The 71,866-nt window shown below is 45.8% G+C and overlaps 1 long non-coding RNA gene across 3 annotated transcripts; it reads left to right on the top strand.

Moving 5' to 3' along the window:
- Nucleotides 1–24,036: 24,036 nt before the first annotated feature.
- LOC122183664 lies at nt 24,037–35,834 on the top strand. 3 transcript variants are annotated; one of them, XR_006180315.1, is made up of 8 exons: nt 24,226–24,283; nt 24,363–24,696; nt 25,769–25,835; nt 25,914–25,981; nt 26,477–26,579; nt 32,378–32,673; nt 33,226–33,276; nt 35,307–35,834. It is a non-coding gene; the product is annotated as an uncharacterized LOC122183664 (long non-coding RNA). The 3 variants fall into 3 exon arrangements; XR_006180314.1 differs by having other exon boundaries at nt 24,037–24,696; XR_006180316.1 differs by lacking the exon at nt 25,914–25,981 and having other exon boundaries at nt 24,037–24,696.
- Nucleotides 35,835–71,866: the final 36,032 nt, after the last annotated feature.

Below are 71,866 nucleotides of genomic sequence, written 5' to 3' on the forward strand. Positions count from 1 at the left end.
GGGCGGCCCTGACAAGAGATCAATAGTGTCCTCCGCTCGCCGGGCGGCTGGCTGTGTCAAGGGATGTGCGCTGTAATTGGATCGGGTGCGGGAGCCATCCAGCCGCCGTCAGCGCTGTCACAGCTGTCAGATGTCATCCCACCCTACAGCTGTCACCGCGGGAGGGCCGGCAGCCTCCTCCCTTCCTCGCCCCATGCAAATGTCCACTTAGCGGGGGAATATGGAGGGTATTAGACACTTCTCTATGCCTTTATGCAAAATAAGGATCTGTGTCATCTGCGGATTTCATGGAAATAAGTTGCAATTTATTCACTGTGAGAAAAGTGAAGTGAAGCCTGTAGAAATGAGAAATTATTTGGTTCAGGCTATTAAAAAAAAAAAAAAAAGATTTTTAGAGAATAAACAAAATATGCAGCTTTTCTTCTGAAAAGTAAAAAAATCTCAGATAAAAATATATATATTTTGTTTGGAATGAAGCAGCAATTTTGTATTAGGATGTCGGTTTCTGTGCCTCGTTTCCAGACGCCCTTCCTTAGAGAGCAGTGCGGAACTTTGGTTTCCTCCAAAAATAAAAAAAAATGCATAAAGATTTCTGAGAGATGCGACCCGCTGGTTGCTTTCGGGCATTGCAGCCCCGGCACTGTTTGAGTCAGGGCTGGAGGCAGCTTCGGGGCAGCAGGATGGATGGGCATCCCCACACACACGGCCTGGTGCATCCTGCAGCTCCTGTGTGCGGGTCGGTGCAGGTCCTTGCTTCTGTCAGTAGCATGGGTTGTGCCTCTGTGTGGAAGTAGCCAGGCTGCCGTGCTGAACTGAGGAATGTGAAGTGGGGAGATCACAGCTGTCAGCCTGCGAGCAGTGCTGCGGGTTGGCCGGGCAGCACTCCTATTATCGCGTATCCTGCAGAACTGGGAGCATCCCGTGGTGTCCATAGAGAGAGGAATGAGCTGCTCTGCGATGAGCTGAGGAATGGAAAGGCAGCTGGGTGTCTCAGCAAAGGTGGTCTGGGTGTTGGTTCTGGAGAGCAGAAATGTAAGATTTCCGTTGAGTTCAGCAGCAGCGACTGTTTTGGTTTTTGCACTCTTCAGGCAGCTCAGAGCTGAGCAGACGCTGCACCGCTTTTGCTTTTTCACAGTACTGTTGGAGGATGGATGGGAATCCTGGTGTAACCGAAGGGAGAGGCCGGGTGGGGAAAGGCGCCGCGCAGGCTGCACATGTGGCACAATTATGGTGACAAAGGAAGTGCTTATTTCCTTTTTTTATCCTTTTAATTTAAAAAAATGTGGTTTATGGCTAATTACATCAGAGATCCCAAACAGTCCTTCTTACATTTTCGTTAATAAGGTGTATCACATGATCCATACTGAAGTAGGAGTATACATCAAGGGTAGATTAAAGGTTGGTTAGGCATCAAACTATCTTCTATATGTAAATTTATAGCAATGATGTGCTGTGGAAAGATAGCTTACCCTCTATTTCTGTGCTACTAAATAAAATTAAAAATTCACAACTCTGGTTTATGGGATTTTAAATGAATTTGATCTCTCTTTTGGGCAGGGCAAATAAGTGTTTTGTGATGTATTATTTTACAAAAAGAAAAAAAAAGAAAAAAGAAAAAAAAAAAGACCATCGTTCTGGCTCATTTAATTTTGCGAGTGAATGATCTAAGATTAACTACAGACTAGTCAGTGCAGTTTAAAAGCTGAAAGCAATTTTCAGCCATAGATGGTAATGCCACATTTAGTCCACAACCGAATGACTCTAAATGACTAAGCTGCAAGGTCTTTGTATATGACCACAGGGCCTGATAAAGCCATAGGAACACAGTAAAAGCACAAAAATAGTTCCAATTTATTTGGTGCCATCACCTTAATGAGATTAATACGGACGTGTTCATGTGCCTAATTGGTGATTTTGTTTTAACTGGTAATGAAGGATTAAATCTTCAGGCAACAGGCTACTTACAGGAAAGGGGATTTGAGAAAAAAGTTTTTAATTATAAAAGGCAGCTAGTGAAATATACCACTGCAAAGTTAACAATGCATCTTTAATAAAATATAAATATGTCACATTTGCCACTTCACTGTTTGCCTGGATAGTTTCAGGGAGTATTTCATTGGAGGAAGCAGTGAACGCAGTCGAGTGTCATCAGCATCTCTTGGTAGCAGCAAATGTGAAAGCCAGGCATGCAGTGCGCTCTGCTTCCGAATTGGGCATCTGGAAGACCGCACAGCCCGTAGATTCAAAGTCTTGCTACAGATGTTCTTGCATTTCTGAGCAGAGTCTGGGGAAAGCAGTGCCCGGGGCTGTGCTGGGCTCTGCCCTGCTGCCCGGGCACCGACAAACAGCCGCAGCGCAGCTGAACTTCGCCCCGCCGCACAGCGAGCGCTGCCCTCCGCGTCCGGTTGTGACCATTTAAATGCTAACACTATTAAATATGCTGCCAAAACACAAACACCCAGCCTGAGTCATTAGAATGTAATTACGAGGGGGCAGCTGAGCCTGCTTGGAGTTTTGACTCCGAGGAATCCTCCAAAAGAAACCCGTGCATAAAGCCCAGAGCGCCCACCCAAGGCTGCTCCCAGCTCCAGGCCTGCTGGTGGGCAGCTGAGCAAGGGAAGCCTGTCTCTTGGAACAGCTCTTGGCTGTCATTTGGGCACATTGCTTTGGTTTGGTTTGGTGATTTTTTGTACCTTTTGCAGATGGGTGCGTAGTGTCGATCTTACCGTGGTGCTCTTTTTAAGTTGAACTTGAGTAGAGACAATGGCAAAAAAAGGTCTTTAACATGCTGGATGAAATGTGCCCTTACGTTGTTAAAGCATTTTTCACTTTGAATGGCATTTGAGTAAGGAGGCGTGTATCAAGAGAAGGACTTGTTTGTAACAAAGCAGATTTGGGAGTAGTCCTGGTGAAATAGCAGCTGTGTCACTGCGCATTTTCCCACCTCTCCTCTGCTGTCTGAAACCCAGAGGCATACTCTGTATTTTCTCACGTTTTCCATCATTCTATTCACCACGGAGAACAAAAAAAAAAACCCACCCAAACCCCAGACAATGACCAGCACCCCAAAAAGCCCAAACCCCACCAGCACCGCCTCCGGCAAAGCACTGTGAACTTCAACGCTGCGTTATAAAGCGCCACAAAAGAGCTGTGGGTAGCGATAGCACGCGCTGCGAGATGCTACCTTCCCGGGCAATGAAGACGGGAATATATTTTCCATTTCTTGTCAGATTGAACTTTAAGACATCTCGAGAGCTGTGCGTGTAATGCAGCCCTCGCAGCCCAAATGGCAGCGCGGCGCTCGGTTCCGGCGGCGCGGCGCGGAGGAGGCGGTGGTGCCCACATGGGCGCAGTGCCGCTCCGTGCCGCGCTGCCGGCAGCGTGTCGAGCCATTATAGCAGGGAGCGGAATGTCACGGCGGTCTCAATGGTTCGTCAGCTGAAGGATATGGTTAACAAATGTAAAACCAAACTTCAGAGGAGCTGCTTTTCTGTGCTAAGTGATCTGTATTCCCTCTGAATTTACTTTCCCCTAACCCCGTGAAATTAACAGTACTTTCTGACATTCGACCCCCTGACCTCACATATAATAAGAATTTAAAAAGCACCATGCATGAGTGTGTCTGTGTAATGCAAAACTGGAAAAAATGACCATGTCACAGTTTTATTATACAAAACCTTCTCAATCTCCATTGCATGCTTCATATATGAGTGCTCAGTTTAAAGTTATTATAAAGAAAAACACAGTTTTAACAGTAATAATTCACCGCTCGTGACTTTTATAGACAATAAATTGTAGCAAATACATATTGCTGCAAAAAAAAAAAAAGAAAAAAAAAAAAAGAAGGCTCCGTCGTCCATTAATGCAGATATTTACCGCGCTCGGTGTGAAAACCAGGCGGTGGGCAGGGGCGGGGGACGGCGAGGGGCCGCTTCTGGGGGGCTGGTTGCCAGGGGTGCAAGTGCATGCACAATGTGTAGGTCTCGGGGTTTAAGAGGCAGAAGCAGAAAAGTGTTATGTGGAAATGATTTTGCAGTTATCAGGCTCAGGGGATGACAGCATACAAGAGTAAGAACAAGGTGCTATGTGGCTTTTTCTTCACTGTGAAGTAAAGATTGGCAGCTGGAAGTAAGGCTTACAGGCAGACCTGCACACAGGACCTCTTCACCCAGGACTCATAATCACTACTCAAAGGAAAACGCATTTACCAGTAAAAAGCGGCTGTAGCCATCAGAAGTGTGCTTAAAACACCACTTAAATATCACTTTATACGCTATTACTTGCAAACTGTGGCTTGGTATTAAATTATACTTGCATAGGCTTTTGCTTAGGTGCTGATAATGCTTTTGAGGTTGCATTGGTGAGGAAGAATTTAGGCTGCTTTACAAGAGACGTGACTGGAATATCCCACCGTGCTGACAGTGACAGGGTGAAAAATTGCAGAACTGTACTTTCTTTCCCCATATAGATTGTAATTTTAATTGTCATTGTGGCCCTTCTGTTTTAATTATGGGACTTCTTTGATATATACCAGGACATCGTATTGAATGAAAATATGGTGCTATAATAGTCTCTTTATAATTAATGACCACATGTAGATCTTGGTGCATAAAAGGAAAGGAATAAATGAACAATTTATTTAACTAGGTTTTGGATTTCTTTCTGTCTTCCAGTGAATATAAAATGATCCTGGGGCTTCTGAGGCTGTTTGATGTAAGAACCGCACTGAATATCTAATAAAATTACATTGGTGTAGATTACAAAACATATTAGGTGGTTTTACTTAAAAACGGTCCCATTACCGACGGTGAATTTCTCCTATTTACTGTGTTAGCCTTCCTGGCGTTCGGCTTTTGAAACAAATGATCATTTTTTAGTTCATCTGCAGAGGCGCTTAAAAAAATTAAAGCAGCTTCTCCTCCCGGAGCAGCAGTTGGAGGTGGGAGCCGACGTGAACTGGAGGTAATATCTCTGCAGAAGGCAATTTGTATACGTACCGCGCAGCGCAGATAGCCGTGCCTCCCCCCGAACTTTTGGTTTCAAAATATGATGGATTTATGTTCTATTAATTTCTGGTTGAGGAGCTCGTTCTGTGCGTCCAATCCCAAGCAGGAGCAGCGCCAGGGAACACAATAAAAATACAAATGACCGCTAGCCGAGGGCTTTGCGTGGTGGGGAGGAGGAAAAAGCGAGGAGTGCGGAGCGAGTGCCACTCTGCCCCGGCGCCCGTGCCTGCCGCTTTCCCATCCAGGAAAGCACAGGCTTGCAAATCCGACCGCCTGCTATACATTTCAGGAGAGTACAAACCTCTGTGGATTTCTGAAAAGCAGACATATTTGTCCAGTGTCTGTCAGCGTAAAACTCGAAAATGCGCCCTGACAAGCTTCTGCTAATTTTATTGCGGCGCGGAGTAGTGTGCATACATCCCGCGCAGTGTGACTGCAGTTCAATTGCAGAGCACGATAAAATTGGATCGGCAGAGACAGGGACTACCCTGGGGTCAGCCGCGACCATGCCACTTCGATGTGATGTCTAGTTGGGGTGATGGTGTGTAAATAAACGTGGGGAATTGCAAATCTTGTCATGGCCACGCAGAGCAGCTCAAGCATTTAAAGATGGTTGCCCGCAAACCTGGCTGGGAGGTGGTTGCTCTGTGTGGTGGCGGAGGAAAAGCGCCCTTCTGCGCCCGGCTCTTCTCCTTCTTGACATCTCGGGGAGCACTGACCCAGCGCTTCGTTGCTGAAGGGATTAATCACCAAATTGTTTTTCATCTTAGTGGAAAGTAAAGAAACTAGCTGAGCGCGTTCTAATATTGTTCTTTTAAAGCCAAGCTGCCCGATGCTGACGGATGCTCAGGATTTGTGTTATCTAACGTGATTTATTTGTTTTGGTAGGGTTGGTTGGTTGGTTGGTTTTTTTTTTTTGGCTTTTTTTAATGAGGGATCTTAATGTCCTACTGCTTAATGAATTTAGGCACATTAAAGTTCTATGAGGTCTTTTCATTATTGTGAACTTTACTAATGTTGGAAAGTAAAATATTATAGAATTCGCATTTTCTGCGTGTGAATCTAATTATGTTTAAATACTACTTCCAGTGATCATTAAAACATACTGAAATTTTGCTGCCTTCGACCAACAAGAGGTGTTTTTTTTTTAACCAGTTTTACATTTATACATATCTGTTTTTCTGTTACTTTTCCCACATGACAATTACCTTTCATTACAAATTTATAAAATCATTTACATTTTAGCAGTTTAAATGTTTCTGCTGACATTTTGTAACTATTACCCTCTCCTAGAATGGCATATGTTCAGGCAGTTAATAAAAAATTAAATGGAATAGCACTAGACAAGGTGAAGCTTTGTAGCAGGGTGTTCGGCACATTTCTGAAAATACCATCTTTGTGTTGCAAACTGTGAAGCGAGGTTAGGGCTGTGCCAATATGTGTATTTGTCATAACTGTCACAGAGTCCGTGAACTAGCCAATCATCCCGCTCTTAATTAGACAGTTACATTTTGCTTTTTAGAAAGCGTCCTCGTGTAAAATGGTGTCTGAGCTGCGGGAAAGGTGCTGGGAGCAGAGGGGGCAGAGAAGACCGGCGGCAAAACACTTTTTATCTGGAGGAAACAGAGTTTATGGCAGCTGCGTGACTTCTAAATGAGGGATAGCAATTGTGTGCGGTGAGGAGCCCTGCTCGACACAGGGCAATCCCTGCAGCGGGCAGAGGGGCTGCCTGCCTGGCGGGGCTGTTCAGGTGCAGGCTGCCTGCGGGGCAGCACCACTTCGGGTGTCCGTGCACAAAAAGCTGCTCCTTGGCTGACGTAGGGCTTGGTCGGAGGGCAGCGCTGGGCCCGTCGTGCTGGTGTTGTGCTGGAAGGGCTTGTCTCGTAAATCTGATCTGACTTCATGCAGATATTTATGGCACTTTGTACTAAACAGGGCTTCAGCTGCGAGATTTGGGATAAGGGAAGCAAAAATGCTGGTAAAACTCACCCTGCCTGCCTGCTGTGCTTCTGCCTGCCTTTTTGTCCCTCGCCCTGTTTCAGTAGGAATCTGAGAATGTACGTATGCTTAAAACAACACAACCCCCAAACAAACAAAACACTTTTGCAGCTCTTCCTTTATGACCGACTGTGCTGCTTACAGCCGTACCATAAAGCCGTGCTTAATTGGAAGTTCACAAAGATTGCCTTTAAAAACAGACCTTGGTTTACTCTGCTAGAAGTCGGGGTTTGTCTGATCAGTGCTGGGTGACCCGGAGGAATTATCAGTATTCGTCACTGCATTTACCTTGGGATACGGCTGTGCTGAGTTCCTCGGCACCTGATTTAAATGAGGAGCGCTACAAGGAATCCGGCGGCCGTCTCTGTGCTGCTCGCGGGGATGGAAGGAGCTGTGAAGCAGTCAGCCCACAGCCGAGCAGCGAGCGCTGCCGAGGGGCAGACAAAGAGCGCTTTGTGGAGTTCCCAAAGTGCAGCCCGGGCGGGGATTGCAGGCTGTGCCCAAACAGTGGGGATGTTGTGGGGCACGGCCAAACTTGAAGGAAGAGAGGAGAAAGGAAATAATTTGGGGTGGCTCGCACGGCTCGTCCGGCTTTCAATCTTTATTCCGTGGGCATATCAGAGAAGTTTTAACAGTCACAGCGGATTAACCTTCCTGTGCTTTGTGAGGCTGCGCGTCTGATGAATTTACATGCAGCCGGACGAAAATGCTATTTGGGGAGAGATTGAGAGTTTATTTGATTAAATCCCGTTCTCCAATACCTTGACCTCTTTCTTGTGAAATAATCAGAACTGTTTAGCAAGAATATTCTGGCATTAATAATGAATTGCTTTCGAGCGGGGCTCTCCTGCTCCGCAACAAACCCACCGTTGCCTGTGCCTGAGGCCGGAGGACCGCGCCAAGTGCCCGGAGCTGCAAACACCTCGTGCTGGGAGATGTGCGCTCTGAGCTGTGATCTGCAAGCCATCTTAGGGGTGTGCTCCCAGGGCACGTGTGCAGCCGCTGTAGTGCACAGTGCCTCACGGGTGGCATGGGGCTGGGAGGCTGGGCAGGCCCTGCCCGGGGCTGTGGGGCTGTGGGTGTTGCACAGCCGTTACTCCCAACCCTCTGCCGAATGCTGTGCTCTGCGTTCGGAGCAGTGAAATGTACCTTCTGCCCAAACTTTGCTCTGTGTGCGCGTTGTTTGAATGCTAACCGGCTCCGCGTTTGTTATTTTGAAAAGAGCATTTGTCAGTCATGATCACAGAGTGCGTTTGAAGCCACGTTGATGACTTGATAGCATTGCTTGACTCGAAAGCAACCAGCTCCATGCGCGGCCAGGAAGGTGCGGTGCAGCTGCCGGGTCCTTCAGTGCTGTGCTCCTCGAGCTGCACGCCGGTGGGGTAACAGCAAAGGGAGAAACCTCCCTGCACTGCCAGCACGGCAAGGTATCGCATCTCCCAACTAAATTAAGCTCCATTATAATTTGTTTCTTAATAACATGCACTTCATTGTAATATGTAAAACGCTTGGCTTTCATGAACAACTCTATGGGAAAGCTGTATAGTATCTCATTTGCATTTAGCAATTATATTATATTACAATATATTAAGCTGCAGAAAACCTAATCTAACATCATAATTTAAAATCGTAATTTACGGTGCTTTACAAGGAGCATACAAGGCAGGTTACAATAACACTTTGCCAGTGAAATTATTTACTCATCTATTTAGTTTTCCAAAATGTTCTGTATAAATTTTACCCATAACATGCAGGGAGAGCTGATGGCAGAGCACCACCAGCCTGCCCCAAGCTGCCCGATGGTGCTGGTGCCCCATTCACCCAAATTCAGTGGCTGCTGCTTGCTCTGATAACCATTTGGGTGGAATGTTTGCGTTACAAGGGGTGCATTTAAGAAAAGAAAGGTTGTTCGAGGAAGACGGGGTTTATGCAGATGGCCCTTGCTGCTAAAGTCAGATGAAATGAGGAAGGATCCATTTTTTAAGTCTTTGTACAGGTTGTGACACAGCATTTGATGAATCATTTAATATGCGACACGTGATGCAGAGAGTCAACACCCGGCTCCTGTTGCAGCCTTTGTTTGTAGCCGGGCTCTCTCGGGCTCAGACAAACTTCAGAAGGCAGCAGATGTCGGCCCCTCCCCGCTGCTGGTCCTCAGCGATGGGAGCAGCTTTTCATTATTGGGCATCACTGGTTAAATCTAGCATAAAGAATCTGGCACTGAAAGGAACGTGGGCTACTTAGCCACTGACCTACCAGTTAGCAGTTTAATTTGATAATATCTGGCTTCAATTTAATAGTCGGGCTACCAATGTGTTGTTATCTGCCTATATATTAAGCAGCACTATTGAGTTGGCACTGCAGAAGCAAGCAAGGTGCACCTGGTCTGATTCTCTTCTGTTGCAAAGAGCACTGCTCTGATGACCGGCACGGTGATATCGGCTCCATGTCGATTGCTCTTGTAAAACAATAAACCCCAGGATGCTGTGAGCAAGGCACAGTGTGAGTACAGTAGGAGTATAGTGTGAGCATATTATTGCAGTTTGGGAATAAGCTGTGTGCTAGGAAAAGAGAGAGGTTTTGGATGCATGGTCTCATATTCAGCAGGAGCATCTCTGTTCCCCTAAGTTCAGGGGCTAGAGTGGCTTCGTTTGTGTCCAGCCCACTAGTTCTAAGTTTTGGCTGTCCTCTTATTTATGTTTTAATTATACACACATATATATAAAAGTTTTGCTACTTATATACATCAGCTGTGTTGTATATCTCATGTGTGGCTCAAGGCAATTCACCTTCACTCTAAGAGGTCCAGAAAGCCGAGAGGTTGGACACCCATGGCCCAGAGGAAATCATGGGTACAATGCCAGTAAATGATTCCTATGCTGTGCTTTGATAAACAAAAATACTCTGCGTATTTTAAACTGTATGCTGAATCATTCTGCACAGTGATATTAGTGCTTCAGTGTGTGACATTAGTGTACTTTCCTTGTTGAGAATATTAATGATGTCACTGCGCACTTGCAAGGATGTTGGCAGTTTATGTGATAATTACATAATTTTCAGAACCAGAAATTGCTCGGGATGCTAAAGTTCCAAAGGTTTATTTGCTGCCTCTTTTAGCTGCATCTTGCTTGGTATGCCTACCTCCACAACCATGGTCTCACCAGGGTGAGCACTTTGGAGTTTAGGTGATGGAAGAGGTTGCTGTGAGAGACTGGAAGGTCACTGCTCTGCCCAATGAAACTGCTAGCTGCCTTATTCCCAGCTCCTGGCCTTTGGATGATCCAGCTACAGAGATAATGAGGTTTAGATCTTGATGGAAAAGACCATCACCCCACTGTGAAGCTTTCCAAATTCACATTTGTGTATTTCATTTTTGTAAAATTTGCTGTAAAAGCAAGGACAGCAAATCACTAACTGCTGTTAGCCTTTTCTTTTGCCCAAATATTGCTCTTCAGGTTTTCTCCCTTGTGTCATCACACACCACGTTCACGTTCAGCTCTTTGGCCTTTCCCATGCTCCTATGCACAGTCCGTGCATCCCAAAAACCTGCCTCTTGATTCCCGTGAGCTCTTGGAGCAAGACCAAAGTTCAGTTTTCTCTTCCAAAGGCTGAAATGGGGACAAAGTCTGAGACTTTACGGAATCCTAAGCCAGCTCCTTACCACCTGGCAAGGAGAAATGAGATGCAGTTTTTCCACCTCACGCTTCCAAGCTTCATCTTGCACTGAATCCCAATTGCAATCTGCGGTTCGCTTTACATTCGTAGCGAAGGCAGCAAACAACATCATTTCCATAGAAAGCCTGTGCTCTGTGATGTCCCGGTGAAGGCTTCAGTATAAACGGTGTGCGTATGCAAATCAACACCTACGTTTAAAACATTTAATGGTTTCCACTATTTCATGTTCAAAATCAAGTCTGGTGGTAAACGTTAGCTTATATTCTGTATGGTTGCTGTGCAGTGATGGAATAAGCAAAAGTTGGGGAAATAAATATTGTAAAAAGAACGAGTCTAGAAATTACATGCACAATGGTCACAGCGTATTAGCCTTTAAATACTAGCAGAAGCATAGAGGAAAATCAGTGCAGCTGTTTGCCCAGTCGCGCCTGTGATGTTCTGTGATAAGTTAACCACGATAAGGGTGATAAGCAAAAGCATGAAGAGATAAGTTGCAGTATCTCCTGGTAAGATTATGTAGTGAAAATTTATCCTTACATTAAAAGTGTTCTAAATCGAGTTGCTTTTCCTAGGCGTATGCCCATATTTTGGAGCAATACTCCCTGAAATCGAAGGGGCGCTTTGTTCCCACTTTTGATTCTTAACCCTGGAGCTGACTTGGAGGATGCACAGACTGCTGCAGCCTTTGGGTGGTTGACTTCCAGCCATAGCAAAGCCCGAGGTGAAAAGTCCTTGAACTTTCTATTCATTGTCTGTCTTCTTCTTTATTACATTTAAATTGATTGACTCTGCAATGCCATTAGGAGTATAATATTTCCAAGTTATTTAGCTGTGCTCTGTTTTTGCTGAGGCCTTGTGATATATTGCATCCCTCATGGTTCTACTTCTGTGTTGAAGTTTCTTTCCGAGACATTTCAGGGCACGTGAGCAAAGTTCTCCCCGATAAATGCCTTTGTTTGGGTAATCTCATTTCATGCATATACTTATGACATTATAAAACTCAGCCAAAAGGAAGAAAAAAAAAAAGGAGAAAGAAAGAGAAGAGAAATCTCGAGCTAAAGAATGACTCTCTTCTCTCATGTCTAATTTTTTTAATTGTTTGAGAGACAATGTGCATGCAGTCAGCAGGATGGAAATGCCATTGAGCAAATAAAGACCTCGGAGTCCTTTCCGTTGCTCCTGGGCTCAGACAGCTGCACTTTGGTTGGGAGCTGCAGAGCATCGGCTGGGTCTCACAACCCCACGGCAGTGTGGAGCAGGAGCATCCCCAGGCAGCCCATGGACACACTGCCCCTCCCCACCCGGAACGGGACCGGCAACCTGCAGGTATGGACCGGAGCAGTGTGTAATGGAGCAACCGCAGGGCTTGGGTGACGGCAGCTCTGGGCCAAAATAGGAGCTGGTTGGGTAAAGACATTCAAGAGAGCACACTGCTGTCCAGAACTCTTATTTTTTCTTATATACAGTTGCAATAGTAAAATGTAAAAGTGCCCCCTTTTGTCTTCCCTTTGGTTGTTTGAATGCATGTCCTAGCCGTGACCCTCTGGATGAAACAGAGACGACCATCAGGTGTTGCAGAGCAGATTCTGCTTTTCTGCTAGCTTTCCTTGCTCTATATGTTTTAAAATGTGCTTTTTAAAAAAGGCATAACCTCCACGTCCTCTGGGGAGTGGGAAGGGCAGAGGCAGGCTGGCGGTTTGCTTCTGGTCCCTCACACGAAAGGAAGAGGACAGAAAAGGGGCCATGAGACGCGACATTTTCCTTCACCAATCAGCAGTACAGTGAACAGCACTCTACAGCAAACTGTGGTTTTGTCTGCAGTTATTCTCTTCGATTCGGGGCCGCGCTGCTGAGTTTAAGGACAAAACCATCCCGCTGTATTTATTCACATACCTCTGAGCATAGTTAACATATGCATGATAGATATTCGGGGCACACATGTAGCAGGTATGTGTGCACACCCGGCTGTGCAAACAGCAGCGTGGGCTGGGCAGGAGGGCTGCAATGCCCTGGTGTGCTCACAGACATCCCTGGGCTCTTTGAAGAGCAAATGCAGCACTGCTTCCCTCATAGTGGAATGTAAGAATATTCTGTCCTCTATTCTTTATATTTCCCCGTGAATATATATGTTTGCATGAGTCACCACAACGTAAATATACATCTTTTGGCTATAAGACCAAACTGACGTCTTGATCATTAAAGACCGCGTGACATTTTTATAGCAGTACAGGTGTTAACCTTTATGTCTTAGCTCGGTGCAAATGTGGGTAATTACAGAGTAAGCGATCCCGCTGCCCGCTGAGCAGCCCCAGCAGTGTGGATACGAGCGTGCCTGCGTGCCAGGATTGGGGCAAAGCAGCGCCTGCGTGGGTTGGGATGGGCTGAAATACACTCAGCGATGGTTTGCTGCGAGGACAGCCCAGGGCAGGAGGGATGGGGCGCTGGGCAGCGCTGTGGGGAGCGGGGCGGCTCGTTATCGTGGTGTGCACATCAGGATGCCTTATCAGCAGGCGGAGGAACCAGATAGCACCGATAGTCTCGAGTTCCTGCTCGTGTGCTGTGCGTTTCCAGCGCCTTGCAGAGATGGGGAAGGACCGCGAGGGAAGAAAAAAATACATGTGCATATGTGTGTGTGCAGAGCATCTTCTACCCTTTATGATGTGGGTATTTTCAGGAGCTTTAAATGCCATCTGCGGAGCGCGGGATTCAGACAGCACGTGGAGGGAAGGGAAAGCAGTTCAGAGGATCTTTTAAAGACTGTTTGAGAAGGTGCAGTGTAGGTAAATTATTTGCCACAAGGGTGAGTGTAGCACTGAGAGACAGTATGCGTGGTGGGATGGGTTGGGGTTGGACTCGTGGATCTGAGAGGTCTGTTCCAACCTTAATGATTCCATGATTCTATGAACATCGCTATCTGCCACAGACACGATGATATCTCACCGTGGCTGAGGGCTCTGAGATACCATTGGGGGAACATGGTGGATTGGGAAGTGCCATCTTCCCATCCCCATTCACTCATGCAACACTGCATTAATTGCGGCGCAATTTAGAAAATTCTGTTTGATCTGAAAGCAAAATCCTTTTTCCCACACCTCCCACGTGAACACACACACAACTTCTGGGATTCATGTAATACTTTAGGCTCAATTTCAATGGGGTTTCAGCAATGGAATCACGTGGCTCAGGGCATCTCCTTGGTGAGGAGCAGCCTGGCAAAGCAGCGAGGAGAAGCTGTGCTGGCTGTGGAGTTAACAGCCTTTCCCTGCAGCGTTTAAATTGAGATGTTTTTACCCTGTGTTTTCTTTCCCATACTTTATTTTATTCTTCTCTCATAGTTTCCTCATCCATGCAGTGATCAGCACTGATATACGATAGGGATTTTCACTTGAAGGACTGTGCATCTTTAAAATGTCTTCCCTTTATTCTTCCTAGTTCTTACACATGTAATTTCCCCTTTAATTTGACATCATTTAACGGCACATTACACGTCAATGATGTGATCTGTGAATATTTACAATGTTCGTGTCATTTTTATTTTCTAATCCAATTTAAGTAGCTCTGCTTTTTATGACATCATGAATTCTTCAGTCTTTTTACTCTTTTTGGAACTAATTATTCCATCGGTTCCTTTGAACTGGCTCTGTGTTGTCAGTCATTTTCCTCCCTTTTGATCACAAGACCTTTGCTGCCCTCCTTTGCTGCAGGAGCCCGAGGAAGATGTGACCACTGCAAGTAGCTGTGCCCGCTCCCCCCATCCTCCAGCCACGTTTTGCTGCTGAAACAAAACTATAGAGCAAGTCCTTTGAATGTATTCATCTGGGGAAGTTTCATCGGATCCATACTTTGTGCCTTCACACCGAATGTCTGCAGTGGCCCTTCCCAACCCGGGGGCTGCAGAGGATGCAGCCATCAGGCAATTGTTCATGCATCTAGCAGGCGATGTCACAGAGCCCAAAGCGAATGGTTTTGAGTGTAAAAGGGAAAGAAAATGTGAAACAAATCGCTCTTGCCACCATATGGTCCAGCTCCTATATTATGAGTCATGGTTTATGGTTAATTTTTACTCTCTGGGCTTGATATATGGACCGAGGAAAATAGGCTGAACTTGTGAAGCAGCCCTGGCTTCCCCGGCACCCAGGGCAGCAGCGAGGCTCCTTGAGTGCACTCCCGGAGTGCCACAGGACACAGCTCCCTGTTTACCAGAGATGTTTAACGCTTCCTTGAATGCTAAAGATCTCTGTTGTCTGTTGCTGCCCTCTGTAGTGATATAGCAGAGACCACAAGACTGAGCAGCAGTGATTCTGTTTATTAGCGATCGTAAACGCGTTGTATAATTAACAGTTAGTGTGCATCTTGGGGCTTCTCTCTCTCTGTTCCTGCGGCTTTCTCTTGTTTAGGATGTGTGGCCTTCTCAGGTTTATCAGAATGGCAGGTCTGCCTGTCGTCCTCATTTCTATTCACTTAGACTTCAGGATATGCCAGGATAACATTTTGGGCATTGCTTTCAGTACAGCGTCTTAAAGCCTATCAAAAATCAAATAATTCTGCAACAACCACAGGAAAGGAAAAAGCACTCCTCTAGATTTCTTAGCTCTGCAATTGTTTTTCTAAAAGGAAAGGGCAAATTCGCAGAAAATCCTCTGCTCATTGTCTCATCTCCTGGAAACTTTAGCAACTTGTTGTGCAGTTGGATAGCAGAGGCGTGCTGCTTGGGGAATGAAAGGCCAATATTGACATATGTCCATTGTCTGGCCTCTTACATCATTAAGCAGGTTTCTCCTCAGGACAATGCTTGCTGGTAAGCACCAGGGCTATGCAGTAGCAGTAAGTGCAGTGTAAACTGTGACTGTGTGAGTGTGTGGCCAGGTAGTGCCGTCACCTCACCTCCCCGTGCTGCCCAAATTACTTTTTCCTGCTGGTATGAAAATAAAATGCTTAACGTTTGAAAACAGGAGAGTTTATAAAACTTGTAGCAAAACTGGGTGACGTATTGTAAAGAGAAATACTTCGGAAATCCTCGTGGTTTAGGTGACGGAAGGAGAAAAACGTCCTGCTGTTGTTTTAGGGAAGTTTTCAAATAGTGGTGTTTAGTGATGGTTGTGGACTCTATATGGGGCTTTCTATAGCAGCAAATTGCTTAATTTTCAAAAGGCAAGCTCTAAAAATGGCCATGGCCACCTCCCAGGTCACACAGCAGGCTTGTCATGATGGAACGCTTCATTTCCAAGTCTGGAGTGCGTGCGACGTGATGCTGGAAACACGTGCCATTCAGTTTAGGTTGTGTTTGTCAAAACAGGGCATTTTCACTGGCAGGTCAGGACGACTCTGTGTTGGGAGAGGTGTTTGCAGCAACTGTACGTGGAAGGCCTTCAGGTGTCCGTGTGTCCAGGAGGTCCTGCAGGGGCTGCGGCTGCAGTGGGGAGTTCAGTTGTGCTGGGTCTCACCTGTAACAGTGCATCATCTGCACTGACATCGCTGAAGGAAGGTAAGAAATGGACTTTACAGTAATTCCAATAGAGGAAAACAATCCTAGGAATTGCAGAACAACTGCTTTTGCTTTCACAACTCTCATGTTTCCGCAAGAGTAGTTTGACTCCCAGATTTCCTTTGAAATTTCCTCTCTATTTTCATTCTCCCATCTTTTCTCTGTTCTGCTCTCACTTTCCTTCTCAGTCTATTTTGTTCCCTTTCTGCTCACACACAAGCTTTCCTTTTATCTTCCTAAATAAATTCACACAGTATCAATAACGGCCATTATTTTCTCCCCCTCAAACTTTGGCTTCTAGGAAAAAAAGAATCAACTTTCCCCAGGCTTTTCTACTAACATTTCTGTTCCTAACATTAAATGATATTTTTTCAGACATTCCTAGAGGCTTTTATACTGATAGAATAGTACTACTGCTGCCACTAGTAAGGAAGGAAGTTACCAGCACTGTTCTGCAGGCTCAGCACATGTAGATGTGAGTGCTGCCCATGCTGCTTCCTTTTCTCCCTTCCAGCTGGCCTTACTCCTGCCGTGGTCTTTGGGATCTCCGAGTTTTGGTGGTCTCCAGGATCTCTGATCTGATTTGTGAGTGGTCCTGTGTAGAGCCAGGAGTTGGACTCTGTGATCCTTATGGGTCTCTTCCGACTCAAGGTGTCCAATAGTTCTATGACCTTGTGATTCCACAATCTCAGCCTGCAGGAAGCCCTGTGTGGCCTCATGCCCCAGCCCAGGAGCATCTCAAGGGGCTCACAGCCCAACTGGTGCTTCTCATTGCCATGGGGGTGTGGACTGAGGCCCCCAGCTGTGCTCAGGTGGTCCTGGTCTGAAGGCATCCCAGCTCCAGCATCACACTTCCATGCACGGTTTCCTTCAAGGCTCATTAACTTAAGCTTTATTATCTTGAATTCAAACCTGTAAATACATAGCAGCTACCTAAAACGTTCTCAGCAAAGAAGTGTGGCACTGTTTAAGCAATTGCCAGAAGTCTTCTCTGCAGTTCCCAGTTGAGCTTGCTCCTGTTTTTGCTGTGCCACACCAGCAGCAGGGCTGTCCAAGTGTGCCCAGCGCATCCCTATGGTAGGCCAACAGAGTTTGTGTTCCTAGAAGCTCATAATTAGGCAAGATACAACATTTTCACCAAAGCAATTGTAGAATAGAATCATAAAATGACTCAGGTTGGAAAAGACCTTCATTGAGTCCAACCACAACCTAGCCATTCTACCCTAAGTCTAGCAACCCTCTGCTAAATCATGTCTCTGAGCACCACATCCAAATGGTTCTTAAACACAACCAGGGATGGTGACTCAACCACCTCCCTGGGGAGCCCATTGCAGTGCTTAACCACCCTTTCTGTGAAGAAGTGTTTCCTGATGTCCAGCTTGAGGGTGCTGCTGAGCCTGGACACTGCAGACCACTCACAGCAGACCACGATACATCCTGCACTCACTGCTCTCCCCTAAACTGAGAAAGAGAAGGCTTGTGTGCTTAAATACTCAAGAGCAAAGGATCAAAAAATTGATTCAGACGTTTATTTTCAATCTCCTCTGTAATTATTTTAAGTATACTAAAAATGAAAGTCTGCAGGGATCTGAAAGATAAAGGTATTTTAAGCAATAAATAAGATTCAATAACAAAAATACAATTAAAAAAAAAAAAACAACAATAATTTCAGGCAAATAATTACCAATGTTAAATAAGTCAAGGAAATAATGAAAGACATGTAGTCACTACAACAGAGCTAGGTGTTAAATTTATATGCTAATAATTACATATTTTTTAGAAAGTGTGGTTGAAATCAGTCTGATCACGTAGAAGCAAAAGCAGCTAAATGCATTGTGGAAAGGATTTTCTTTAATCCTACTTGCCTGGCCTATATGTATGTGTGTGTTTTTGCTCTCTGGGAGAGGTCTCTAGGGAAGGGCTGCTGCCCCCCACCAGGCAGAAGAGCTTCCTTTTCCTTTCAGGAGCATCTTTTGAAATGTTTCCTGTGTTCAGAAGTTTAAAAGAAAGCCACTAGACCCTATTGAATTCATTAATAACCTTTTTTTTCTTTTTTTTCCCCCTCTACCACATTTTCTGCAAAGGGAGCTAAAAAATAACACCCCCCCAAACCCAACCCCAATAACATACAGAGCACCTTGTGTAACCAAGTTGCAGTGTCAAAGCCTTTATTGTTGACATATTGCAAATATAACCCCGTTTGTTACTCTCTCAAGTGCAAATGGGAAGAAACACATATTCCTCTTCTGAACGGAGGATATTTAGTTTGTAATCACTTAGGAGCAATGAAGTGGAACTCCATTAGGTCCTCAGCCCTTCCGAAGCCGCTGTGCCAACGCTCGGTGTGGGTGGTGCTCAGCACAGAGCCACGTTAAATGGAAGAAGAAATTACTGCAACTGCCTGATAGAAAAGTCTGGTGTCATTACCCAGCTCTCGCGTTCATAATAGTCGCTGTAGGGGCCATAGGCAAAGCCAGAAGCTTAGTTAAGGTTCTGTGCATCTTCCATGTGTTTGCATTGCATCTAACGTTGAAACAGTACCATCCAGCGGGGCCCAGCTGGGTGGGACGAGGGGAGCTGCCCCAACCAGGTTAGGATAAGAAGTAATGTAATTCATCTCCTGTGACGGTTTTGGCAAACAGGATAGCAGGACCTCTGATTCTATGACATCCAAAAATTACAAGAACAGCACGATTTCTGTTAGCGTCAAGGGAAAGCTTGTACACCCCAAACTACACATACGTGCATCTAGCTGAAGCATTTGAACTATCTCAATTTCTTCTCCTTTCTAATATGCCAGAAGTATTTTCCAATCTTAGGAAACCAATGCTCGGTTTCTGCTGGGCAGCATTTGAATTATATGAATATCGATTGCTTTGCAAGGGGAATTGCAGTCGGATTTTCCGTTACTTATACATCTGTGTCTATATTTTGGCATTTATTGGTCCGACCCCTTGGTAGATTGCCTGCATTTGTAGTGTCTGCATTTTGATATGTGTTGGTCCAACCCACTGCTAGATTGCCTGCACTCGTGTCTCCCTGCAGGCATGTCCATGCTGTCCCCATCCCCATCCCTGTCCCCGGGATGTGCTGCCCTTCTCTGCTGCAGTTTGCTTGACGTGGTAGAGAGGTTTTATTCATTTCTGCCCGGATGCAATAAATCCCTTTGCACAGCTCTGCTTGGAGGCTCCAAGGTGGTAAAATACACTGCGGGCGTAAAGTCCAATTCAGCACGGCTTTCCTCGGCTGCAAAATGCGTCGAATAAACAGTTTCAGCTCTTTCGGCGTCAGGAAACGCTTGAGTCTCAGAAAAGCCCATAATTGAGTGTACCTGTGGCACAGGGCTGCGTCTAATCAGTCGCTGTGTAGGTGGGTAGTGTCAAGTGCCATTCATCTGCTTCCCCTGAGATCTGTGGAAACAAGGAGGAGGGGAAGCGATAAGACAAAGATATATAACCATGTTGACCACTGAAGTACATGGTTAACAACTTAATTATCTGAGTTCAGCTATCAGTCAGAAACAAACCTGTACAATTTAGACATACTTTATAATTTGCTATAAAAATGGCATAATGATAAGGACAGTGTCGCTAGAATTAGAATCTGCATTAAGTGTGTTTAATTTAATTTTTCTAATTAAATTTCTAATAGCTTAAATATGTGCACTGATAAAATGGTTAGCCACCTGCATTTAAATGCCACCTGATGCGTTTATTTTGGAACAGTGGAAGATTGATATAATTTGAGCTCGAGCTCCTCTGAAAATTCCTTTATTAATGGGCGTTAAATTATTCTTTGTGGCGATGCTGCTCGCGAAGCCGGAGCGCCGCTGCCGTTGTGGGATGATGAGATGCTGCGCATCCAAAAACGTTCCCTGTATTTCCTGAGCTGTTGGGAAGGGCTGTGTTTAATTAGGGGTGAAAAGTTGTGCCAACATGTTGCGTGTCTTTGGGCTGCCTTTGCTGGGGGACGCTTGGTTAAATCGCGTTGAGTTGGTGGTGTGTGTGTTGAGGGTGTTGCCGTATCAGTTATGGATTTATCTAATTAACCTAATGGCCAAAAATGCCACCCACTGTGCATTGCAGTTTCAAGGAGATCCTCCTCTCCTCCTAGGCTTGAGATTTGCTAAATTACCCTTTTCTGAGCTGGAACTGTACACTTTTGCATAGATCTCTGTCAAAAAGGGTGTTTAAAAAGTGACCACAAAAATAGGAAGAAAAGAAAGAAAACCCACCCTCCTTCCTTTCATATGAGTAAGTGAAAATTGACATTTTGTTTTAATTCTGTGCAGCTGATCCTGCCAGGGGATATCTCCAGGCCAATTTGAAATGTGTAATAAATTACCAATAAAATAGTGATTAGAAAGCCCAGTATTAAAAAATCAAAATAGCTTAATTTCATGAATTTCACACTGCAGATATTGCTACAGGGCTAAGAAAAAAGCATAAACCCACAAAATCAATGTTTATTAATAGTTTATTTGTATTCTGAGCTCCATTCATTCTTTGCATTTTGCTGCCCGAATAGAGAGCTGTGCTTCCACATCAATCCAGAGAATACAGAGGAGAGCAGGAGCCCTTCTGAAAGGACAAATTAAACCTGGACTGCGTGTGGATGGGAAATAGAAATGCTGAGAGGCAAGGTCAGAACAAACCTTTCTCCCTGACTTCAGCTCTTCCACGTGGGCCATAAGCAGCACTCCTTGCTCCATGCCATCACTGATGCTGCTTGGGACCCTCTGCTTTGCAGAACCTGTGCTGCTCATGAAGGAGGTTGTTAAGGGTTCACTGATGTTGCATCTCTTCAACAAAGAGCCTAAAAGACAGCAAAAAAAAGCTGAGCACATCCTGAGAAACCCCATAGCTCCACGTGCCTGGAGCTGGGCCCTGCTGCTGTCTGTGGGCAGATGGGCAGCTGTGGCTGTGAGCTCCACGTGGAACTCAACCCATGTTGGCAGATGGAGGAGGTGGCATGTAAGATTACATTAGATTAGATGTATTAGGGAGGAGTGAGGCCCTGGCACTGCTGCCTGGAGCTGTGGGTGCCTCATCCCTGGATGTGTCCGACTCCACGCAGCCTGAAATGGTGGGGGGCAGCCAGCCCAGAGCAGAGGTAGGGGTGGGGGGCTTTGGGGTCCCTTCCAACCCAACAAATCCACGGTTCTGTGGTCTTTAATGTCCATTCCAACCCAATCATTCCATGGTTCTATGGTTTTTAATGTCCCTTCCAACCCAACCGTTCTACGTTCTATTATAGTGCCAAGTGCTGATGGGTAGAGCAGGCAGCACGTGATGCTGGGTGCCAATGAATGGAGGTGGTAGCAATCCTGTTGAGTGCTGGTGCAGCTGTGCCAGGTGTTGTGGGTCTGTGTTCAGAGCTGAATTTGTATTTCCTCCCTTCCCCAGGGAATGCCACCACCCAGCATCCTCAGCAATGTTTTACTTCAGTTGTTTCATGACACGGGCTGTCTCAGCTCCAATGCCTGCTCCTTTGGTTCTGCCACACCTCTGCCTTATCATAGAATCATAGAATCATAGAATCACTAAGGTTGGAAAAGACCTAAAAGATCACCCAGTCCAACCGTTCACCTATTCCCAATAGCTCCTACTAAACCACGTCCCTCAACACAACATCCAGTCTTTCCTTGAACACCCCCAGGGTCGGTGATTCCACCACCTCCCTGGGCAGTCCATTCCAGTGCCTGACCACCCTTTCTGAAAAGTAATACTTCCTCACACTCCTGCACATGTGCCATGGTGAGCTTTTAAAAAACACCCAAAAGCCATTTTATTTTGATTCAAGCAGCGACACTCAAAAAAGTCAGTGTGCAAATCTAGCCCCTAAGCACTTTAAACAGGAAGAACACTGATTTTTCAGAACAAAACACAAGGAAACTCCACGCCTAAGCCCCTGGAAGTCCATGGGATTCCTTTTATTGACTCCTCTGAGCGCTGGATAAGGCAGCAGAAGCAAACGCTGCTCAGATAGAGGGACCCCGACTACTTGGTGTAGGATTGTTTTCAATTTCCTGGCCCTTTGATCTCATATGGATTCCTTTAACATTTACCTTGATATAAAGAATATTTCCAGCTGCTTGCACTGCTGGGGTGTTAATCCTGTAATATGCACACCTGGAGCTGAGTGGGAGGTGAGCACAGTGATGCCACCCAGCCCTGTGCCCACTGCTGCATTCAGCTTTCCTGGATTTGCCACCCATCAATGTATTTTCTATTCAAGCCTGTTCCATAGTTGGTAAACTGAGAAATACACCATTAGAAAGTGATGCTCTTTTTGCCCCCAGCCGAACTTCACAGGGGGGGGTTGAAACTAGATGAGCATTTTGGTCCTTTTCAAATCAGGCCATTCTATGATTTGCTCTGTTTGAAGGCCAGCCACAAGATCATTTAGGAGGTGATCCTTTGAGTTTGGTGCCAGCGTATAACCAGGCAACGTTACTCCCACACCTTTGGGTTTGGGCTGCACGCAGCACTCACCAGTGGCTCAGTAAAAGAACTACTCCGTTTAGATCATCTGCCCTAGAAGGATGATAAACCATAACCAGGCTTTATTGTCTTTTTGGATGAATTCTAATGAAATGAATTAATCTCCACAGAAAACGAGAAGTTTTTATAGCTGTAAATGTATATGAGAAATGAACGACAAATTTGCTGCGACCGTTTTAGGGCCGGTCCTTTCTTTTTGTGTACAGTCCTGTTATTGTTCACTTGTTCTTTATGCTTTTTTTTTTTTTTGGCAGCAACGTGCTCTGTTTGAAAGACCTTATTACATGTGATATTGCCAACAGCCCCTGTTCAGAACGCTTCCTACCAGAGCCATGGCCACTAATGGTGCTCTTGGGTGCGTGGCCAGCAGCCGGTGAGGGTGCTGCTGTGGGCAAAGAGGCCAAAGAAGGGCATGGGGCAGGGGCAAAGCTCTGGATGTCTGCACTGCTGTGTGCACTCCAGCCCCCCCCAGCTGTTTGCTGGAGCCCCCAGTCCTGTGCTTCCGTGACAAACACTTTTATAATGCTTCATTATAGCAGGCGGCCGAGGGACAAGTGAGATGCGTGAGTACAAGAAAATGAAATCAGTATTTAATTACTAAATATTCTACATCTAAAAAAAAAAAAAGCTTAAATAATTCAGTTTGATTTGGTCTAATTAGCCTGATTTCCTAGTATTTAGCCCTAATTATGTGATACATAAGCCCTAATTATGTGGTACGTATACAGTGTGCTCTCTAAAGTTAAAGATCAGAACGGATACTGACTTAAATGATAAAATATGTTAAATTATTAATTATAATTAATCTTACAAAATAGGCATAATTAGTTTAAGTACTTTAGATATTCTACTTAATACCGTTATGCATTATATGCAAGGTTGAAACATTTTACAAATACTGCCTCAAATGACAAATGCCAGCAGGTTCATCCCATCTGCAGCCCCCATAGGGTCAGAAGGGCCAGGGCCAGAGGGGCTCAGAAAACCCTTCCTGTTGTTGGGGCTGAGTGCGTGGTGGGAGGATTGGAGAAGCTTGTGAATGTCTATAAACGTGTTGTTACTGGAATGACTTGTTGCTGAGTTCAAACTTGTGGACACACCTGAACAGGTTGCCCAAGGAGGCTGTGGATGCCCCATCCCTGCAGGCATTCAAGGCCAGGCTGGATGTGGCTCTGGGCAGCCTGGGCTGCTGGTTGGTGACCTGCACACAGCAGGGGCTTGGAACTGGATGAGCATTGTGCTCCTTTGCAACCCAGGCCGTTCTATGGTTCTGCGATTCTATGAGTTGCTGCCTAGCACACAAGCAGCAGGAGAGCTTGAAAAGCCGCGGGCTTTGCAGGTTGCAAGATGCACCTTTACAACATTTGTCTCTCTGCTTGATAAACAGTAGAGTTGCCCCAGGTATAACACTGTTAGATAAAGCAATGCGCCCTCCAAGGCAGAGATATTTATAGTTCTGCTATTAAAACGTGCCTTACAGCTCATTTCTCTAACGTAATGTTGGCAAAATTAGGCTGAAATTACTGCGAAAACTGCTTCTCACCAGGTTCTTTTTTATAGTTCTGTCCTTTGATGAGGTCGGGAGTTGGCGGGGTCAGCTTTCCTCGGTCGCCGTGGTGAGTATGCAGCAATATGCAATAGAGACATAAGAGCCAATTCCAAAGTCACTTGGAAAAGTGTTTTTTCTGTTTCAAGATTTGTGGGAACAGAGTGGAGGAAGACATTCCAGGGTATTTTCACAAACCGGCTCACCAAGTGCTGAAACCCATGGCAGCGATTGGCAGCACCTCCCTGCCTCCTGGCGCGCCGCCCAGCTATTAATGGGCGTCATGAAAAATAGGAACGAGTTCACCTTGAAAACAGTCACATTATCAATGTTACAAAGGCTCTCTCTATTTTATTTTTAAATTGCTTGCTGTAAAAAGCAGACCAAAACGTGCTTGAAAGCATTATTTGTAGATTTTCTTGCTGCGTTTGGATGGAAGCTATAGAATGGACCGTAATCTATTGCTACTTACGTTCTTTTCTGGTAAGTGTAACCAATCATTCTTTTATTTTTTTTTAGCTTTTTATGAGCATTCACGTATGTATTCCAGTGCAATATGAAATCATGTATGTTGTAATGAGCTGTATGTGCATTGCAAGATGTGTGTGCATGCATCTAAGTAGCCATCTACAGCATCGTGTCTTCTTGGGGAACGCCAAGAAGCCAGGCTTGTGAGTCTGAAAATGCACTGTAGAACATAGGGGATTCAATCTGCCGTACATTTTTGTTTCCTATATAATGACAAAAAAATTAAATTATAGTGAGGAAGGCTTGAAGATAGGAAACTAAGTGTAGAAACATTGTACACGTGTACATTGGGAATCCCTTTAAATAATTCAAACTGTTTATACCAACACAATGTTTGAGGTGTTGGCAGTGCCAGGAGCATGAAAGAAGCTAAAGTGTGAGAGAAGTAACCTGGGGTGTAATTTATAATTAATACAATCAGATATATTGGGGCAGTGAGCACCAGAACAGCACTAGGAGAGAATTGTGGACATTGCTGGTTCGACAGGGAGTGCCTGGGGATGGGCTGGTGGGCTTCATTTGGGAACTTGGGGCAGCATCATGCCGTCAGGATACTGCAGAAAGGGGAGAAATGCTCTACATAATCGTTCCAATTTCCTAACTGTTGGGATGTGGAAATCACAGCATACTGGAGAATGGCTTTGCAGAACTGGTGAGCTTTTCAAATATTGTAAATGTGAGAATTCATGTTAGATATGCAGCTGATTTTTGCATGTTGAATAGATTAAATACTCGTGCAATTCTTGATGCAAGTAACCTGCAATAGGATGAGAGGCAATGGCCTCAAGTTGTGCCAAAGGAGCTTCAGGTAGGATATTAGGAAAAAATTTTCTTAAAGAGTGGTTGGGCAGTGGCACAGCTGCTTAGGGGGTGGGGGGTCACCAACCCTGAGGGTGTCCCAGACCTGTGGGGATGTGGCACTGAGGGATGCAGGCAGTGGACATGGGGGGGTGGGGTTGAACGTGGGGATCTCAGAGGTCTTTTCCAACCTCAAAAGGATTCTATGGTTCTGTGTTCACTTGTCCAGAATGGAACAAGGAGGCTGCTGTGTGCTGTGAGAGGAAGAGCCAACTGCTGCAAAACAGAGTGAGATGGTAAGATCTTTGGCTTGGGATGCTTTGGGCCAGAAAAGATGGTTTTGTTCCATGCAGTTTGTCTCCCCTTGTGTGCAGTGTCCCAGAAGGCGCCAGGAGATTCCTACCAGGAGCTTCCCTGTTCCCTCCTGCCTGGTGCTGAGCAGGTACCAGATCCAGTGTCCTCAGGTGCTGCCTGCTCACAGCCAGGCAAACTGCTAGCCCCTCTCCTTCCATTTCACCGGTGTCCTCTTGTTTCTGCTCCACGCCGTATTGCCTGTCTTCTCACCCTGTAGCAACATACGCATTTGAATAATGGAAAGGACACCTTAAATTACGTTGTCTGCAGATATTACTGGGACTCCCAGGATTTGCCATGCTGGATCAGAGCGCTGGTCCATCTCATGGGGCTCCTGCCCTGCAGCACCTGTGTGTGGTATGTGGCAGGGCTCACTATCCCAGCGCTCACAGGGAGCACCCCAGGCCCTGCTGAGGGCACCTGTACGCTCTCTTTCTGAGCTGCTACCTTGACATAAAATAGCTTTTCTCTCTTTATTAAACTCCCCATTAGATTTTCTTCCATTTTCCCAATTCTATTCCCCCTCCCTCCCCCATATTTACATTATTTTAATAGTTTGTTTTAACCAAGCTTGATTTTTCAGGTCGTCCTTTTACAGCATGAACCGTGTTATCAGGAAGATGCGAAATAAACATGACAAAGCGATACACTCCTTTAAAGCTGCCTTAATTTTACTGGGAACACTGGTGAGTGAGCCTGCAATGGCTGAGATGTCTGAATGTCTCTGCACACATGGGCGCACAGAAGGGCTGATTGTGATGTTACGTGTAACACTTCAGATCTTTTCTGAATTTTCTCATTGCCATTTCCGTCTCTTTTCATCAACCTTTGCATTGCTAAGCCTATCTCTGCTCTGTCAAACCGATGTCCCCTTGCACTTTAGCCCCTCCTATGGATACTGGTCCAACACCAACACAAGGCCCTGCTCTTTGCTAGCTGGGGTTGCTCTTCCCATCCATTCATTCTCTGCCTGTGCTTCGTAACACAGGCAGAGGATGCAGTGCTGAGCCAACTATGGGAAATAAAGAAGTGCAGAACTGTACTTTTTTCCTTGAAAAACGAGAGGATTTGCTCTGGTGAGGGCTGATGAGTGCTCAGGGGGCTTCTTTGCTGGAGTTCAGGTAGGCAGGGGCTCCTGGTATTTCTTTGTCTTCCCTGGAAGCAGATGGTCCAGTGCAGAGGGAATCAGCACAGCATAGAGCAAGGGACTCTGGCTAAGACCATGTGCAAACACATTGTAAGCTGTGCTTTCCTGGGGCATTAATCCATGAAGATATTAAAGAAGCTACCAGCAGCACGTCCCCACCAAGAGACCTGCTGGCAAGCCACGGTCACTGGTGCAGAGTTTTACACCCTGTTGTTTCCCATCAGACCCATTGCCTCCTCTGCTTGTGTGGGTCCTCATGTCTGCTGGGGATATGGTGAGATCAGGAGCACTGTGGAATTTTCCTCTAGAAAAAATACGTTGGAGCATTTTGTAACATAGAATGGTGTAACCATTAGAGAGCTGCAGAGGTACAAGTACACACAGGTGTTAATGGAGACACTGCCCATAAGGGATTCATACAACCCCAGATTCAAAAGAATGGTTCCTCTCCTATCCTGCCTGCTTGCCTTTGTATTTACATACATTTGTTATTTTTGTCTATCTGCAGCAAAAGCAAGACAATACCAGGCACTGTGTGAAGCTTTGCATGTGGTTGACCTGCTGTGCTCTAGGGGCTGCGTATGGTCAGAGTGGGATTTGAGAGCCACAGGAGGAACAGCACAAGCAGGTGTTTATACTACTTGCTTATCACAGACACAGCTTCAGCTACCCTGGGCTGTAATTTTAAGGGATTATTAAGTAGGAACTGTATGAAAATGGGGACTATGTACCAAAGTCCGTGGCTCTGGTCAGTATCCAAATTAGAAACCTGCAGACTTCAGGTGGGGCCAGCTGTGGGTTGTCTGTGAGCAGTGTTTGATCTCATGGCAGACTTCTCAATGAGATTCTCAATGGCAGAGACTTCTGTTCAACATTTTTGTTCCTTCCAGTCTCTCTTGTTCGTTTAGAGAAAATCCTCTTTCTCCTTGATAACTGCACATGATTGCCCAAACCCAGCTAAAACTTGAGTTAGACCAGTTCCTCCACAAACCAGATGTGAAACCAAGCATCTGACCTGATGTCACATTTGAAAATAGCAGGGCTGGAAGGAGGAGGCATGGCAGTGAGAAGTTTGGGTCTGTTTTAGAGGTCAGAGGCAAGCCCACTAACCTGCACTTGGCAGGTGAGTTGTGCATCGCTCTGCCTGCAGTGAGCAGGATGGGCTTGCTTCCATCCACACTGCCTTCCTTCCATCCTCGCTGCTTATGCCACTCAGCAGCCATGGGTAGGAGTGTGTGCTCAGCTCTTTGTTCTCGCCCAGCGGGAGGCAGGTTTTCCTGCTTCCCGTGTGCCTGGGTGCTCTTTAATCTATTGTTTGTCTTATAAAATGGCTGAATACAACAAAGATCTTTTGGTTTATTGAAACTGCCTAGGAAAAAAAAAAATTATTTAAACTAATACACAGAGGAATTCCTAAATCTTGGTTTCGTTGTGTTTTTTTTTTTGTTGTTTTTTATTTTATTTTATAATTCTGCATTACAGTACAGAAAAAAAAAAATCTGTCCTTCTGTCTGGCTAATGTTAGTTTGATGATTATACTAATATTAACTGCTTTACTTGAGTAAGCAAAGAAAAGGTAAAATACCAGTCAGACCAGCTGCTAATTCACAGAGTGTTGTACGACGGTTATTAAAAATACCCAAAAGATGTACCTTTGTGGTTCAGGCTTTTGAATTAGAAGCAGAATATTAATTTAGGCCTGAAGCATGATTAAACATTGTAAGGCCCCCTAAGAATTTTCACCAAATTTTCTTGGATTTCTCTTTATTGGGTCTTCCTCGACTGTGTTTAGCTCTGTAATTGCTTTGCTCCTTTGTTGATAGGCTAAAGCACAATGTGATTTTCTCCATGTCATAATATTTAAGAGGACGGTTCAATGTTCCGCATGTATGATGTGCAGCTGGGGCACACGGAGCCATGATGGGGGTGTGGGCTCTCTGTAGCTTTTCTTTTTCCCTTTCCCTTCCTTTTTTTTTTTCCTTCTTCTTTTTTTTTTCTCATTACTCTTGCAGTTCTGCAGAAGGAAGTCACAAAATTTGTCTGTGTGGGCAACAACCCAGTAAATGCAATATGTGTCTCTATGGGGAGAAAAGGAGCAGAACCTGCCCCAGCACCTCGTGCAAGGGGGGAACAAATCCATGCCCAAAGGCTCGTGTTATTTTGTATTTTTGTCCAACAAAACTGTATTTGGAGGTTTACTGAAAGTTTAGAAGGTTTCTAAAGCAGAGTTGTAGGAAATGTGTCCAGTTTTGGGCCCCTCACTGCAAGAAAGATATTGAGGCCCTGGAACGTGTTCAAAGGAGGGCAACAAAGCTGGTGAGGGGTCTGGAACACAGGCCATATGAGGAGAGGCTGAAGGAGCTGGGAATGTTCAGCCTGGAGAAGAGGAGGCTCAGGGGAGACCTTATTGCTCTCTATAACTTCCTGAAGGGAGGTTGTAGTGAGCTGGGGGTCGGCCTCTTCTCTCGTGTCATCAGTGATAGGAGCAGAGGGAATGGCTTCAAGCTACGGCAGGGGAGATTCAGGCTGGACATGAGGAAGTATTACTTTTCAGAAAGGGTGGTCAGGCACTGGAATGGATGCCCAGGGAGGTGGTGGAATCACCGACCCTGGGGGTGTTCAAGGAAAGACTGGATGTTGTGTTGAGGGACATGGTTTAGTAGGAGCTATTGGGAATAGGTGAACGGTTGGACTGGGTGATCTTTTAGGTCTTTTCCAACCTTAGTGATTCTATGATTCTATGATTCTATGAAATTCCAATCATAGATTAAAAAAAAAAGAGGTAAAAAATCCAACTGCTTCCCTGCTCTCCTCTTTTGGAGAATAACTTCAAAACCTTGGTTCGAGTTCCCTGTGGGGATTGAAGAGTTAAAATGTAATTGGTAAAATCCATTATATGTGTTATGAAAGGAAAAACATATTTGGCAAAAAACAGAAAAAAGAAAAAAGAAAAAGATCCCAGAGCGTGAAGAGGATGTCACTGGCATCATGAGACAGAGGAATAAAGAACAAGGTCTTCTCAGTGCCCAGCTCTGGGACACACAGAGCCAGGTTCTTGCTGGGTCCCTGGTGCTCCCTCAAGGGCAATGAGAGGGGGAAGGGCTGCGGTGCTGAGTGCTTGCAAGGCTTCCTGGGGAAAGCTTAGCCAGAAAGGAGGGGGTGCTGTCACAGGGGAATGCATGTATATCTCTCTGAGATCCTGAATTGCTTTGGAAGGCCTAGTATTTGGCTGTGGTTAGGTAACTTATGTATAGAACCACTAAAACTCTTAATGTGTCAGCAAAAATGCCTGCCTAGTTCTGTACCGTCAGGTAGAGATATTCAGACATAGTGATAACGTTACTCAAGAAGGTAATTATCATCTTCTACATGCATTGAGAAACACCTCCAATTCCTCATCATTTTTAAAGAGCAACATGGTTTGCTAAATGTACCAGAATTTCCCTTTTACACGATACAGAATCAGAGAGATCTATCTAATGAAAAAGGACCGTGCTGCCTCTGAGATGTGCCCCAAGGCCACCTTCGAGAGCAGGATGGGGATGACAGTCAGCAAAAGTCTGAAACACATTTTATTTGTGCCTCTTCAATGAATGTTGGGAAGAACAGCAAATCTGTGCTGACAGTGATGCTGAATATTGAGGCGTATCAACAGTGTGGAGAATGAGCTAGCTGTTCATTAAGAAATAATGATTTATGAAGACAGTAATGACAAAAAAAAAAACAAACATATTTTGAGGCATCGCATCCAAAAATCTTCTATTTAAATTCTTTATGAGAGAGGGAGGAAGAAAGGAAGGAGGAAGACATTAATTACATAGAGAAGAAATTTTTAATCAGAGGAAGTTTGATTTGAATCGGGATAGTAAAGGTTACAACCAAGCAGCAGAGTCTGCAGGAAGCACTGTGTGACATCTCAGAGCATCAAGGTAAAAGGTCACTGAAGCTCTAATCATAAACTCTCTAAAGCATTACTCAGAGCTTCTGTAACTCCTCCTGCAAGAGCAGTGGAAACAGAAATGACCAACAGACCTAGAGAACGGCCAGGATAACGAACTGAGCGGCGTCCGTGATTGCTGCGCTGCAGTGGCTTTAACTTTGTTCTCCATCAAGTCGGTAGCAACAGCGAGGATGTCAATATCAGCAGGGGAACTGTGCCCAAATTATTACACGAGGTCAGTAACGATCAGTGCTGAAACACAAAAAACCAGGCAACCCCAAAATGTGTTGTCCTGGTCGAGCTAGCGTAGAGCAGTCAGTGCATTAATTAGCGGTAACAGCAGAGCACACACTCGGTTTTCTGATTCAACAGAGCAATTAAAACCCCGCAGCTCCCCGAAAGCACCGGCTGTTAGCTGGGATTTGGGATCAGTTTCCTTTCAGACTTTCTCTGGCTGTGATTCATGCGAGTTTGGAGTCCCAGTTCAGTCATGTGATACCGAAAAATCACTTACAGTCTTGTGAATACGATTTGAGTATGTTCAAATTAAATGGGTGTTCTGATGCACTGTTTTCAAGTCTCCTAAGATGTGGGGGGCTCTTTGTTTAAAAGGGAATTAATTGCATTTCTTCTTCTAGCACAATGTTTGTAACCCTGCAGTTCTACCATAGCACCCAATGGGCTCCCTTGATGACACAGCCTGTTCCCCAAGGGCTGCCTGCTCCCATTTGCTCCCATTGATAGCTTACGTACAAATTCAGTTCAGAGCAATTGCGCCATAGATGACACAAATCAGACTATTGAGAGAAATACAGAAATTGGTGTTTTGAAGTCCTCAGTACAGCCTGAATGCAGTACTTCAGTAGGAAATGTGAAATACAGATTTCCCATTGCTGCCTTGCTCTAGATCAGCCCCCAGGAGCTCAGTCCACAGAGCTTCCCTGCTCCCTTCCTGTGCTGCAGGAGCTTCTGGCACAAACCAGGGATGTGAAAATATCCTTACATGCTATGGGCTAATGTGGTGGGAATCACAGAAACAGGGAACCATGAAGACTGGAAGAGCCCTCTAGGATCCCCAAGCCCAACCCCAGCCCACCGTGCCCTTCAGTGCCACATCCCCGTGGCTCTTGAAAACTGGATGAATCATAAAATCTTAGAATGGCCTGGATTGAAAAGGAGCACAGTGCTCATCCAGTTCCAACCCCCTGCTATGTGCAGGGTCAGCAACCAGCAGACCAGCCTGCCCAGAGCCACATCCAGCCTGGCCTTGAATGCCTGCAGGGCTGGGGCATCCATAACCTCCTTGTGCAGCCTGTTCCATTGATGGATTATGCCATCCTCCACACTCACTTGTTTTTAACTCTTACCACATATCCCCATTTTTGTCTTCTGTACAGTTGCTGTGCATTTCAGCCATGAGCAAGAGTTTATGCTGAAGCTGTGAGTTTTCCCAAGAAAGCAGAGGAGAGACGCGTGTACAGGATGCAAGCGCACAGTGAGTCCTGTCCTTGCTCTGCAAGATGAGCCATTTCCATTTCTCCAGTTGGTTTTGTCTCTGCTGGCTAATTGGGTCTACGTGGACGAGGTGGTGTCTTCAGCAGCTCCTACCACACTCTGGGGAAGGTTCCTGCATCCCAGAGGCAGTGCTGCCTTTGGGGAGGGCTCGTGGTGTGCAGCTCCGCTGTCCCAGCTGGTGAGTGCTACGAATAACAATGCCAATCGCTTGGAGTCACTGCAAACTCGCAATCATCCGCTTTCTGCATTATCATTTTTCCATATGGGAAGTGGAAAATCATTTTGAGTGTGTAGAAGCAGATAAGTATTCCGGTCCTGGACATTTTCTGAGCTTGTTTACCGAGCGCCCAGGCTCCAATCGCTCGATCTAATTGACCAGGAGCAGCGTGCAGCATCGCTCTGATTATTTTTGGAGTTATCTGCGCCGAGAGGAGCGCTGACTGCCAATGGGTGCTGACGTCCGTGCCCTTCCATTAGGGCCCTGGGTCTCCTGGCATTGCCCCAGCAGCACAGAGATGGGGCAGAGCCCAATGACCAGCCCCTGGGAAGTGGCACTCGAGTCTTGTTTTTTGGCTCGCGCTGCCCTGGTGATGGCACCTATAGAGTTGTTTTGGGCAATCTTGGGATTCATTCAAAAAAATTAATCCAAAAAACCAACCAAATAAATACGGGCTTGCTACATCCCCAGGAACCCCTCGATCTGTGTCATTTCAAGGTGCTTTATTTTTAGGTGTGGAAATAGTGGAGAACTGTGACCTATTGTACCACCTATAAATGAAAAGTAGGTACTAAATATTTTATTTTTCCCCACTGCTCTGTTTATTCTTCTGCCTCGCTTTTCAATCTTCATGCAAAGTTTGTGCATGAGTGTGTGTGTGCTTTCTCTCCAAGAGCACATACAGTATCGGTAACCGTGGGCTGGATTTAATAATTCAAAGTAATATGAAACCTTGCCGGTATGGAAATGGGCTTGTGATTGGCTCGATCTGCTAGCTAGATGGGATGAAAAATCTCATTTTTGGAAAAATAATCAAAGATTATCAGCTGCATCCAGGAATTGTTGGGGTCTCGCAGAGAATGGTCGCTTTCTCTGCACACATGCATTCAAATCCCCCCACAGACACACAAATATAATGCTTATATTCAGCATGCGCCCGAATATCTTTGTGTTTTACCCCTGATACCTGTCTCACTTCCTGGTTTTTGTGTTGCTTTTTTTCCAAGGTACTAGCAGAAGAATAAGGTCTGTGCATGAAGCTGATGCTCTAGTAATTGGTGTACAGAGGGAGAGCATTAACAGAAGCAAAATGTAGGAAATAACACAGGGCTGTGTCAGCTCTGCTCTTTCATCTCCTGCTCTCTTCATCACTCACAGAAATATATTTGTAGCCTCTTAAGATATTTAGCATTTTGCTACCAAAAAGAAGTATTCAAGGAATGTAACCTAAATTACAGCACAGAGAAACAACACGTAGATATGTACATATATATACTATAGGTGTTAGGTATGGATCACAGAGGAAAAAAGGTATCTTTAGCAGAGAGCAATGCCCTTCACTTGGAAATACTCCGGCCATCATATTTCAGAGGAAAAATTAAAACAGCTTAAAAGTTCTTAATCCGGTTAAGGTCCTCAAAATCCACTCTCTCTGCCCTTTATAATGCCTTCATATATATGTATATGAGCATATGTAGATGCATGTAGATATGAGCAATATATATACGTGTTATTTTTCCTACCTCTTATATAAATATAGATATAGAGCATCATGATTGGAATTCCCAGGGGGTATTTTTGTGGAACTTCAGAGCGAATGTGGCTGACACTTGTTCTTTGTTGCCCTTGGGCTACCGGTTTGATCACCGACCGAATGGATTTATCCGTGTCAGCAGAAGGAATTTTTCACTCTTGTCGTGCGGAGATTTTACAAACCTTTCTCATGTGTAAATGAAGTGCAAGAACGTTCAGGTGCTCGGCGTTTCAGCCGGCTTTGGTGAGGCAAAGAGGAAGGTGCCAGCAGGTAGAAGGGCTGAGAGCTGACGTCTGAAACCCTCTTTTATTGAGCGACTCCGGGAAACACGCTGCAGTCGAGAGGCCTGATTTGTTCTGAGCATGGATAGCAGGCGCATGGAACGCCAAAGAGCAACGCTGAAATAATTGGTACGAGGATAGAGAAGCTTAATTTTGATGAAGCAATTAGCGGTTGTTTCCTGATTGCTCTTACTACTGTGAAGAGGAGGTGGAAAAGATCGTGTCACCTCCATCAATTCCAAACCATCTCAGGGCTCTTGAGACCTTTTGCCCCAGGATTGGGCACCAGTGAAAGTTGCTTTGAATTTTTTTTTTTAGAAAGTGTATTCTCAAGAAGGTTAAACATAAATTAGTCATAAAGCCGACAAAAGAGAGAGGAAAGGACGGGGCTGGATGATTTTCATCCAAATCTCTGTGTTTTCAGACTGTTAAATTTGGGGAAAAAAAGAAAAAAGCAAAAAAAAAAAAAAAGCAACACCCCACACCAAAATAAAAGAAGATCTGAATTCTTCTTCTCCTTAAAATAAAGATAATAAAAACCCTTTGGAAAGCAGCGCCGTTTATAACCTCAGACATGAATGTGCCATGTAATGCTGCAGATCTGAGCGGTGTTTAAGACAACAAAGTGCTATTTGATAGCGTAGCCTTTCTGTGGAACAGCTCCTCTTCCTGCCTTTGATGTCCGGATGGTTTATTTAATCAATTATTAATCAAAGTTGTGGCATTCTTCTTATATATTTAGGTAAAAAACTAAAAGACGCCTTTTCTTGCTTAAATAGAATGCGGAAACACTCGCTTTTGAAGACGTACAAAAGACATATTTGGAGAGATTCCAGTTTCGAGTGCGCCGAGGAGCAAGGAGGAAGAAATGCCCGTTTCTGAGCTGCGCTGAGAGCACGAACCGCTCGGCTCGGCCGCCTCCGTGCAACAAAAGCACTACAAATAATTAGATTAGTGTTTCCCTGGCACAGGTGCTGAACCCGACACGGAGCAGTGCCACGGAGCGGGGCGGGCAGCCGGACAGCGCGGAGCATCGCGAGCAGTTGGTAACATTTGGCAGCTGAACAGAGAAAAAAATGACTGCTAGGGAAATCTCAACCGCCGCTAATTAGCAGCAATGAACTGTGGGTAAGGACAGTACATTTTAATGTGAGAAGAATTTTACAATAACCACCACACTGAAAGAAATGGAACGAAATGCTCCCTAGCTGACCCTTGTGGCAATCTAAGCTGCATATTGCAATAATCCTGTAAATTACTATGCTTTTTTATACAGTAACTTGGAGTTAATTAGTAATTTAACATTCCTCTACGCTATTAAATGTCTTTCTTGCATTATATTATGTTGTTTCATGGTCTTACCTTAACACTAATGGGGTTTAGTTATATTTTCTCAAAACAGTAACAGTAAAATAAAACCGGGATGGAAAATTAATTAGCTCTCTTTTACCTCTGATTTACCTGTCGGTAACAATTAGGCAACTAGGCTGGGCACTGCTGGGGCATGGCGGGGCTGGGGGAAACAGGGAATTTGAGGCCAGGCAGGAGCTGGGTGTGGTGGTGGGACGTAATGGGAGCTGATGGGACGCAGTGGGACACGATGGGATGCAATGGGATGCAACGGGATGTGATGGGATGCAATGGGATGCAATGGAACGCAAGGAGACGTGACGGGATGCAGCGGGACGCAATGGGAGACGATGAGATGCAATGGAACGTGATGGGACACAATGGGACGCGGTGGAACACGTTGGCACACGATGGGTGGCAGTGGGACGCTGCTGACAGAGCAGTGGGGAGGTGTCCCCAGGGCGCGTGCGCTCAGCGAGGATGGAGCTCGGCACTGCTTGAGCCTTCCTCTGCCCCCTCCCTGCAGATGCACAGCTCCGTGGGCTAATTAAGCTAACCAACAATGACGGAACCTGTGATCTGAGGGAAAGTTTTGGCTATAATTACGGGGGCATCAGGTGAAAGAGTCTCCTCTAGATGAGTCCCGCACAAATTAAAAGTCGGAGCGCTTTTTCTCTCCCTTTCTGCTCGCCGGCCATCTTCTAAGCCGCAATCTTTGCTTCGTTTTGCTTGCTTTGCTCCTTGGTTTGGAGCTGCCATCTTCTCAGCTCCGTGGGATCGATGCGGGCACCACAGCAGAGAGGTTTGGTGGGATGGGCCTGGAGGAAGGGATGGTGCACTTGGAAGGGCTGAATCCAACACAAAACGCTTCCAGAGGACTTTGTCTCTGGGGGCTCCTGCTAAAAGCAGAGCTGCTACCATTTAAAACCCCATTCTTTGCAGCTGGATTTGAGCATCCATAAAAAATTCATCCGTGCTTTAAGAGATTTCTGCTTTTCTGTCCTCTCCATTGTTAGACAAATTGAAGTGTGCACTCTGAAGGAGTGTGGCAGTGAACTGAGAATTTATTTACTCATTCGATTCTAATATTGAGAGAATCTGCTCTCCCCGTTCAAAGGGTAGAGCAACAATGCGAGTGACATCGGGTCAGCGGCACTTCACAGCTACCTGTGAGATAGAATTGTTCTCCTGGCAGATAGGAAGTGACTGAAACCTCTTTTTCTCATCAATGTCTATTATGATTGATGGCTCTATGGTCACACTGAATATGCCCTTTTTAAATAATTCACGATGTCATCATCATAGTACTAGTTTATAACTAGCCTGTTATTTTTACCTTTGTTCATTCACTAACAGGAGATTCGATAAATTAAGCACTGTGGATTTCGGTAGCATTAGGGCTGACTGAAACCTTCCTTTTCCTTTATGTTTTCTTCTTTCTTTCTTCTTTCTTTCTTGCTTTTTTTTTAAGATGAAGCCTTCTCACACGCTGTACCAAAGGTTTTTAAAAAGCCACAAGCATCAGGTATGATGATTCACTAAAAAAACAGCTTACCAAATCAATATATTCTCTTGATGACATTAATTAAAATATAAACAAAGTACCAAAATAAGGCAGCTGCCGTAACTTAGCTTGGATTGCAGTTCATCTATCATTCAGAGAGCAGCAAGGATGCATTTCAGTCATCACAAATGCACGCTGTGGGTTCAGCACGAGAACTGGTCGTTAATTGATGCCGAATATTATTCTTGGAGTGCACTGGAAACAGTCCAAGTAGAAGGTGCTCAGTTTGGATAGCAGAATGATTTTAACAGTGGCTAATGGATAAAATATTTAATAGTGTACTTTGCAAATCAGGTTTTATTTGTTTTACTTGGAAATTGGGCTTAGTGAGTTCTATTAGAGGGTAGCTGAGCGTTTATCTTCTTAACTGTAGAAATGCTGCTGATAATTAGTGGATGTTAGGAATCACCAGATATGTTTCTTTGCCAGGTCTTTGTAATTAGAAGGCTTTATGCAACTCTCACGTTGCTTGAATTATTTTTTGTTTAACAGCTGTAAATGTCTACTTTGTTCCAAAGCCCTTTCTGTCCCTGGCCCTTGGGCTGTCCTGAAGCAGCATGGATGTGCCCACACTGGAAGCAGGGCCCGAGCAGCCATGGGAGGACGTGCTGCTGGACAGACATGGGAGGCACCAGTGGATGGATGAAGCTGCCCTGGGGAGAGGATGGGCTCAGCATGTGACAGTGCAGACGTGGCTGAGCTCGAGATCCTCACACCTGGACATGGGAGCAAGAAACCTGAGCCTGCTGTGGGTTGAAGAAGTCTGAAATTACATTCTTGGTGCCATACCAGGTCTTCTGATCCCTGGGATTTTTCACTGATGTCACTAAGAACGTGAGTACCACCTGTGTCCTTCAGGTGTGTACCTGAGATGGCTGCGCCTTGTAAACCGCAGCTGGGTGACTGTTGGCTCTTCAAATCTCAGGATATATGCCCGAAATCTTTCGTAGTTTCTTAACTTTTTCTTCCCAGTAAGAAGCAGCTGCCTCTACAAAGACTGAGCTTTCGGAGATGCTCAAAGATGAGGCCTCACAGGAGAGGAGACGATGCTGTAGTCCTGCAACTCCCTTTAGGACCCCATGGTAGTAATTAATAAGAAGTCAAGTTCTCAACTAGCTGTGACAAATTGGAAAGCTGTGAATTTGGAGATAAGAGCGGAGGGTCACAGTTTATTTGTAACTGGGTTATCTAATCGTAATAAGCACTTACAGCAAAAAGCATCATAAAAGAAAATAGTACGGTACAAGAACCTGGGAGTAATTGGGTTTTCCCACACAAATAAGATCCACATAGCAGAAGAATTTCCCTTTGAAGCAGCTGTTATAAATTTTGGGTCCACAGTTTCCATTAGCCCCTCATCATTACTGGTCCATTGCAAAACAGATAAAATGCATAAAGCATTGCCAACATTTGATATCGTAATCCTATTTGGTTTTATATTTCCTAATGTTTCTCAATGTGGCCATAAGAATGGACAAAATCACAAGAGGGATAATGCAACATTTCGTTCCCTTTCATGAAAATATTGTAATGAGGTTTTTTAATTTTTGATTTTTCATTATTTGGTGATTAGCTTTAAAGATGTGTCTAATTTTGTGCACCATCAGCTTAGAGATTTAAATGTAAAAAATGACAAATTCGTTCACATGGATCGTAGTCTTTAGGAGAATTTCTTCCTTCTGCTTGGAAGTGAGGGTGGGAATGGAGGAACAACAAAGTAATAGGGACAATAATGGTTTAATTTCTGGGGCAGGAAACAGAAAGGTGAAGTGCTGACTCTGCAGCAGGTAACTGCAAACCTTCTGTATCAGCACTGCAAGATTGCTGGGGTTTTGGACAAAAGATTTGGACTTGATTTGATTTCTGTCCAGCCTTTGGGAGCTGGACTTTGCGAGCACATCTTCCCTAACAGGGATACTGCTGCAGCAGCAAGCTGGGAAAATTAGCCTGAGATTTCAGAAGCAACAGTATTATTTCTCTTCCCTTTTTCCTCGTAGGCATCAGCCTCTATGCAGCTCCAAAAGGGCAAGAGGGCTTCCGATGCTGGTGTCAGGAGAATTGTTCTTCTCATGGCACATCTCAGCCAGGTGGGTAACAAATCACAGGACCCTATGTGGCATTTCGAGGCATTGCACAGGACTCCCAAATGTTGATGGGAGGGATGGGATCCATTGCTTTATGGGTGAAGCTTACAGCTAGCCAGCCTGACCCAGGGCTGCCTGGGGAAGGGAGGGAAGTTTGGTTTGGTGAGGCTGGAAATAGCAGAGGTTGTAGGCAATTGCTTCCAACTTGTGGCCCATGCTCATTCTCTAAGCCATCCCTAGCCTGGACCTCCAGGGACATCCCCTGGACCTCCATGGCTGTGTCACAGCCTTGCAATGACAACATCTGCACCATTTGTAAATCTCTTTTCTACTCTTTTTCCATCCAGTCTTTAGCAAGGCCCAGACCACAAACAATTCCCAGTTTAGGCTGAGCTTTTCCATGGTAGAAATACAGATTGAGGGCTGAATCCTTGTTTTGAGCACCGTCCTGGAGGGGACCATCAACATCTGCAAGAGAATGATCATAATTCTGCAAATCTACCTCATGCATATGGGATAGGCACATATATATGTGTACCACAGGTAGGAATGTGACATACATACCCCATTCAAAATTAGTCAGCTTACCCTAAGGAGAGATTTATCCGTAATAAAGAGCTCTGGATAATGAAGTTTAAACAAACACCATATTTCTAATAGATCTCTTGTTTGTTCTAGGCAGCAGCAAATCTTATGTCCCATCAGCTTGCGGTAGGGACACCTCCATCCCGAGCCACTGGGTGCCATGTGTGCCTCTGGCCATGCCAGTGGTGATGCACTGTGCCAATGGCGATGCTTGGTGCTTCTGGGGACATTCAGTGCTGTGAGGACACTCTGTGCCATTGGGGTTGCTTGGTTATTGGGAATGCTTGGTTTCAGTGGAGACATTTGATGCCATTGGAGACATTTGGTGCCATTGGGGATGGTTGGTGTTATTGGAGATACTTGGTGCCATTGGAGACATTTGGTGCCATTGAAGGTGCTTGGTGCCATTGGAGACATTTGGTGCCATTGGGGATGCTTGGTGCCATTGGGGATGCTTGGTGCCATTGGAGACATTTGGTGCCATTGGGGATGGTTGGTGTTATTGGAGATATTTGGTGCCATTGGGGATGCTTGGTGCCATTGGAGACATTTGTTGCCATTGAAGGTGCTTGATGCCATTGGGGATGCTTGGTGCTATTGGAGATATTTGATGCCATTGGGGATGTCCGGTGCCCCGGGACAGCAATCACTGAACTCCCCCACCCGTGAAAAAATCTCTTAGGTGGGGCTGTGGCGTCTGGATCAACGTCTTTAGTTTATGAAAATTATAATTATTTTGATTTTTGTTCCCAGACAGCTTGAAATGTTGCAAAACTCTGCAGGTGCTCTCTGTTATAACAAAACCCCGGAACAGATGGCACAAGGTACCAGGCCAGCTCAAGGGATTAAACGCAAGGCTTTTGAAATTTAAAATTAAAGCCGGGTGATCTTGGGAAAATGTGCCTGCCAAGCAAGCGCTTTTAAAAAAAAAAAAGTTCTCCAAGTTCTGCATGCAAGCTGATTTAAATTCAAATGAGTCAAAAATTGGGCACTTTAAAAGTGCTTAAGAGAGGATTAAAAAAAAAAAAAAAAAAAAGGAAGCAGACGCATTGCTTGTTGCTGCAGCCCGACTGTTTGTGCCCGAAAGCAGGTTTGCTCTTCTCTCTCCCCATGGTGCTCCGGCAGGTCTTTGGGTGAGCGCTCCCCGGATGTTTTCTCCCCTGTGCCCGCTGCTCGCTCACAGCACGACCTGTCCCCACTCACAGCAGGACCTGTCCCCACTCACAGCAGGACCTGTCCCCACTCACAGCACGACCTGTCCCCAAAGGGTCGCGCACACGTCGGAGCTGCTGCCCCAACCTCGGGGCGGAACTCAGGAATGCAGCAGGGAAGCGATGCGCGGTGTGCCGCAGTGCCGTCGTGCAGGCGGGGTGATGCCGAGTGCCCCTCGTGGTGCCCACGCTCCAGATGTCCTCTTTGTTTCAGCCGCATTGTTTCCCCTGCCCAGAGCAGTTCCAATTTCCCATTGGCACGGGACGCTGTTTTCTGCGTATTTTTGAAAATGGCTCTTAATCGCGAGCCTAGCGGGGGCATTGAGGCTCACAATGAAGAAAAAGCCCACGGGGTGAGAAAGCGGCAACCTCGGGGCTTTGATGGCCTTGTTGGCCCGAGCCCGGACTCCAGCAAGCAGCGGCTACAGCTCCATTCAGCACCGAAAGGGCTGGCAGGTCCTGTGACGCTGGCCGGTGTTTGCGAAAGCCTTTGTTAATGTGTTAGATAACCTATTAATCACAACTTCTATATTCATATGCAAAACGTGCCCGGAGGACAATTTAAGCGCTGATTGCGGCGCTTTCTCTGTTTGCGTTCCGCTCCCCCCACGTGAAGCTCCCGGCCGGGTTCGGTGCGGGTCTGAACGCGGTGTGGTCGCGGCCCCGAAAGGGTGCTCTTATTTTCCTTAGTGATCCCCGTCTCGTCTTGTCATCCTAAAGGTTTGTAAGGACTTTAATTAGGTACGCCGGGTAGGGAGACGACAGGGAGCAGCCCTTTCCACGCCCAGACACTTGATGGAGGATGATCACTTTGGCAGGTACAGGCTGGCAAGATGAACCGGTGTAAATTAACTAGGAAAGGTTAAATTAGAGTAAAATGAGGATTGCAGACAAATCTCGGAAGCCGAGTTAATCCAAAGCAGGGCCGTAGGCTGGCTGTGCTGCTGCATCCTCCAGGTCGGGGCTGCAATGGGGGGCCGTTCCACGTGGGGCAGCGGGGAAAACTGTGCCAACGTGGTAGCAAAGCATCAACGGCGATGAATCCGAATTATTATGCTCTATGCAGCGAGGCTTATTAGCTATGGATTGTTCTGGATTGCTTTTTAGAGCTGTAAGCAAACAGAGACTGATCCTACCTTTTTTGTGTTTTGTCAGGACAACTCTTTGTTTCGGTATTCAGTTACGGGGTTCATTAGGTGGAGGTACCTTTGTATTTCATCTTTCCTTTGCAGTGTGACTTTGCACACGAGGAAGGACCTCCTGCCCACCTGGGTGCCTGCAGCCCAGAGATGCCCTTTGCTGCATGCGGTTGGGGCGCATCGCCGCGTTTCCAGATGGAGACCTTCTGCACCCCCGGTGCAGCCAAAGGCATCACCTCGACGAGGGGTGTGGGAAAATGCTCTGAGGTCCCACAGCACCATTTTATCACAGCTATAATGGCTGGGAAAATGTTTGTAATTTGTTTGGCAGCCGTTAATCTACCCCTTTGTTCGAGTGTTTGGTATTGAAGTGTTTCTTCAAGGACTTCGCGGTGGCTCTAGATATTTTCCTCCATAATAAGGATTATATGGCACGTAATCCTGTGAAAAGATACAGTAATTAATTTGAAAATTGCTGAGGAGTCGATAAGTATTTAAAGCTTTAATGACATGCAGTCCTGTCATTTTTTTTCTATTCTCTCAGCTGGGCACACTGTGTCCAAGCACACAGCATGGCAGCCCCCTGCCCCAAGCTGCCCCCAGCAGCAGCAGGCACCGCACAGAGCGCAGGGAAGTCACTCTTTAAAGCTCTGGAGAGATGCAGTGCATTTATCAGCTGTGAGTGGATATCATTGTGTTTATAACAGAGTGGAGGCACCATGCAATTTTGCTCTTGAAATTGGTTTATATAGATGACTGGTTGCTGTGAAGTGTGTGTCAGAGTTGCATGCAGCGGTTATGAAGTAGTACAATTGTCATCGCTTCTTACATGGTTGTTGAGAAGAGCTTGAGAGCCCGGCTCAGTCAGCTGTTGAATAGATAACCCAACACAGTTAACGTGGCATACATTGTAAAGAATTACATGCCTGCTACAATGAGCTCTGGGCCTTTGGTCTAGATAATAATCCTGGTGGGTGTACCACGTGTGCGGCTGTCTGATCGCTCAGATATGACTGACGAAACATAAAGAAAAATGTCAGTCGCCGAAAAGAAAAATGCTGCTGGAAGTTTGTTTAAGGTTCACGTTAACAGCAGAGCTTTTGGATTTAACCCCGACGCTCCCGCAGCCCCGGCTGTCGGCTCAATGCATCGCTGTGGGTGGGCTCTGTTTGGGCCGTGCTGGGCTCTGCTGGCTGCAGTAAGGGCCCAGCCATCCCTCTGTGCTTCGTGCTGAGTGTGGTCCCCTTGTCACTTCCCATTTGTGACACATGAGCCTAACGCCACTAAAAAGGGTGAATGTTCGCGACTTCTTAAGTGCCATGGCAGAACTCATTTCCCTGAATTGAAGCAAGCCAGAATAATCAAGCTGGCAACGCGGACCGGACTGCAGAAGTGGTAATTAATACTGCTAGCAAATTAGAAAAAAAAAAATAAAATATATATATATATAAGGGAGAGATTTGCTGTGCAAAATTCACAGCGCTTCTGTGCACCGGGAGGCGGCTCTGTCAGCGCACCGGCTGTGGGTTGGTGATTCATCCTCAGGTGCTTTCACTGCGTGGAAGGGATTGTTGGAGAGTTGCTTTCATTTGTCTGAGTGGCTGAAGCATGAAGCTGGCCAGGGAAGTGTTGTCCCATCAAGAATCCCAGCTTGGCAAGCTTGTTCTTGATGAAATAGAATTGCAGAATCAGAGGCTCATAGGATGGTGTGCGTTGGGAGGACCTCCCAGCCAGGCAGGTTGTGGGCATCCCACTCAAGCTGTGACCACAGAGCAGCAGCAGTGCCTGTGCCATGGCAGCCATTTGGGAATGGGAAACTCCTGCCCCAATCCAACCCCACACGCTGCTTTAAGTCCTTTTTTCTTCTTGCACAGCAGCAGTCATGGCACCAGTAATACCTCCATGACACAGCAGGACACTCAGTGCTGGGTTTGGGCATTTGCATTTTGATTTAAAAATTGGAGCTGAGCAGCAATCTGAAAAAAATCTATCAAAGACAGTAAATAAGAATTTGATAAAGCTGTGTATTGCAAGCCCCTACAGACATAGACAAGGAGAAGCCACATCCTGAACAGCCCCAGGATGGCTGTGTGATTCTGCAAGCAATGTGTTTCAATCAGGGTTTGCTATTGAGAGGAAGCAAGGGCTGTGCTTGCCTTTCTCTTTGGGCACATCTCTGAGCAATCTGCTTTAACATGCGGGGTTCTGCCTCTTCTCGCTCTGCTTTGGGGTCTGTGGGTGCAGGGCTGCTGTCCCAGGAGCTGCTGGGAGCTTGGGGCTGTTCTCATTTTCAGGTCAGCAAATCTGAGTGAAGTTCCTCCCTTTGCAGGGTTCGCACAGTGCTGCTTTCCAGACACCTGTCCTGCGTTAACCCTCATCTGAACGCTCTCCTGTTGCACAGATGTTGCCTGGAGCACAACCACGACCCACAGCGATCTGATATTGTTATTGCTGGGATGTGGCCGGCCCTGATTTGGCCACTTCCATTGTTCCTCTCTTCCTTTCACCCCTCAACACTTTTTATTTTCTCTTTACAGAAGGCACCTTTTGGGAATTGCCTCTGAAAATGCCTAATAACAGAGCTGCCAATCCGCTCTTATTTTGGGGAGGTGGGGGTAAAAGCTGAAGCAGTCTGAGATTGCACACGTATTTGGCACAGGGAAGGGTTCAGAACTCATCCCACGAGGTAAAAAAAATCTCAGGAAAAAAAGGAATTCCAAACAGCATCTATGTTACATTCAGTCCTGTGGCAAAAGAAAGACTGAAAGGAATTAGTGATGCCAAATAATAGGAAGAAAGCAACAGAATGTGCCATTTTGCAGCAGAGGAATACATGTTCACAAAGGTGAGGGAGTTTTTCCCTGACACGTGATGGAAACCCATTCTTTACACAGCCAAACTGGGCCTTCCTCGTTGAGATTCTCTGAGTTGCCCTCTGGAGGCACCTGTCTGCTTTTCTGAATAGTTTAACTGAAATCAATAGCAGTGGGAGGCAGCTGCGGGGCCGGCCGACAAGCGTGTGCCCTTCCTAGTAGTTCTTAGTGGTGTAACCATGTCCTCATTTCTGCAGTTATGCTGAAGGATCCCGTGTTTACATACACATGACATATGTGTCTGCATTTCAATGTGAAATCCCTTCTAGTGGCTCCCATACAAATGCAGGCTCCAGTGATGCAATGCATGCAGCAGCTTCTCTGTTTCTAGAGCTGCGTTTTACTTACGCTGCTCAGATTTTGACCTGCGTTAAAAACCTGCCTCAAACCCATTAAAACAAGTGAGAAAACACCACTTCAGATAAAACCCTTCCACTGCTCGCTGATTTTGTCCAAAATGTGCAAAATGAACGAACTTGAATGCCCATTGTGGCTCTGAGACCTGTGAGACTGTCAAGGGTTTGTTCCATTCTGTTTTTTTTTTCCACTGCAGTGCATTTGGGGCTGTGTTATTTCTGGCCAGTAGCTTTACTTTAATAACTGTAACCAGCTCTGTTTGCTTCCTTTAGCCATAAATCCCCACAGTGATTACATTCCTTTGCTAATGGAAATAAAAGGTGAGAGAACTAAAAATAATAATAAAAATACTTCAGGTCTCTACACTTGAATTCAATTAATGCCTCCATCTTAGCTAGCAAACACTTGAGAGAGACACAATAAGAGGAAATATAGATATAAGTGCCTAAACAAAGTGGTCAACAGCTGCACAGCTGTATAAATCACCTCCTCCTCATCACTTGTGTTGCCCTCCATTACTTCAGCTCTTACAGCCCTGCAGGTCACCCCAGGCACTGCCTGCCAGCTGCGGGCTGCACAGCTCTGGGTTGGCAAAAAGAGCTGCTGCAAATTCACCAGCTTTGAAGCGTGAGTATCTGGGAATGAGTTAGGGATCGTAGCATCATAGGGTGGTTTGGGTTGGAAGGACCTTTGAGATCATCTTGTTCCAACCCCCTGCTACAGGATGGAGCACCTCCCTATAGACCAGGCTGCTCACAGCCCCATCCAGCCCGGCCTCAAGTGCTTCCAGGGAGAGAGGGAGTCTCTGTCCACTCACTGGAACATTCCCAAACTGAAATGAGCACAGACTGAGTGTTTCACCTTTGGAAACCCCTCTGCATCCCGGCGGAGGAGGAGCGGAGCCCGCAGTCCTGCACCCCTCATGTTGGGCCATAGAAATGCATGCCTCTGTTTGTCACTGTCCAGATTTCGAGGAAACACTTCAGCAAAAATACAGCTGCTTTATCAGTGGCAATAATTCCCCAAACATTCTTTGTTAGGAGTCATTTTGGTGCTGAGCGCATGCTTAATTTCCATGAGACGAATGCAGAGTGTTTGCAGATGGCAAGAAAAGTGCCCAAATGTCACCAAAATGTTTCTTACTGCTCCTGACAGCGATTATTTTTGCTATGATCATCGTACAGTAGGGTACCTTCTCCTGGAAAGACCAGTGAGGCTGAAATATTTCCCTCTTGGAGAACAAAAATAATCAATCCCTTCCAACATCGGTTTTGTGGTGTTGGTTTTTCTCATCCGTTCCGTCCCCAACTCCTGCATCGCTGATTTAAGTAATCTGAATGTGTAAAAACATTTTGAAAAATTAAGATGCTTCCACACTTGTACCCATTCATTACTACTGAGGTGTTAAAATAATTTATTCCATTATATTAACGACTGTTTGATGCATCAAAAGATAATTTGCCATGTAATTTTGTTAAACCTGAAACTGTAGCGTATTTTCTTGATAATACCATTAATATATCAAGAGTAAATAAAATGTTTAGTGGTAGGCACATTAATTATCGCCTTCATCTACCGGTGCTTAAAACCAAGAAATAATTAAATGTGCTTTAATAAGATATGGTTGTGGGGAAGCCGGATCGTTTATGAATTGCTGGAGGTGCGTGCAGCTGCCTTTCCCCTGAGAGGAGGAATTTATGCCGAACACCCCGCTGATTGTTCAGGAGGTAAGGAACCAATAGCTGCATGTACAGAGGTTTAATTTAAAGTGTGTTTCTCACTAGGCTGCTCACAACACTTAATTAAACTCTGCTGTTTTGGCAATGACAAATGCTGTAGTGCAAAAGGAACCAGAGTAGCGGTGACTGAGAAGCTCTCGTAATTTCTTTCATGCGCGCTGGCAGCCAGATCCAGGGCAGACAGAGAGGAAGACAAAAAGAAGATTTATTGAAGGTGTTTGGAGGAAGTTGCCACTTCCACATGGCTGCCCCAAGTCCTCGAGGCGTGACTGGGCCCCTGCATGGGAACACGGCGCTGTGCTGCCAATCTGCAGCCTTCCTCCCCATCGGAGGATGCTCATCACGCTGGGCTCTGCGTTACGGAACTCAGGACAAGGGGAGGCTGACAAATGCCCAGTTATTGCCTGCCTTGCCCCGTGAGGCTCCCACTGGCACAGGCCGGTCCCATGCTGGGCGTGTAGTGCTGTGTAGGTGGTTACAAGCGGTAGATCTGGTCCCACTTTTGGACAGGCTGTCATCCTCTATTCAGACAGGGAGTTTCCTCCCTGCCAATGCAAAAAATCTATTTTTATTTTCACATTTCAGCCACAAAATAACAGCCTGGGAGGTGAAGAAACACTCTTTCAAATGCATTTTTAGCTTGAGCTCCTTTACTTCAGGTACGTGTGGATATAATTGGTATTGCAGGATGAGTTACTTTTGTCTCTGCTTTTATTTCCCTGCTCCCCTGAACACCCATCCACACGCTCTCTGAAGGCTGATGCACAACAGCAGGAATGCACAGTCTCATTTAGTGCGTGCATTAATAAAAAAGCAGGGGGAAAGCTATCACTGATAATTACCAGATATTTTTGCCTCTTTCTAGCCCCATCTCTCCAGTCGTAATACAGAACGTTGTGAGCACGTGCACTTTGTGAACCTGGTTGTCCATTTAACTCTGAGTTCAACATGAAGGTGCTTCGCAGGGAAAACCTGTGCTGCAACAGGAGATTATAGAGAATCCTGAGTAGGTCTTAAACTTCCTCCATGGAGGTTTGAAACAAACAAGCAAACAACAGCAAACAAGAAAAGCTCTGGAGCAGATCCTTGTGCCCGTGGGTGCTGTGCAATGCTGCCCAGTGCCTGGGGGCTCCCAATCCCCATCCCCATCAGTGCCAGGTGAGCTCCTGCTGTGATGCCCAGAAACGGGCAATGATTCCACAGTCGAGTCGTGGAAACTTGTTGGGTATGGTGGTTGTATCTACGAAAATATCACACCATTTGAAGCCCGCCTTCTTTTTTTTTTTTTCTTTTTCCCTTTGAAGGGCGTTTTGATGAATTCTAATGTAAAGCATTTTGTTAATTAAATTGATTTCTTTTCCTTTCAGAGAAGACTTAAGTAAAAGCCCGTGTGAGTCCCCAGGGCTGAGGCTTCCCTTTGATCTGAGCTCTTCCCGCGCTCCCCCAGCCCCCCCTTCCCCCTGTCCCCATACAGGGCTCTCTGCAGCTCCCTGCCCCCCAGCACTGCCCAGACCCCAACCCTTCCAGGCTCCGGAGCACTCAGGTGTTAAGGCAAAACTTTCTGTAATACCATTTACTGCAGACAGAGCAATTCACCCAGGGCCTATTTCCTATCTCCCCCCTCTCCCCATTTATTTAAAAGCCCGACAATAAAACCAGCCCATTCTGAATGGTAGATAAAATGCAAAGAAATTGATGAATGCCTTTTGGTGAGTACAGTTGAGTTTCCTTGAGGTTTTATACATTATTGACACCGTCAGTGATTCCTGTGATTGTGGCTGCAGCTGGGATGTTATTATGACCGTGTTGCAGTACTTCTGTCGGGAGGCTATTGGGGAGGCACAGCTGGAAGCGTTGGTGGCATTTCATGTTCATGACCTGCAGTAATTGCAGCATTTTATAACGGGAGCCAGCAAATCTGCAGCAAGGAATTAAGCAGCCGCAGCTCCTTCCCAGCACCCAGCAGCGTCAGGACTGGGCCGTGCTGCTGGCTGATCCAGGGCTGTGTTTTATTCCCATACTTCACATAGAGTTTTTACCAGCTCACAGCACTCGCTAAGCAGGTAAATGTACAGCTACAAGCATAGTTGTATATGCGCTTCACTCATCAGTTCTTAATCCTGACCCTTTCCTTTGCAATCTACTCGTAACTAGAAACAGAAAACCTGGCAGAAAACCAAAAGCAGAACCATTTCCAGAGCCTTCAGGGCACTGCTCTGTGCCTGCACCTTTGAGCACTGTGGTTCTGCTTGGAAGCGGATGGGAAATATGGGCAACTTGCAGTCTACCATGTTGAGAAATCTGTGGAACCGCAGCATTTACCAGCAAACATAGGACATAGGAGCTAAATGGTTTGTTGTGCAGAAATGATGCTGCCCAAAAACCACTGCAGTGTACTTGGTGCTTATGGAAGGGCTCCTGCATGGTGGCTAGGATATTTGGCTGGAGAGTAACAGAATTTGGGTGTGCTCAACAGGGAATCAACAAAACATCTCTGTCTGTCCTGAGGACGTGGCTCTCCATCTGATGGTGTTGGATGCTCAAATGGCATCCGATGCACTTGCAGGGAACATAAGCACGGCCAGCTGCACTTCCCAGCAACCCCACAGTGTTGTTGCAGCTGTATTTTGCATTTAACCGAGGTTTCCATCCCAGCAGCCTGCCTGGGGCTGGGTCCTACCACACCAGCCCTGATCCCAGGGTACAGAACTACACCGCCGTGGCTGAAGCTGTGGATTCAGTGTGCGTACTGGCTTTGTATACATACATACTTTGCTTCTGAATCTAAATGTTTGCTCTGAATCTTTTCCCACTTTTCTCCCCTTATTTCATTTTATCTCCCTTCCATTGACTAGTTACAGTCTCAAGATGTTTGCCAAATGTTCTGCAGTACAGCACAAAATCCATGTTGAGAGATACCAAATTCCTGTTAGCTATTAAGGTTGGAAGAGGTGTGTTAGGTAGCCCATCACATAAAGCTTGATAAAAATCCCTGAGTAAATGCCACAGGAACCCTCCAGGAATAGAGCCTTTAATCTTTAGATCGTCTAAAAGGAGCCTGGTGACATGACTGGGCTTATTGCAGAAAGCTAATTTCAGTGACTCTTGTGAAGATCCTCCAGTCCTTCGCGCCATCCTGCTCTGGGAAGCAGAAATGGGCTCTTGCTCATGACATGCTGGTTTTGTTGTTGTGTTGGTTTTGCTTTTGTTTTTTCCAGTGTTAAAATAAATTACCGAAAAACTCAGCCAGCAAACAGAGATAATTAAGCGTGTCTTGCCTTTCCAAGTGCCAGACCCAGCTGCTTTGCCTTTCTCTGGGGCACAGGGCAGTTTGGGCAGTGCTTGGGGCACTTAGGAAGTGCCATCTCATTGTTGTCTGCTGGAAAAAGGGGTCACCATTCTGCTGTGCAATTACAAAAGCACAGCTCCATGGAGCAGGAGCAGCCTGCTTCCAGGAAAGCACTGTCCTGGGAACAAAACACAGCGGATGAGATGAGAGTAGAAGCTGTGATGTGTAAGTTTATGTAACACGTTAAATATTGACAAATATTGGTATCTGAAAACTCCAAGTGATGCTCTGAAGAGAAAATAAGCTGCCAAGGAAAGACTTTGCAGAGTAACTTCGCTCTGGTTGTAAGCTGATGGTACCCACACACCTGCCTTGTGTTGACCGAGCACATCTTTTCTCAGCATACGTCTCAGTGAGTAGCAAGACTTGGCATATCATTTATCATTGCTCTTCTTGAAATCCTGCTTCATCAGTGGGCAGAGTGTAGATAAACTGCTCTATGGTGCTGCAAATCCTGGAGGGTTTGCACAGGAGGGGTGCATTGCCCTGCACTGATGCAACAAGGGATGCACTGAGGGGCTGAACAGACATCTGGGGGTCTGCATGCAGGCTGTGGACTTGGGATCAAATACTCCCTGCTGTCACTTGGCCTCCATATAACCTGCTCTATTCTATATCAGGCTGCAGAACGCCTGATGCTTTCTCTGACAGGTAAATGAAATTAAAGAGTAAAACTTCAGGAGGTTTAAACATTTCAGTAGCTAAAATATCTGCTGTGGTGTAACACGACTTAAAACCTGTAAGGCCACTGGTGGCCTTAGTGGTCAGCATCTCAGCTCAAAAGAGGCACATGAAAGTGCTGCTGCCCTATAGTCATAGAACCACAGAGTGGTTGGGACCTTAAAGCCCATCCAGTTCCAACCCCCTGCCACGGGCAGGGCTGACCCATCCTGGGCTCTGTCCTCTCCCCTTCTCCTGGCATGCAGCGGCCCCTGTGCTCCATCTACTTTGTTTTATTCATTTTCACACTTTAAAATCGCACATATCCCAGCTGCCTGAGGCTGGCTATTAGCGTATTAAGGCTATTGCTGTCGTTTTTGCATTTCACCCCATGCAGGTGACAAAAGGGAAAGGCGAGGAGCTCTAGCAGAAGCACAGCAAGCCAGCTGTTTAACAGTAAATACCAATTAGGTGGGCAAAGCCTTTATTTTCTGCATAATAAGGCATCGAGTTTGGTGTTCAGTAAAGCCAGCAGCTACCTGGTGCTGTGCATGGCACTGCCCACTGTGGGCTGCAGCCATGCCCCAGGATGCAGAAGGGTGTGTGGGTGTCCTCTGCACCCCTCTCAGCTGCTCCTTCATGAAGGTCCCCACAGAGGTGCACATGTGAAGCCAAAAAAGTGAGCCCTGGGTTGGAGGAATGATGGGAGGAGTTTTTGAGCAGGACTTGTGGGCACCTCAGCCTAAAGATCAGCCCTGCAGCCTGTGGGGCATAGAGCTTGGGTGCTCAGACAGTGCTCATCTGGGGTTAATTATTTTCTATGCAGGACTAATTAGTTCAAGCTGAGCACTGTGGTAACACACCTGTATTGCTTCTACAGGCAGAGGCGGCGTGCCTGGACGGAGGTCAGCTGTAATTCCTTTTTGTACTCCAGGTTCAATCAAAGTTCATGTCTGGGGTTGCTCTGAGCCCAGAATAAAAATCAGGATAGTTCTTACTTCACGTCACTTGGTTCTTATCTCCCTAATCTCAAACTTCAATGTTTGCCCAGCAGAAGCAGCAGTGATTCCGAATGCTTCTGTGGGAGATGGGGGGAATTTTACTTTTAATTTTGGCTGCAGTAGGAGAAAGCAGCGTAACATTAATCTCTTATTAAGATGTAATGAAGGCACGTGTAGGTGCTGAGTGGATGTTTTGTGCAAAAATTGTTCACCAAGGGCTGGGCTGATACAGCAGAAGTGTGCTTCTGCTGCACTGGCCTGCAGCAGGTGCTGGGTGACTTCCTTCACGCAGTCTTTCTTCCCAAAGTATTTTCCCTGTCAAGCAGTGATAAAGCAAATGTCTCAATGATGTAATTTGCTATTTCAGTTTTTTAACGTGCTTTGAATATTCAGATACAAATGGTGGCAAATGGCTGATGGAAAGTGCGTGGCAGGTAAGTGTGGCTGTGTGCTGCAAAGCACCAGGACCCCACAGCACAGGGGTGGGCTGAGGGGACCATCTCTTCTCTGGACAAACTGTGTGAGTTGGCATTGCTTTTCTGTAATAGCAGAAAATAACAATTCTTGTGTCATTACATCTTTTTTACAGGTTTACTGGTGTGAACTTTCCAAGAGATATCCTACTTTCGAATGACAAAGCATACTTTATAAATATTTCTTGCAGTGCTCATGGAAGAGATGGACCATGGTTCCACTTCTGGTATCCTGTTTACACTAAAAGTAAATACAGAAATATTTCCATTTGGGTTAAACTAAAACCATTTGATCCATAGCAATATAGCACCGCTCTGGAAAATTTAAATAATAATAAATGCTGCTTGCTGAACAACATTCTGAAGGTGCTGCCAGTGTTCTCCTAGCAGTTAATAAAGTAGTCACAAATGATTCTGCCCACTTTTGTCCCAAAGAGGATCATATTTAATGCTCCATTTAATTTGCTCAAATGTCAGGGAACATCAAAAGGGGAAATTTATTGTATTAGTCACTGAAAGAGATATAGTAGGAGCATCATGCTATCTAAAGATGATTAATAAAAATAGCTATTGATTTTGCAAAGTCAATAACTCCAGCTGTTCAAGTGCTGGCGTGGGGCAGTGGCAGGGACTGGCTGAGTTGCTGGGCACCGTACATCCACCCATGGGCTCTCAGCTCTGCACTTCTCTCCACCTGCAGTGGGTTACATTTCAGCTGCAGTCACATTGCTCTGCTTGGTGCAAGGACTCACCTGGTGCTGTCACCAACCTGCTGCAAAGCTGCAGGCTGGGCTGGCTGAATGCAGCACCAGAAAAGGGAGGCCATAGGAAAGAAGGAAAGGGATGCTTCAAAAACCAGACCCTACAATCACTTCTTTTGCTTGGTTTTGTGTTTCCAGCATTGTGCACAGAAATGTTCCTGAGACTTTCAGGCCTCATTTTGGGGCAGTGGGTATTGAGAGAACGGAACGGTCCCTTCCCTCCCACTCTGAAGGATGAACAGTTGTGAATTGTAGCTCCCACTATCTGAGCAGCTGCTATAGGGCAGAGCTGCAGGAGCCCCAGCCATTCCCAACAGAACTTCTTACAGGTGGCCAAGGCAGGCGGCTGCATTCTTCTCCCAGTGCCATAAGCCTCGGGCTCTTCCTAAATACTTCTTAAGAGACCTAAAATAAGTCAGTATTTGGTGATGGAAAGTGGAAAATTCAGGCTAATCTCAACACTTCCTTTTCTATTTATTTTCTCAGCAAGGCCAGATGTCATGGTGCTAATTTCTCTTAGGTTAATGATAGGGAAAAATGAAGATGCTAGCTTGAGTTTTAAAAATATTACTATGGCTGTATTATTTCTACATTTCCCTTCTAAATGCTCAAGAAGTGGAGATTCCTTTGCAACAACATCCATTGTGGATTTGTAGATAGCACAGTTACCTGCACCTTTTGGTAGAGAAAAAGCCATCTGTAATTAAATACTAAAAGCCCCCTGGGTTGCTGTGACCGGGGCTTTAATTACAACTGGGTGAGCCATCTGAACCTACAACCAGGTGGGCTGAGTTACCCATTGTCTGAAGCATTTCCCTGGAGGTGGTCCTCTAGCAGCAGCAGCAGTAGTTGTGTTCTACACGGGAGGAGGTGCGTGCATTGTCCTGCCTTGCCCAGAAGGTAAGATGGAACTGCTTTCTCTACGCTTCTTTGATTTCTGATGGGAATTTTCCTGTGCTTTTCCAAAAAGCACTGTTGTTCTTGAGCCCTCTCCAGGCCTTATGTCTGTCTGTAAGAAGCAGGTAAGATGCACCAAGCCTGTACTGTGCCTTTGCAGGCTGCTGCAGCTGTACTGTGTCGCTTTATTGATATGGCTCATGCTTTTCCAGGTTGAGCTGTTGTTGTTTTCTGTGCATTCAGGTTTTTAAGGGTTTTCTTCTTGAGAATCTCACTTATTACAAGGATTAGATGTTGCTAGTGCTAGCTAGTGGTAGTGAGTTTGGTATTAATCTGTGCAGTGAAACCCTAACTGAACCATGGATCGTCTTGGGTTGGAAGGGGTCCTGAAGCCCATCCATAGAGCCATGGGCAGGGTTGCCATGCAGTAGAGCAGGCTGCCTTTCTGAGAACTTGAGTATGCCCCATCTGCTGAGCTGAGGAGCGTTGGGCTGCCCTGGAGCATCCATATGTGGGGGGTGGCCCTGGGGTGCCCTGCTGAGATGAGGATGGCAGCAGGATGGAGATGGTGGCCATTAGAGCAGAGAGGAGGTAATGTCCTGCACCCACATTAGTCGCAGTGGGTGCAGGAGCGTGGCAGCCTCTGAGGCAGGCGCCCGAGGAGACCTCATCTGGTGGGAATGGAGACATTAGTGAACGTGTTCCTTTGTGAGAGTGTTCTTATCTCAGACCTTGCATATGTACCGTGGACTTCTGCGGTGCCTGTGATAAGTAGTGCTCCTTGTTTCGTTGAATGGCGGAGTAAATAGTCACATAAAACCCATATAATTTGCTGGCTTGTAAGTTAAAGCCCCAGGCAGTCTTATCACTTCTTTTGTCATGTCCCTTACACTTCTAGGGCAATTCTGTGTCAAATTGCTCTACATTCTGCACCCTGACCCAGGGAGAGTAGAAACCAGCACAAAACTTCCCATCTTCTCTCCTTTCTTCTTCCCTTCCCATTTTGTGCCTTATGAAGCAAACTATTCTTCCCATTCCGGAGAGCTCAATGTCTGCACAGCAGTGCTGTGAGCAGGTCATTTCAGTGAGGCTCATCTGTGCCATCAAAGTACAAAGGAAAAACATCAGTGTTTGGCTAACTTTAAAAGTGAAGGTATTAATTATTGAGCAGGAGAGACCTTACCTTAATGCCGACGCTCGGGCAGTGCCATATTTATCTTGAAGCACCTCAGAGCAAAGGACCCGAGAGGAAGACGGTTACCTTTGCAACCATATTTATCATGTAAATAGCTCAGAAAAGGATACTGCCAGTTACGTCTTTAAAATACAAAAATGCATGCATTTCACTATTTTGTAAATGCCAGAGAGATGCAGCATCCGTTAGAGTTAACGGTGCGGCACTTTTGTGTTCAGTAGCATGAATCATTAATCATGAGGCAGGCCATATTCTTGTACTGCTTCTGCTTTCATTACTTGGCCTAATTAAACAGTTCTCTGAACTGGAATCTCAGATTCCTCTGTTACAGATTATCATTAATTATGGTGAAAGTGCTCAGAGATGTTGGACTCAATTATATTCTGCTCAACTCTGGCACTGTGTGATTCATTGCACAGCCTGCTCTGCAGATGTACTCTTTTCTTATCTTGCACTCCCACTTTTGTAAATTGGGCTCTGCCAGCCAACAAACTAAGAGTTATGTGCTGCGTTTTCATTAAAAACGTGTTGGAGAAGCACACACCAATTAAGGGTTCTGCATCCTGCCCTATTTGCAAGGAGGCGAGCGCCAGGTTTGGGAAGCAGAGCAGAGTGGAGCAGCTCATGCTATTGGCAGTGCACCCTTCTGGCTGCAGCATGGGCCCCGTGCCCACTGCCCCAACCTGGAGCCACCAGGGCTGTGGGCACTGCAGCTTCTTCAGGGCAGCACTGGTGATCTCAGTGCTGCTGGCATTCTGGCACTGAGAAAGTGTTGCTGAGACTCATCCAAAGAGTATTGATGGTACAGACCAGCAGTGTAACGTATAGCTAAGCTTTGCACGTCTCACTTCCACCAGGTAGATGGTGGCCATCCAATAGATGGACAGGTGAAATAAGCCTATGGTTTTGATTATTGGTGATGAATGTTGGCAACGATAAGCATCAGTACTTAAAAAATAGGGTCTAAAATGCATTGCTGTTGCAAAGAATGCTTATTTTTCTATTTATTTTTACTTGTATGAGTCAGACTCCTGGAAGTCAAGAGTTGCAGCAGCCAGCTGTGCTCCATGGGTATCTGCAGAGCAGTGTTGCCATCAGTGAGGTCCTGTTGTGTTGTGCAGTAATGTGTTATGGTGGAAGCGATGCAGCTTGACTCCTGGCTGCAGGATGGGAGCAGCTGTGTGTGTCCTTCCCTGCAGGTGCCCTTGGGGGGCTTTGGGGATGGGATCTGCCCTGATTTGCTCGTGGCTGCAGTGCTCTGGCGTGCAGCGCTTTGGGTGCAGCATGGAAAAGCCACCCCTCGTGCTTCCTTCCACAGCTCCTGCACTAACACCCAGTGCTCTGTCCTAGAGCTCAGCTGTTCATGAGGTAAAATAGATTGCCAGCAAAATTGCTTATCCTGCTCATACATTGCCGACACGTGGGTAACTATGGATTGCAGGTTAACATGGCTCACTTGAGAGAGCCTCGGCTGGGAGAACTTCAACATTCAGCATGCAGAGAATTGATATTCATCATCAGCTTTACACCGAGCATGAGGTGTGTTTGCACTGATATGTGATTAGCTAAATTCACCTGTCACAAAGGGGCTTGTTTCTCGGTGCCCAAGCGTTACTGCAGGTAGGTTGAGGCAGAGTTACTGATGGAGTTGTTTGGGGAACAGCAGGTTTGTTCTGATTGCTTGGACAGACACAGGTGTGGGACAGGGGGGTCCTGCATGGAGCCCCCCAAGCAGCCTTCCTCCTCCTCCCTGCACAGAGCTGCGTGGTGTGGTGACTGCTGTGTGTGTTTGTGGCTCTGGGTCCTCGCTGAACATCCCCCTTTGTTCTGGTGCAGCTGAATCAGAGCAAAGCCCCAGAAGTTCTAAACGGAGCTCTCGGGCACTGCTTTTCTGCTGTAGTTGTGGGTTTTAATATATATGAAAATCAGTCTTCGTGTATCTTTGCATATGTGCCTTTTGTAATAGAATTTTGACAGATGGCGAGAGCGATAATTCAAGCTCCACGCTATAGAAAGCCTTGCCTTGACTCGCGCTCCCCAAACTTGCTTTCAGCTGCTTCTGCGTTTTATTTTTTAAATATAGATGTGTTTTTCCCTTAGTCTGCTTTTGTTTTTATTTTCAGCATTGCCACCAAACATTCCCACCCCGATTCCCCCACACAAACTGCAGCCAGGCTCACATTTCTTTGTTACCAGCCCCACTCGGTGCATAATGCTGGTGACTTTGCTATTCTGCATGTGTCCTTATTAAAAACAAACATGCAGCCTCGTCCCTGTTTTCACTGCTGACAATGCTGACAAGGATTCCGACAAATTCCTGCTCTCTCGGGGTGCTGGGGAAGCGCGACCAGGAAGCAGTTTGCTCTGCCGGCAGCTCCAGACAGGCTGCTCATTGAAAATGTAATACACTGCTGCCATGTCACAGGTCAGCTGGCAAATGGCAATCTGAATTTTAAAAGGAATATGAATAAAATTCTGTTTTATTTTGAAAATGAACTTTGTGCCCTCCATCATGAATCCAATATATGTCTTAATCTTCTCTGCTCTTGAAGCCTGCGGCTCCTGGCGGAGTCCTTTGACTCCTGAACCTAATAAGGAAATAGGTTGTTTTCTCATCCTCGTCTCATTTTTAGAGGGGCTGAAACAAACAGTCCCTATTTCAAATGTAATTGGCAAAGCATAAAAACATGTGTGTTATAATTTTAGCTTTACGGCGGAGCCCGACGCGGGGATGTTTTGTTTTAAAATTTGATTAAGATGCGATACGTCTGGAAATACGCTGTCAGGATCTGCTCCTCGATTTCACCGGCGGCTCCGGTCCATGTGGGAGCCTGGTTGGGCATGGGAGAGCCTGGGGCTGTGTATCCAACCTGTGCCCTGGGTGCTCCCGTGTGGGCAGAGCCCTGTGCTGGCATTGCATTGCCGTGTGCAAGGTGTGCTGTGGGCAGGAGGGAGGATGGCTGTCGTGGGGCTGTTACTGGCGTTTGGGTGCTGAGGCACTGGAACAGGCTGCCCAAGGAGGCTGTGGATGCCCCAGCCTTGGAGGCATTCAAGGCCGGGCTGGATGTGGCTCTGGGCAGCCTGGGCTGCTGGTTGGTGACCTGCACACAGCAGGGGTTGGAACTGGATGAGCACTGTGCTCCTTTGCAACCCAGGCGATTCTAGGATTTGGTGGTTTCTTGCAGGGTATTGTCCCAGATGCTTGCCAGGCAGTCTGTAGGGTGTGGAGGCGTGTATTTATATGTTTATGTCCTACAGCTATGGGTCAAGGCTTGGCTGTAGGAACATGACTGGAGCCATGGGGAAATGTTTGGTTGGGCACGCATTGAGATGCACACAGTCAGTTCTGGGCATTTCTGCTCAAACTGCAGAGGAAAAAATCCCCAGCTTGGAAGTGTATACATGCATATATCTGGGAGATAAGTATATCCGAATACACATGCTCAGCCACCTCCATGGAGATCCCCGAGCCCTGCTGACTTCTGGCACAGTGCAGAATTGCTGCCAGAGGAATTAGTGATTTAGGAAGTGATCCAGTGCCACCAAACAAGCTCCCAGGAACCAATCGATGTCTTCTATCTCACCTAGGAAGCCAAACTTGCAGTGCTCTCTGACTTTTATCTCTGTGAAAAGGGCTTGCTGTCATAGAGCAGAATGGTGCACATGCACTGCAGTCAGCCCTGGCACTGAGCTGTGTCTGATATGAGGGAGAGCAGCTTCAGGCAGCCCTCACACCTGAAGCACAGCGTTTGCTTGAGTGCTTAGTTGCTCAGAACTACACTAAACTTCCTGCATGCAGCTACTCCTGGATCCAGATCTCAATGCAGCTCAGAGCTGGGCAGAGCCAAGGAAGGCTGCACCCACACTGCTACTCAGAGGTGTCCTGTCTTGCATCCCATCGGTGTCCCCACATTGCCACCCAAAGGTACCCTATCCTGCATTGCCCAGTGACATTGCTCCCAATGGGGCCCCAATGAGCTGCTCCTTGCACACAGTATTGGCCTAGGTGCTTGGAGGTAGGATTCTTATCATTGAATAAAAAATTAAAATAATACTTTAAAAAGCTCAAACAAATTAGAACAATTAAAAGAAAGCTCATCTTCACTTCCTGGATCCTGCAATGCAGCCCCCAGGGAAGGTCGAGGTGTCATTCCTGATCTGTGCAGGCAGTGCATCTCTGCCAGCCCTCCAATGCAGCCTACAGGTACCAAAAGATGAATGCAGGGCCTGTCTCAGTGCTTTCAAGATTTTTATAAACAGTTCACCAGGGTTTTTAACTTTGAGCAAAATCTGAGAAGTTGAGCTTCTGGGATTTTTTGTCCAGCAGAGACACTAATTGGATAAGTGTTTGTACCTGGAGTGGGCACGTAATGGTGCTTTTCTTGAGTGATAAATTACCTTTGCATGATCAGAAATGCAACAGTTATGGCATCTGAGAATCTGCTCTGTGATACACAGCCCCAGCACGGGTGTGAGCACTGCTGCAGTGGGGCTGTGCCTTGAGACATTTCCTTTTGCTGCAGAAGGAAACCATAGGGCAGCAGAAAGGAACAATTAAAAAAAGAAATTGCTTTTTTTTTTTGTTTTGTTTGCAGAGCACAGGTTTTCAAATTGGAAATTACAAAGGGAATTCTCTGAGATCAGCTGGAGTTTCCAGTGTGCCTTTGGCAACACAAGGGTTATGGCTGTAACGTATTCAGGAGTGATGTAAAACATGGAAACCTCCGTACCTGACATGCCAGGAGAAGGTCAGGTATTTGGGGGCTGGGGAGTGTCCCTGGGCTGTGAAGCACGGCAATTATTTCATTACCCATCCACCTCTCATTTAGAACCAGCTCCTGTTTGTGTTTGATTGCTGTTCTGATAATGATGATGTTGAGAATTGCTGTGATGAGAAATTGCAATCAGCTAAATAGCAGCCGAGGTTCCCCAAGGGATGGGGCCTTATATAATCCCACACGGGATTGTTTGGGGCAGCTTCTTCTTTGTCTGGGGGAATTGGGTGGTACCCCTGGGTACGTGAGTGGGGTTACGGTGTGGTATGGTGATCCTGCTTGCAGGGTAGGTGGGCAGCTCAGGGCTTGCTGCATCTTTCTGTCACTGATATATCAGCATTTCGGCATGTATGTTGGAAGTGTTGATCTGCCTGGGGGTAGGAAGGCCCTGCAGAGGATCAGGACAGGCTGATCGCTGGGCTGAGGGCAATGGGGTGAAATTCAATGAGACCAAATGCCGGGTCCTGCACTTTGGCCACAACAACCCCATGCAGCACTACAGGCGTGGGGCAGTGGCTGGAAGGCTGTGTGGAGGAAAAGCATCTGGGGCTGTTTGTGGATGGCTGCTGATCGTGAGCCAGCAGTGTGGCCAAGAAGGCCAACAGCATCCTGGCACAGCTGCCCAGGGAGTGAGGTGAGGGGGGTGGTCACCATCCCTGGGAGTGTTCCAGAGCTGTGGGGATGTGAGCAGTGGCATGGTGGGGTGGGGTTGGGGATTCTAGGAGGTCTTTTCCAGCCTTAATGATTCTGTGGTTCTGCAGTACTGAAGCACGCTGTTGTGCCACCAGCCCTTTGGCCTCCTGTGGACAGGTCCTGGGCTGGGGACATCTCCATGCCTCGTGGTGTGGAAGCAGCAACAGTGCAGATCGACCTGCCAGCATATGGCCCTCCTATGGCTGCTATAGACTGCTGGGTGTTGCCATAGCAATGTTGGCACTGGACACCCTTTGCTAAAATTCTTCCTTAAATGCACCGTTTTGCTGGGTGCACCAACTTTGTGGTACCCTGCATGGCACTGCTCCTTGTTGGGGATGGGAACACGAGTGCTGCTCAGGCTACAAAAACTGGAGAATCTTTGAGAAAGCAGAATTGACTTTTTTTAGCAATTATTAAAAATCTAGTTTCAGTAGTGAATGAAATTAAAGCCCAGTTCTAAGAAAGAACCGCTCGCAGGTACTATTTAATAGTTACCTTTCAGTAATTACTTTCCTTCCCAGTGACTGGAGAGGTCGGTGTGTGAGATACTCGGGGCGCACACGCTGTGTGCTGCTGGGGGGAGGTGATTGAAGATGAGATGTGGGAAAAAAACATCTACAATTTTGGGGATGCAAGAGGGTGCCACCATCCCTGGAGGTGTCCCAGAGCCATGGGGATGGTGGCACTGAGGGATGTGGGCATGGTGCTTTGACTGGGGTCGTAGAGGTCTTCTCCAGCCTCCATGCTCCAACAGAACACTCGATGTGGGAGCCCAGTGCTCATTTTGCATTGGGGTCTCACAGATGAGGCGGTGCAAAAACGCTTTAAAACGGCAGTGCTACAGTTTGTAGAAAGGAGAAACAAGTCCTGTGCTTCCTGCTGCTTCCCTCTGTTTCTTCACCTTTCCTACATGGTTTCTACTTTTGTTATGACTTCAATTCCTATTCCTTATAAAATATATGTAACACTCAAAAGCGATGTGAGAAATCTGCCTGGTGGTAAGTGGAAGCATCCTTGGGAGAGAGTTCCTACTAAAACAGAGATGGGAGCCAGTGCTGTATATCTTATACATTTTTGCATGTTTTGTGACATCCTTTCATCCAGACAGCAGAGGAAATTCGGAGCAGGAAACAGGTCTGGAAAGGACCGTGTACAGTCTGAGTTAAATACTCACAGGAACTTCAGCCAAGTGAGACACATTCATTATAACAGAAGTATCTGAAATTACATGGGAAACAGCTGCCACAATTGGCAGATTATGGTTCAAGTACTTGTAAATTTTTATGATTCTGAAATGTATATATATATATATATATTTTTAAAGCACGAGGAAAGCATCTCATTAGGTTTAGAGAACAGAAGAGGCTTGGAAAGCCTTTTTGGCCATACCTAATGGTAGTGGGGTGGGAGCAGACCCAGCCCCACGGTGACCCTCTGGGATCAGTCCCTGCCCTCTGCATGTGGGATGTGAGCATCCTCCCCCCACGGCAGGATTAGCATGGCAGAGATTAATCCGAGCCCCTCAAACCTACTGGGATTCATTAACTGCAGGCTTAGAATTATCTTCCAGGTTAAACAAAAGAATTAGATTTCTCATCTATCTCTACAGATTGCAGATTATCTCAGTAATATTTTTTTCCCTATGCTTTCCTGTAACTAAAAATCTCTGAAAATAATTTCTGGAACGCTACTCAGAGTTAGCGAGAGCGCCGGTCTTAAATAAAGATATTACACTTAATTAAGCATTATGCCCACGGGGCCGAGCGCGCCAGGTTCAGCTGAGAAATCTCAGGTTATGTGAATTTATCATTGGATGTAATGGCTGGAGCAACTTCTAGGATCAGGGCTGTGGGCTGTGAGGGTATCTGAGGCATTTTAAGAGTGAAAAATACCGATGCAACATAAGGTTGTGGTGATGCTGGGGTGAAAGCGCTGTGAGAATGCGTGGATGAAGTCGGAAATGTTCCCTTCACCCTCAGCGGAATAATAGGATTCTTACTTGAAAATGGATATATATATATTTTTTTCCATGATGCGAAATTAGGCTTTGATTGTGTGGGGATGTAAATAGAGAGAGCCACTTTTCTGGAGCCTGCTATTTATCTTTTTAGAAAGAAAAAAAAGAAGAAAAAAAAAAAAAAGAAAAAAATTCCCCTAAAGTTTGACTGACACTAATTTCCTGAACAAGATACCCTAGAAACTCCAGTTTATCTCATAAAATCATAACAGACAGGGTTTGTGATGTCCCCTCTGCAAGATTCTTTATTCTGTCAGTTTATAGCATTTGAGATGACGGAGGGAGATGCGCCGCGCTCATATGCCAGCGAGGAGAACAGAACCTGTCACCAGCAGTGTAATGTGCTGTGTATTATCACTCAGACTGATCCGGGGGCCCGGAGACTGTCATCTTTTTAGACTGTACAAGTCAACACAAATAAAACTGAGGAGGCAAATGATAATGTCTGAGATAGATCCAGGCTCATTCTAGCCATTACTTTTTATTCAAACCTTAGAGATGACATGATGTGAAAAATGAGCCTGTGTCTAGTTCAGTGCCCATTAGTGTGTGAGCACATTATCTTCCACTTTTCACATTGAATCTCCCTGTACATACTATGGCAGCTCTATCTATGCAGCCCGTCAGGTTTCGGGGGCTGTGAGCACCTTTCCCTGCTTAACGTATAGCAAATATTGCCCCTCAAATGATGTATTGCGATGCTTTGGGCCATGCTTCTTCAGGAATGAGCCTTTAAGTACCCCTCGTGCATTGGTTTTCCTCCTTCCCATAGAGGAGATGTGAACATCCTGCTCTCGTGGGCTGGGGATGGGATTGCTGTGAGCAGGGGCTGTGGGCTGAGTCCCACTGTGTGCCCAAACCAACCTGTGTTTGTGCCAGCAGTGTCCCCAAGCCTGCTGCACACAGCAGCCCCTCCTGCACTGCCCTCCTGCGCTGCCCACTGCTGCCTTCCCAAACGCCAGGAGAAACATGAATCGCTTTCCTGAAGAGGTTTTTAGCACAGTTGTCGGTGCTGTCAGTACCCAAGTAAAATTCCTATTACTCTCCTGTATAACCTTTAATTACCCCCACCACCCCAAAAATATCCCTCAATTACCTTCCGGGCAGAATTATGCATATTTTTAAAGTTCTCCTAGGGATATAACACTAAACGTTGGGTTGTTATGGTTCAGTGGTTTAAATTACAGTGTACTTAATTAAAACAGCGTAAAAAGCTGTCAGTATTCCATATAATTTGAAAGACTTTGATTAGGGTTTTTTTATTATTATTATTATTATTTTTTACTGTTACAGCATACTTAGCTTTCCCATTGCACTGCCGTTGGCTGGCTCCTTGCTTTGGAGTGATGCATCATCTCCTGGCACTACAGAAGCATGCAGCAAACGCGAGCTCCTAGCAAAAGGAGGCGAGGAGCACTGATGTCTCTGTTCCCATGCTTTGAGGGGGGGGAGAAAGCAAAGTCTTAGGCTAGCTCTGCTGCTGCTTGTGTTGTGTCCACACGAGTGCTGTGCAGTGGGACCATTGCCTCAGCACAGGCTGATGACAGCCCCGATTACAGTGAAATGTTGCGCTGGGAGATTAGCAGTATGCTTAAGGATTCTTTTTATGTAATGCATGTTTAGTTAAAAACCAACGGTTTGACAGTGCCTACGTTTTTATCGAGCCTTTTTATTACAGCCACACATGAGACCATAACTGTGAACAGGAAAATCTTGTTTAGCCACAGGCTAAACATCGAAGCGCTGAGATACGGATGAACTTAAAATCCTGTTTCACTTTTTAGATTATAGGACTGAGCAAATATTTCTTTAAAATACAGTTAGAGAAAAGCATGTGATCAGAACTCACCATGGTTTTTGTTGGTTTTGTTTCCAGTTCAGGGAGTTTTCAAACCTATTTGCTTGCTGGAGATGTGCAGATGCATTCATGCTTGCTTGAAAAATTATCCCGTTTTTAAGTAATGACTTGCTGGTAATTGTTATCTCCGTCTAACTCAGGCTCAACCACATAAATGTGCTCTGATCCACCGGGCCTGACCCTTCCAACAAAACTGGATTATTTCCTCTTTATGATGTGGCAAAAATATGGTATGCTGGAAAAATGAGAGAAGGACAAGGGTGAGGGCTGGGCATCAGCTGTCCCAGTGATGCACTAGTAGTGACAGTGAGCTGACAGTACAGCCTTGAGAGTAACAGCGAGAGAAACAAACTCTTTGCTGGCTATTTTTGTCAAAATATTTATCAAAATGTATGCTCTGTGTTTATTTTATCCTGTGAAATCATAGAAGAGTTGGATTGGATGGGACATCAAAGGTCAAAGAGTCACAGGATGGTTGGGTTGGAAGAGACCTCAAAGATCATCTGCTTCCAACCCATAATATATTTTTTTCCTACTTTTTTTTTGTTGTTGTTCTCTAGTCATCACTGAACTAAGGCTGTAGTCATGGAGGTGCCATATTCTGCCTAAGCCCTGGGTCTTCCATCAGTTTCCACCATTGAAGCAATGCGGTGGGGATGTCTGGGATTTGCTCTGCGAGGGTGCAAGGGCTCCCATTGCAGCAGGAGCAATGAGGACGTTGGCATGCAGATAAGGGAAAGCATGAGAAAGCTTCCTGGCCCTTGACTGAAGATGTGCTGGGGCAAAAGGGCAGATGTCCCAGTGATGGTAACAATGAATGGCTGCATTCCCGCCACTGCGAGAGTTTACCACTGCAACAAAACAAAATATTCAGGAGCAAATTATCGCTGTGCAGTTAAATCTTGCTTAAAAATGTGTTAACAAAAGAGAAAAACATGTAGTCCTATGATCCAAAATCAATGCACAGATGATGAATCTTGAAAAGATTCTGGTGAAATGAGGCAGCTCATGTAATTATGGTTGTATGTTTACTGACACTTCAAGCACCTTGCGTCGCCGGGGATGGGAGAAGCGGTTTTGCCATCAGAGACTTAATGTGTAGAAGGGTGGTCACCTGTTCTAAAAGGTCTAATTGCCTGGGCTGATTCTCCCTTTAAAGTAATTTATATTGCTGAAAGGATGACTCCCTTAGGGGTATATTCTTTGGAACTGTTGCTAACGGAGAAAAGATTTTTTTCCATCATTCACGTGGAGAAATTCTGCCCCTTCCCTGGCTGCAGCTGCCCTGCTCTGCCTGGAACCCTCTGCCCCGTGGGGAACCTCTGGGCACAGAGCAGCCATGAGATGGGGTGAGGGCCTGGCAGCGCTGCTGGGAGCCGCACCACAGCGGCAGCAGACGCTCTGCAGTGAATCTTAATTAGGCATATGCAGATAGCTCAAAATCTGCTCAAGATGGATTATCTGAATGAATACTAGTAAATTATCCTTTTATTATCCTTTTAGTGTCCGCTGGGGAGATCGGATTGGATAGCAGGCATCTGATACTTTTACTCTCACGAACTGGAATGGGAAAGGAGAGAAGTGATGAGAAAATGGCACGCAGGGCACTTGGAGTCTGCAGCAGAACGAGGGGTGGAGGCTGCAGGCTGCAGTTGTGCATGACAAGGCTGTGCAGGCCTCTGGCACCTAAGAACACACCTGAGTGATTTGGCAGTTGTGCTTTGGAAGGGATGTTTTAGAGGTGCCCCACCACGGTGCCAACTCAGGGTTATTGTACTGCAATGGCAACAATCCCTGGAGGATTCAAGGCCAGGCAGTGTGGGACCCTGGGAATCCTCATCTGGTGCCTGAAATAGTGATTGGCAACCTGAAGCAGAGTTGTTGGAACAAGATGGTCTTTGAGGTCCCTTCCAACCCAAGCCATTCTACAATTCTGTGAATGCCAGTGTCCAGAGAAGGCTTTGGTCCATTGTTTGGGCATCAAACATGTTGAACACAGGTTGTATTAATGTACCACGTGCGGAGCCATTTAATGGTGCCCAAGGAGTCCCAGTGGTGCTACCACAGTTTTGTTAATGTGTAGGGTGATGCTGGGAAGCCCTTCGGCAGGCCTGGGCTGTGTGGTGTCTTCCTCCCATCCTAAATCTGGAGAATAATCCCTAGGGCATGCCCAAGGGATTTTGCTCAGAAGCATTTAAATACGTGACATGCTAAAAGTAGGGTAAGATGCTGCTTTCTTTCTTTCAAAAGAAAACTCCATATGGTCCCCGTGGGAGACAGTGGAGTCTCGCGGCAGGATGGGAACGTCTCACTCCCAAAGTGATAGGAGCTCCAGTGTAACCGAATTCTTGTATTATAGCCCCAACAATCAGGAGAAAAAGATTTTTCCCAACTGCCCATGCAAAAATTAGGAGGGGGGTGTGCTGGGGGAGGAAGCTGCAATCTTACTCATTTATCTATGTGCAAATTCAGTAGCCACAAATCTAACATCCAGCACGTTTCCTGCTGGCAATCTTTGGTGCCCTGCTCAAAGGCATCGCGGCTTGAAAAACACAACACGAGTGCCCTTTATATTTGTTTTGATTGTATTCTTTTTCTTTTATTGATTATGTTTCACAGCCAGCATGTGCCAAAGCTTCTCCCTTTGGTTTGCTTGTCAGAGCTTACCGTGCTGGAGATGCTTGGCACCAAGGTGTGACTGCCCATAGGTGATACCTGGTATTGTTAGTCTTCTTAGATAGCAATAGCAATGCTGTGTGCCCAATGGCAATTTCTAGGTGCTGTTCTTCTTACCTCACTTATAATTAGCAAGGTGTTAATGTCTCTTCCTATATTCCTTCTATAAGCAAACAGAGAAAGGTAGGCTGCAGGCATTCTTATGTCCACATAAAAAATAACTATAAAATGCCTGACTTCTGCTCCACAACAACCCCTGTGCTCTTCTGCTCTCACTCTTTCCTCCAGCCCTAGCATCTAAGAGGCCTTTTCAAGTATGGCTTGAATTTTGAGTGCATTTCCGAGCCCTTTATTCCATCATAATTTATTTGCTCAGCCCCTCGGTGAGCTCGGCACAGCGGTCAGCACAGCTGCTGGAATTCAGCTCCCCAACGTCCAGCCGCGCCAGGCAGGGTGAATTCCTTCACAGACTATTTATCCAGATTGCTAATTCCCTGCACAGATGGCTCTGCATAAGACTGTGTGGGAGAAGAGTGGCTTTTTAAGCCAATTAAATAGAAACCTTGTCCAAGAAGGATTTTCGAAATGCTTATGCATGTGAATTCATGACGTATTGTACTGTGTATTCTGGCAGAGCTGCTTCTCTCAATAGGAAGAGATGGAGTGATGTGCAGAATTTCCTCGGGTTGTTAAAGTCATTTCTGATTTAAAAAAAAAAAAGATCCGGGGGGGGGGGGCAGGGGGAAGAAAAGAAAAATCTCAGAAAAGATCTTCCCGTTTGGCAGTATTTTTTGTATTTTAGTATATTGAGTATATTTGATATGGGATGAAAATCTATTGTCATTTCTGTCAATTAATTTTCACTGTAAGCTCATCAGCGTGCCTCTCAGTATGTAAAGCAAGCTATGATTTGTAATACAGCAGATGAGAGGAAGAGAGACCCAGAGAGCAGGGTATTAAATAACATTCAAAGGGGGAAATACTAGCTAATTACATTAATACTTCTTTATTATTACTGCAGCATTTGGGCTCAGTAATCCAAAAAGCTGCAGTAAAAATCTACCCAGTTGAGGGAGAGAAGTCAGCACATCAGAACCATCCCTGTTATGTGCTCTATATTGATAGCAGTGTTGGAGTGGGGGAAGAACAAGGAGGGTCAGCGTGTTGTATATTGTAAGGCCTTGATTTTCATCCCATTGAATTAACTTTGACAACACCACAACTGACTGTATTAGGTAGAATTAAGTTCCAGGAAAATAATTCTGGTATTTCAAGCTCAGGCAGAAACTTCTGTAAGAACATCTGCAATCCTGCCAAGAGGTAAATGAGAGAACAGAACTGAGCTGACCCAGAAAAATCATCTCCCAGCTGGATGGCTTCACCCAAGGTGCTGAAATTTGTTGGGTTCTGGAATAATGCTGTGGACAGTCCATGGTTTCCTTGGGTCATATAAGACCATAAACACTCTAAGAAACAACTTAGAGCACCACAAAAACTCTGAGCAGGAACAAGAAGCGCTGGGCTGTGGTTAAACTAGGGATTAAACTGACCACTTGTGGACGTGTACCTGTTACAGAATGGCATAAACTACTCTAAGTGCTTTATTCCACCTTGCAATCCTCATCTTCTGTCTGGAAAATGGGATACTTTCCATCAGGCCTTGCTTGGACACTGAACAAGACCCTCTCCATACTGACCCATCTGTTCCTGATGTATCTGGTGCTGCGTGGTTAAAATGCACTACAGGTCTACGGGGCTGGTATGACTCTTACAGCCAGTGAGATGCATGTGTAATGGTCTGCTGAAGTTCTGTGTGGCTGTGAACAGACACTGGCTAATGTCTGTTCTTCTTGTTCACCATTTTCCTTTTGATTTTTCTTCATTCCCCCATCCTTTCATGTTTTCATTCTGTATCTTAGTCAAAGGAACATACATTTTCTAGAAGGCATTAGAGAGTCCCAAAACAGAAAATTTAATGGAATCGTAATGATACAGTGAATAATAGGGATGGAACTAATTGGTTGTTTAGAACAGTTTACCAAGATGTATCATAGGAAAGCTAACAAGAGTCCTCTTATTTGCATTGAAAATCTGTATCCTGTGTCACTACTGCAGTAGGAGACCTGGAATTATTAGATTTCTGGAAAAAGTTCATAATATCTGTTGCCTTGAGTATAATGTCAGCACAGTGATGTGTGGAGTAATCTGGCAGATTCCTTTTGCAGGTGTTTTTAAGCAGATTTAGGCTTACAGGGAGCAGCCCCCACAGGAATCAATTCCTACAAGATATATGTGAACACAAGTGAAGTCAGTGATGCATGTGTGTGTTTTGTAAAGTAAATATCTGAGACATTGAATAACTTTTATGTTTCAAGCCTTGTGGAAAAAGTCAGCTTTTCACTAGGCAGGTTTATGTGAAGATTCAATGAGTTCATTGAATCTTAGAGTGGCTTGTGTTAGAAAGGAACCTTGAAGTCCATACAGTTCCCTTGTCATTGCCCGCATCCCAAGGCTGTGTGGGATCCCATCCAACCTGGTTTGGAGCCCTCCAAGGATGGGCACCCACACTTCTCTGGGCAGCCTGGCCACGGCAGCTGGCTCCAGGCCCTATAGTGAGAGCATCCATTCCATAAAGCCTTGTGCCTTCCTTTGAGGCTGCAGGACACAGTCCTGCAAGATCTGCTCCGTGCTCTAATGCTGCTCTGCCCCTTTTGTTTTTTCTCCCGTGGCAGGTCAAAGGCAGCCCTTGGCTTGCTCTCAGGGATTTTTCCCTATATTTCACCTCTCCCTGGGGGGGACCCTGGGCACTCCCTTCATCGTAGCACCTATCATTCCTCATTTGGGCCCAGCTACCACTTCTGGGAAGTCCTTGAGTCCCTGGCCTGTAAACACAGAGACTGCCTTTTTCAATGGGTTGTGCACATCCCTTCATTGTCTTTCTTTCTCTCTTCTTTTCTTTTTTTTTTTTTTTTCCCCTAAAATTCTTCAAGGCACTGTGCCCTTATGAATGAAGACTTTCTTTCTTTCTTTCTTCCCCTTCCTAGCTCATGCTGTGGATTTGTGTGATAAATGTCAATTCCTCAGTAGACTGCTGGAGATGTAGGAAAAGGAGGACTGCATGAAGGCCTGTTGACCTGGAGCTGCTGGTTGCAGTGATTAGGAAACAGTAGCCTTTCTGTGCAGCTATTGACCATCTCACTCGGCTGTTTCCCCTCTGCAGGGCTCTGGCCGTGCCCAGGACACTGTTGAGATTGCTAAGGTATTGTGTAGAGGGGCCCAGCTGCCTCTGATCCATTTCATTAGGGCTTGGGTAGTCTGTATGCATGCTGCCAGTGGAGAACATGGTGAATGGGAGCTAAGAGGAAGAAGGGTCAGCACAGCCTGCCCATCTCTGCCTGGTCGGACAGGAGCAGCTCAGCACTCGCTGGCCTTGGGTTGTCGTCCCTCGCTTTCTCAGCATCCTGCATTACACATGCATGTGCTGCACCATCATTTACAGCTGCAATGAGAAGGAACCAGATCAGATGAGTCTTTGGGAACAGGGAAGGCATAGGACAAACACAAAAATTAAAACACTTGGGAATAAGGTAAATACTGAGAGTAAGAAGTGAGAATGAGGCAAATATTGGATTAAGACAAATGCTGCTGCAGATTCCAATGTCAATTCTGACAGAGATAGTGAAGTTTGGAGTGTGTTGACAATTGAAGATGAAGGGCTGAGACAGGAGGCAAAAAATCTTTCGGACTTTGGTTCTGTGTCGTTATTATTTGACTCAGCTGACCTATATTACTCAGATATAACCAAATAAACTTAAACATGAGCAGTGTGCTTGAATACATGACACTACAGCAAATTAACTTGTCTTTTTTACAACCAGAACCTGGCAGATGTGGTAATCTTTGCCTCTCATCTGGATGCTCCAGGAGTTTTACTTACAATTCATTATACCAGAACATCTTCCAAATATTCGAAATCCCTTTATATGATAACTAGATTAATAATCTATTTAGTGAAATGGAAAGCACGGGCACAGTACATAAAACGTATGAGGAGAAAATCTGTGAAATCTGTCTGTTGA

Source organism: Lagopus leucura, unplaced genomic scaffold (assembly GCF_019238085.1).
Source record: "Lagopus leucura isolate 7727_CA_CO unplaced genomic scaffold, USGS_WTPT01 Super-Scaffold_100019, whole genome shotgun sequence".
NCBI lineage: Eukaryota > Metazoa > Chordata > Aves > Galliformes > Phasianidae > Lagopus > Lagopus leucura.